The 61,647-nt window shown below is 47.9% G+C and overlaps 5 protein-coding genes across 5 annotated transcripts; 3 read left to right on the forward strand and 2 right to left on the reverse strand.

Annotated features, from left to right (window-relative positions):
• The first annotated feature begins 3,517 nt into the window (after nucleotides 1-3,517).
• LOC128720390 (sialin) lies at nucleotides 3,518-5,923 on the forward strand. Its single transcript, XM_053814058.1, has 4 exons — nucleotides 3,518-3,811; nucleotides 4,367-4,612; nucleotides 4,681-5,526; nucleotides 5,592-5,923. The coding sequence occupies exons 1-4, from the start codon at nucleotides 3,518-3,520 to the stop codon at nucleotides 5,838-5,840; spliced, it is 1,635 nt and encodes a 544-aa protein (XP_053670033.1). The 3' UTR covers nucleotides 5,841-5,923.
• A 3,755-nt stretch (nucleotides 5,924-9,678) lies between these two features.
• LOC128720384 (structural maintenance of chromosomes protein 2) lies at nucleotides 9,679-13,476 on the reverse strand. Its single transcript, XM_053814053.1, has 4 exons — nucleotides 13,309-13,476; nucleotides 11,260-13,193; nucleotides 11,049-11,197; nucleotides 9,679-10,982 (listed from the first exon to the last, which is right to left on the reverse strand). The coding sequence occupies exons 1-4, from the start codon at nucleotides 13,474-13,476 to the stop codon at nucleotides 9,679-9,681; spliced, it is 3,555 nt and encodes a 1,184-aa protein (XP_053670028.1).
• Nucleotides 13,477-14,508: 1,032 nt separating this feature from the next.
• LOC128720395 (40S ribosomal protein S16) lies at nucleotides 14,509-15,424 on the forward strand. Its single transcript, XM_053814064.1, has 3 exons — nucleotides 14,509-14,553; nucleotides 14,649-14,693; nucleotides 14,812-15,424. The coding sequence occupies exons 1-3, from the start codon at nucleotides 14,545-14,547 to the stop codon at nucleotides 15,202-15,204; spliced, it is 447 nt and encodes a 148-aa protein (XP_053670039.1). The 5' UTR covers nucleotides 14,509-14,544; the 3' UTR covers nucleotides 15,205-15,424.
• Nucleotides 15,425-15,571: 147 nt separating this feature from the next.
• Nucleotides 15,572-16,640, reverse strand: LOC128720393 (proteasome subunit beta type-7). Its single transcript, XM_053814062.1, has 2 exons — nucleotides 16,514-16,640; nucleotides 15,572-16,434 (listed from the first exon to the last, which is right to left on the reverse strand). The coding sequence occupies exons 1-2, from the start codon at nucleotides 16,573-16,575 to the stop codon at nucleotides 15,657-15,659; spliced, it is 840 nt and encodes a 279-aa protein (XP_053670037.1). The 5' UTR covers nucleotides 16,576-16,640; the 3' UTR covers nucleotides 15,572-15,656.
• Nucleotides 16,641-18,807: 2,167 nt separating this feature from the next.
• LOC128720392 (phosphatase Herzog) lies at nucleotides 18,808-56,191 on the forward strand. The gene is made up of 5 exons (XM_053814060.1): nucleotides 18,808-18,886; nucleotides 53,829-54,067; nucleotides 54,701-54,882; nucleotides 54,988-55,141; nucleotides 55,958-56,191. The coding sequence occupies exons 1-5, from the start codon at nucleotides 18,808-18,810 to the stop codon at nucleotides 56,189-56,191; spliced, it is 888 nt and encodes a 295-aa protein (XP_053670035.1).
• The last annotated feature ends 5,456 nt before the right edge of the window (nucleotides 56,192-61,647 follow it).

The raw sequence follows: 61,647 nt of genomic DNA on the forward strand, positions 1-61,647 counted from the left end.
GACTCGCACTCCACCATATCCTCCAAATGAGCCAAGCTCATCCTCCACGTTTGAGTAGAACCTTTCAGGGCAATCTGCGAAAGTGGCACCATATTATTACACAATACACTGCTGATCACAAAATGATCGATCACCTCTCATTGAAGTACGATTCATAGCATCCGGTGAAGGAGTATCGAAAAACATTGGCAACTGTCCAAGAGCCAGGGAATCTAATAGCAATACGAATGCAACACACAAAAACTTTCTATCGCGCTTCATTTTTATTTCCAAACTCCAGTATCGGCAAATAACTCTTTCAAGTGCTGTCGCCTGCCGATGATAATCAACTGATGTTATGTCTCTTCGCGGCACGACTCGTGAAGCAAGGTCGACGTCAGATGGAGTTTTAAGCTCCCAAACAGGTTTTTGGACGATTCCCGATCCGGTCATCTAGGTTCACCATTCATTGTTTTCTTTTGCATAAAAGCACGATTGATGTTAACGACACGAGCGACGAATGCAAGGTCGAATCGTTGATATTTTTTTATTCATATATTTTTAGAGTTTTACAAAGCAAGGGTATTATTTTTTACTTTCATTGCACAATTAACTTCTGTTTATTCTGCTATGTAATATCTGTAGACGTATGAATTCCCTGAATATCCTACAAATTTGTATGCAATCATTTTCTAGGTGCTAAATACAAGCCGCTCATGTAGTTTTTTAAACATGATCTCTTCCATCCACTGTAGATAGTGGGTGATTGTGGTAAAGATAATGTTACTGTCGCATCTTTCAGTCATACGGGATATTACTCCAAGAAATCGGTAGTTGCCTTCGGACACCTCGGCCATTACAGGGCCGCCGTAGTCGACCTGCAGAAAAGCACGCAAACCCAAATGTTAAGCATTCGTCAAATCTCTCTTCAGGTAGATTCTTACCTGACAGGTCCTCGGTACCAAGGACACATTACGAGCGATGCACACAAGATCGCTGGCACTGTCAACCTTCCCGGTAGTACATCGTTCTCCACGCAAAGTGGGCAGCACGTAGCTTTTCTTGGTCCTGTCAAAATCTACGATGCTGGGCTGTGTCGCAGGTATCGAAGCACCGAATCGAAGTATCAAGCTGTCCCATTCATTTTCTGGTATTGCTTTCAACGGACAGATCGGTATCGTCTCAGCGAGGTTCGCGTATTGACGTAGTTTTATGAGCGCTATATCATATCCCGGCCTGCCCGGTTTATACTTTGGATGAACGAACACGTCATCGACCGGAACACGATCGCTGTTTGCTGTAGCTGCCACAAAACTCGGTGGACCCCGGCTGGATGTAACGCAGTCTGCCGACGTTAACATGTACTGATAGTCAATGAGAAGCCCTCCACACTGGTAGATATCGGTGTCGTTACGCGTCCACAGCAGACCGTAGCGATTGCGAGGAAAAACTGGCAGATTTTTGGCCGAAATTGAAGGGTTTGTCTTACGTTCACATGCACCGGCTAAACTGGTACACACTGGGAATGAAGCGGAACAGAAATTAATCAAGGCCAATACGTCTTAGGTGACTGTCATTCGAAAGCTTACCGTCGTAGTCGAGTGACTGCCCCAGTTCCTTCTCAATCCAGTCTAAATACGCACTGATACGGGTGTATACCCCGATTGATCCCTCTGTGCACGGCGTTCCAAACGAAACTACCCCTACCACCAGAGGGAAGACATTCCCAAACGGATCGTGCCGCTCAGTTTGAATCGGTCCACCGGAATCACCCTCGCAGGTGTCCATCGTTTCACTGCCGGCGCAGAACTGATCAGCACGCAACCCCTCGGGTAACTGGCGCCGGTTCACGGGAATCCTCGAGGAGCACTCCGTCGAACTGATCGTACTCAGTGTCACCTTCTGCAAAGTCGGGCTCAGTTGTTCGCCAAACCCAAGCGCTCCGAATCCTACCGCATCCATGCGAACACCAGGTACATCCGATTCGCGCCATACACACGCGAAACACACGGCATCGCTTGGCCAGGCCTGCTCCTTCAGCTCGACCAGTGCGACATCGTAGTAATTTTTAGACTCACGATACTGCGGGTGTTTGATGAAGCGCCCGATCGCGATCTGTTGCGCCCATTCGTCGTCATCGGTACCGCCGAGATCGGTGTCACCCAAACGAACTGTATCCGGTGGAAGGCTACTCCACGTCCGGAAGAAAAAAAACAAGTTATTCCACCACACTTGAAAACAGGACACCTTGAGTTTACCTGTTGGCGTCAACGGCGCAATGAGCCGCGGTCAGGATGAACCGCCATGTTAATAAACTTCCGCCACATAGATAGTCGATGGCTCCACTCGGGCGAGTCCAGCCGATGGCGGCCATGTGTTGAAATTCTCCCCGAAAAACGCGCTCTCCACCGATTGCCTCGGTATGGACAGTCATATCGATGTCCGAAGGGAAACGTTCTTCACACTCTAGAATACAAAAAAAAAACACCTTTCTCGATCAAACTCGCAAACTTTCACCACACATAGCTACGTTATTTACCGGCAAAACTCTTTCCACTGACGTATTTATCAGGCGGGCTGTCGAAAAACTCCTGACAACGTGCTACGCACGCCATTATCAGCAATAAACTCCAACGGACGATCATTTTGCTGCCGACAAAACGTCGTTTAACTATCCCAGCTGACACAGTACTGACGGCTCTACGTCAGCGTCCTCGTGCGCATGGTGACGATTTGTTGGGAAACGTCGAAACCGGTTCTTGAAACTGGTACCACAAATAAGTCTACGTTTGAGTGCATCCCATCTGCATTAATATCCTGTTCCGATGGTAGCGTTTGTACTTTGAACGCCATCGTTGAGATGAGTAATAGCGGCTGATCGATCGCAGTTTATCATCACTCAGGGTTAGCATTGAGCGATCAGACCATTCTCAGCTGTATGGTGTATTGGGTTCTTATCACCGTTCTAGAGAGAATGCTTACAGCCAGGTTCAAGATCAGTGAAGGAAACAACAAAAAATCCCCATCAGTACTATCTGGCTGGATCTGGATTTGGACGATAATTGTGTGCGTTTGGGACGCAGATTCCCACCATTTCTCCGCTATCAACGGTCTTTCTCCCGGCCACGAGACAACCGGCAATTCATTTCCATAAAACGCTCCGTTTAAACCCCACCATTCGCGCAGTTTCATCCAATCAATCCACTATCAGAAGCGATGGCGATACGGTACGGTACGCAGGAGCGTGAACCCAGAACCGACCAGCGGAGATTAGTCAGGAGCGCGCGAGACGTACCCGCTTATCTTCAAGACACCCGGTATGGCAGGCAGGATCATGAAGCCAAACAAATTACGGCAGAATCATCAGACCGTACTCTGCACGCTTGCCTAGTAGCGATGGATGTCGGCCAGCCTCAGTCGTTTGTCGGTACTCCCGACGGACGTGTTCGCAAAGCATCCCTGGGATGATGCGCCTAGTGCGGCTATAGCAACACGTGAGCTTACTCAGCCTTACACAGTGTGTTTCTAGACGATCAATATGGCGAAGGATGAAGTCGCGATCAGTGCCAGGACCACACTGTGGTACCTCGTGTTTGTGGGTTTCGCCGTGAACTACATGATCCGCATCAACACGAACATCACGATCGTGGCAATGATCAAGCAACCAGATATGCAGTTCACTGGTGAGGTGAAGGTGGACTATGCTTGCTACGTGCCGGCGGGCAACGGCTCCACTGAGCAGTTATATACCCCCAGCACAGGGTTCAACTTATTGCGATCGCAAAAAGATCGCATCCGTTCACCGGAACAAATTTTGCTATCGCTGCTTCACGTAAGTACCAGCGGACGAACGCCTGCCTGCCTGTCGTTTATCATTTTGAGTGAAATGCTCCGTCCACTACCGGGTGATAAATTATGATATGGTGCGATATGGCGCCGTATCATCAGTGTCCATCAGATAAGTGCCTAGCTGGACCGCTAAGCCCTCGGAAAGCGTGTCTCACGATCGTAAAAGGGGGCATGATATAGGGCGACGTAATCCGCAACCTCGGCTCAGAAAAGATACCTCCACGCTTTAAGCCATCTCCATACATCCACCCGGGCATGTTTTGATTGGAAATGCGCTCCCGCGTGACATTGCCCTTGGCCTGGTACGATTCATTCCCTCTCGACAAAAAATAGTCATGCCAATTGACTCCGCAATTCATTAATGGCGCGTGATAATGGTGGCGGCACGCCTGGGGTCTAATCAGCGATTATTTTAATGGCCCTCGGTCGACGATCCTCGAGGCGTTGCTGGCAAGCTATCTGTCACACGTCTTCCCTGTGCCAAAATGCTGTCGAATGATCATCATCTCATCTGGACTCTCCATTTCGTCTTCCACAGTTAGACCTCCAGAAGCAGGGTTTCGAGTGGAGCGAGTACCAGCAGGGGTTGATTTTGGGTGCGTTTTACTGGCTACACTGGATCACCCAGATACCAGGTGGTATCCTGGCGAGACGCTATGGCACAAAGCTCGTATTTGGTGCCAGCAACGTGATCGGCTGCTGGATGTGCTGCTTGATGCCGATTGCTTCCTACTGGGACTACCGCGTGCTGGTAGTTCTGCGTGTCCTCCAGGGGCTCGTTTGCGTAAGTAGACGTCCGTTACCTTCGTATCTTTATCGTGATCTTCCTTTCGATCTCTACTCCAACAACAGGGACTGGCTTGGCCCGCCATGCACCATATGGCTGGTCAGTGGATCCCACCGAACGAGCGGAGCAAATTTGTGACGGCGTACCTTGGCAGCTCAGTCGGAGTAGCGCTCAATTTCCCACTGTTCGGGTACATCATCTCGTGGTCATCCTGGGAGTATGTATACCACTTCTGTGGTGTGTTTGGGACCGTTTGGTACGTAGCGTGGCTGTACTACGTGTACGATTCACCCGCCGAACACCCACGCATTCATCCGAGCGAGCGAAAGTACATCGAGAGCTCGCTCGGTCTTTCGGAAGCAAAGTCGTCGACATCCCAACGACAGCACGCCGAACAGCCAACACCCTGGAGGCAGATTGTGCTCTCGAAACCACTCTGGATGACGATCGTCGCGCAATGGGGAGGCATCTGGGGTTTATTCACGCTCATGACGCAAGCCCCAACATACTTCAACAACGTGCACGGATGGAACATCAAAATGACGGGATTGCTGTCGGGTATTCCTCATCTATGCCGCATGCTTTTCGCGTACGTCTTCTCGATCATTGGCGATCACCTGCTAAAGCGTGAGCTTATGTCGAGGACTGGTGTGCGGAAAATGGGTGGAACTTTGTGCTGTCTGGTGAATGGAGTATTCGTGTTTGGGCTCGCATATTCCGGCTGTAACTCACTGTTGGCGACCGTATTCTTGACCTTAGCCACCACCGTGCATGGAGCCGTATCGACGGGTCCACTGGCGAACCTCGTCGACATGAGTCCTCGGTATGCTGGTATCCTGTTAGGGTTTAGTGGCATGATCACGGTTGTGCCTGGTTTCATATCACCCATCATCGTCGGTATGCTCGGAAATGTAAGTACTGGAAATCACTTAAAGAAGCCCGAAAAGGATTGATGGAGGTGCCATTCGTTTTGCAGCACACCGTGGAGCAATGGAAGATCATTTTCCTTATCACGTCCGGTACGCTGATCGTATGTGGCGTGCTTTACATGGCGTTTGCTGACTCGACCTTACAGCCGTGGAACTCCTGTGAGGATGTGACTTCAGTGAACATCAGCGCGGACGAGTTGGAGGAGTTCAATCCATCGCAGCTTACGGTGATTCCAGTAAAGCAGGATCAACCTACCAGCGACGATCCTGAAACCGTTCGTTTGAGCTCAGTTTAGCGACAGTATTAGCCAAAGTGGAATGTTTCTTTTCCGTTCCTTGTTTTTGTCAATCTCGGTGCCAAAGTTGTGAATAAATGCAAAACTCGGAACGCAGCACGTATCCTTTGTCCTTATCGCTGGCTCTGTGAGCATGTTGTGCGGGTTTACGAAGCAGATTTTGCATCCTTGCGGTTTTGCGGCATCAGAGCGAAGTTTGTTCCCGTGGAAGCGACAACGAGAAGCTGCCCGGAAGCGGCTCATGCATATGCAAGTGACACACTCAATGTACGGGAATCTATAATGCAACGCTCCAAACCATCTCCTGGCGCTGGGGTTGGAGAGTACCTCCGTGGTCTTAACTTCATTTCAGCACGCCTTCATCGAGACGCTCGAGTGCGCTTGTCAGCGACCTGGTTGCGTCCCGCGGGCACATCAATGGCCACACCGAGGTGCGTTAAACGAGATACGCCAATGTAACCCACGCACTTCACGGTGGGCGAAGATTTCCACCCGCGACACAGGAGCACATCCACGGCCATGGGGCCGATAAAATATTCAAACGCAGTAAAAGACACTTTTATGCCCATCATACATTGCGGAAATTTATGTTTATTTGATTTCGATACCATTTTGCGATACCGAGAACCTCGGGAAGCCAGGGTGGCGTATCGTGGCACAGTGCCTTACGTATCCTTGCTCTCGTGGCTCCGGGTGATCCTGGCGAACAAGGGGCGACAGAAGGTTTTCAATAAGTCTTCGCTATTGCTTGTCGCCGTCGTCGTTTTTTACTTCATATCCTTTTTTTCAAAAGATCCATTTTAGATGCGGATCCCCGGGCACGGTTAACGAAGGTGACACTGCGCTGAAATATGGCCGTCTAGTGATGTCTTTATCCGACCAATTCTTCGACGTCACCCGCGCTAATGGATATCGAACGGAGTGCGTTAGATCGGTTCACTTCCAAACGAATGGACGAGTGTGTTATCCTTTCTCGTATTTTTCATGAGCTATTACGGTGCTCGAGCATTTTTGTGATATATTTCACACCCACGCCCATGGTTCGTTCTTTGCGAAATGATTAAATTTATAACGATGCCAATGGCAGAAATTTGACATATGGAGCACAATTTGCAACTCCACGCTTAATATCTTTCCGAGCGCCGTTTCGGAGGCGTTCCACAAAATAACAAACGACAACCATTACCATTAGCCGTTATCACGTATCATTTATCCCGTGGTGAAGAGGCCGCATCATCCGGTTATTCTGGATGGCGTTGTGCCGATCAAAATCGTAACGAATGGTAATTTGATTGGCTGTCAAGTGGCGCATTAAGCCCACCTACCCGAGGTACGAGATGGCATTCCTATATGGCCTACCATTTTACTACTTTCGCTGAAAGCGTGCGAATGTTATAAAAAGGATCCCCTGGATCGTAATCGGTCGATTCGTAACGGAGCGTGTTTTCAATCCTGCTTTGGATCCTGGCACCGTAAAACGTGTATCCGTCATAAAACCCCTGATGCACTTGCGGAACGGGTAAGCTACAATAAAGCACGAACAGGATCCCACCGAGCAGTGTGCAGCTCGACATGCCACACACCACCTTTGCATTCATTTGTATCCTTGCAGGATACAACTCCAGGACACACGTTCACGTTTTGTTTAGAGGTTTTTTTAGCCCCCTCCAATTTATCACCTTCAAAAGTGTGCCTCATTTTTCAATACGCCACCGTGTATGCTTTCATTGCTGGGTTGGTTGCGAAAGCCACCGGACAAGCACACACGCGTTGCGACATACGGGATCATAAAACTCCAAATTCCCACCGGAGCGCGCCAATGTTTCGCAACATCGGAGAACTCCTTCACTCCGACCGAGGCCCGGCGGCGACTTTCGCCAGGAACAAAAAATCGCACCACGTGTGGTTTTTTCGTGCGCGCGAAACAACAACCACCCGGCCATTGCGCGAATGAAAAATTGAAATACGTATCCTTCTCCCACCCAACACAAGGATGTGGCGGTGTGTCCTCTGGCAAAACGTGGGTAAATTGATTTCCCCATCCGGCTGCGATTCCGACGGGGATCAGTGGTGGGTTTTGTTTATTTTTATTGTTAGCTTCGGGAAAAGGCGCGTAATTCTCGAGTCAATTCCGCCCAGGAGGGTGGTAGGCGCCTTCAGCATTTCCCGGGAACGCGGGTTTGGTTGGTGTTTATGATTATGGAAGCTTGATTGGAAGTTAGTGTGATTGAATGAGAGATGACGTTCCATCGATAACATGGGGTGTTGTGCGAGTTGTGTTATTTTTACTTGCTCACAGTGACGATATTCCACCGGATTTGGTTGCTTTACAACTTGTAAGATAAGCATAAAAGAGCTACTCGAAAAGGTGCATGTGTGCGTCTCGCGTAAAGCATGATGGTTAGATCTCGGATGAATGTATTTTCTGAATCAACCTGTTGTCAAACAGCTCTTTCACACGTGACAAATTCAAACCCAACCGTTTTCCAGTTTTTTGGTCTCTCAAGGATAATACGGCTCAACGTACGGCTCGCCCTCCAAAGTCGGGGAATTTTCCTCAAATATTTATACCGCATCTCAACCCCCAACGCCAGGAATGGGCTGACACGGATGAGTAAGTGTAAAACTTTCCAAAACCCATCATCAACCCGTTTCCTAGCAAACAGCAAACAGGCGCCACCTTCTATCTCCGGGAACGGGAACCCACGAAAGGGGCACCGGGTTTGCAAAAAGACGGTGCAAACTTTTATTTTAAATGTAATATGTTAAAAAGGACATTTTTCAAAACTCCCGTGAGGGACATTTATTTGCTTATAATGTAAGTAAATGTTTTTTATCCCCGGAATCGGTTACGGTCGAGGGTTGCCCGCTGCCTGAGGCTGACTTCCCACGGTTAAAGCTCGAAAACCCAAAACAAACGCGACGGTCCGATCTTCGTCCCTGTTGCCCTGGCGTTTTGGGGTAGGATGTGAGCAAACCGATACGTACGCCTTTTCCGGGCCACATGAGCAAACACACATACTGCGTTTACGGTTCACGTAAACGGAACTGACGCTGGGTTACCTGACATCGTCCGTACCGTCTAAACACGGTATCTTCTGACGTGGAAAGAGGGGTTTTCCTGGCGCACTGTCCAGTGGGCGGATGTCGTACCGTGATAGTTTTTATACGTTTCGTGTTCTCCAACTCGTCCACTTCTGCGAAACGAGATACGATGGATGCATAAAAACCACAAGTTTGGCGGGGATTCTGGGTGTTTTGTCACATTCCTTCGATAATTTAAGAGCTGACATACATCGTACGGACACATGCTTTCGTGAAAGCGAGCAATAGGAACCCGGACATCCTGGAAAAGGCATCAGGAACACAACATGTATTCGATGGGAAAGTTTTTAGAATTTACGACAGGACTAGACGCTCAGAAGTAAGATTAAAAAACAAGGTATTTTTCGCGTACTAGCTTATGCAGTTGAGCCTATCGTAAATTATCAACCAGACTAGATGTAGAATCCACAAAGTTTTTTTTCTAACGGAAAATAAACAGCAAGTTTTCTTGAAATTTGAATAATACGAAACCGTGAACGGGAACGTAAGCACTAGCTATACAAACAACCATACAAGCACATGCGCACAAAATGCTTGCATGCAAGTTGCATCCATATTGCACACAGTGCACAACAATTGGCCCCGCATTACTACGATGATATACCTATATACCTTACATGTTAATTTCAATACCATCTTCATTTAGTAAAAATTTTGGTTTATTACACATAAAACGTGACAGCACACAATTTATAAAAAAATAGCTTTACATTTATTCACCCACCTTCGATGGTTACCTTCCAGCTTCCGCAGCAGCTCTTTTCAGGTTTGCCGTGTTAACGGTCCGCGTGACGCCGGACATACCGTCAATGAACTTCGTCCGGAAAAGTACGTTCGCGTTATTGAACATACCGTCCTTCAGCGACACGATGATAAACTGCGAGTTGGTGAAGTGCGCCTTCAACATGTTGCCAATGTTCTGCGTGTGGGACAGATCAAGCGCCGCGTCCACCTCGTCCAGAATGTACAGCGGTGCCGGTTTGTACTTCAGCATAGCCAAGATCAACGAGAGGGCCACAAGCGACCGCTGACCACCGCTCAGCTCCGTCAGCGATTCCTTCCACATCCCGTTGAAACCGACCTTCACCTCGAGCCCCTTCATAAAACTCACGCCATCGGGCGGAACCAGCTTCGCCTGTGTTCCCGGCAGCAGCGTGCTGAAGATGCTGCCAAAGTTTTCGTCCACCTCGCTCCAAGCCACCTTCAGCTTTTTCTTCTTCTCCTCGTCCAGATCGTTGATGATGGCCTGAATTTTATTCTTGTCATCCTCCACCACCTTCTTGCGGCGCATCACCTCCTTGTACTGGTCCTCTTCTCGTTCGAGCAGCACCATCGCTTTCTGGTTCACGTTCCGGCTCATCTTGTCCTTTGAATCCTGCAGCTTTTTCAGCTTCCGACCTGCTTCCTGCGGGTCCTCTTTGTTGTAGTCATACCGCGTGTTTTTCACGCCGAAAAACTCCTTATCCTCCGGTATCCACGGGTACTTCTCCTCCATCCCGCTGATCCGATCGTACCCGTCCTTGTTTTCGTTCCGCACCTTGGTGATTTCATTTTCTTTCTTCTTTATTTCGAGCTTCAGCTCATCGTTTTGCTTAAGAAGCTTGTCACGCTGGTGATACTTCCCCTTCAGTTCCTTGTTCTGCGCATTCATGGCCTCTTTGTGTTGTTTGATCTGCTGTTTCAATGCCGTTACTGCCGCCGTCATTTGGTCGCTCGTACCGCTCACTTCCGTCAGCCGTTCCTGCAGACCGACGATCTGCTGTTCCAGCGCAACGGCTTGCTCTTTCGCCGCCACAATGCCCTTCTGCAGCTCTTCAATTTCGAGCTTCAATGTTTCAAAATCTTGCTCGTGCTTCTTCCAGTTCTTGCGACTTTCCTCGCTTTTCTTCTTCGTGCGCTTCAGGTCGTCCTCGGCGGCTTTAAGCTCACGCTCACGGTGCCCTTTTCCGTCGGCAATCTTGAACTGCAGGTCTTTCACCTTAGCGTTGCACTGGGTTTGCGTCTGTCGAGCATCGACCATGGATTGTTGCAGTGTTTCTGAGGAACGTAAGAGAACACCAATATACCTGTGCTATTCGGCATGGAGAGCCCTTCAGTATTTACCTAATTTCTGCTTTAACTGCTCGATTTCTTCCTGCGTCTGTTGGAATGATGTCTGAGCCAGCCGTTGCTTTAGGTTGTTCAACTCGTAGTTGAGCATATCGTGTTGCTCCTTCAGATGGCCGAAACGTTGGGCAGTTTTCTCAATATTGCTGTAAAAATAGACCACCCGTTAATCTTCATCGGAACATCACCACGATCAAGCCATGCATACCCCATTTCGGCACAAATTTCTCGCAGTTCAGCTTCTTTCTGTTGCAGAACAGCTTGTAACTTGTTGATTTCAGCCACCTCCAAAAGGACGGCGTTTCCTTTGGCTCGGGCACCACCGGACAGGGTACCACCTGGATCGACCACGTCCCCGTCGAGAGTAACAGATCGCGTCATGATGCGTGGATGGTACGTGATCTTCTTCGCCACGTTCAGATCCTTCACGATGAACGAATGTCCAAACGCGAACCGCATCGCCTTTTCGACCTGTGGATCGTAGCTAACACACGACAGCGCAGTGGCCACGTTTTCCTTTCCCACCAATTCCTCCGCGAAACGTGCCACCGATGGATCGATTTCGCGACCCGTGATCTTGTTCAATGGAATCATGGTTGTGCGAGTCTGAAGCTGCCCCTTCTGCAGAAGCTTTTTGCTCGTCATGTCCGTGTCAGTGATGACAGAGTACAAGTTACCACCGGCGACGGTTCCCAGGGCTTGAGCGAACTTGGGATCCTTCACGGTGACCAGCTTTGCAACCATTCCTTTGACCGAGCTGCGATCGAAGCCTGGTTCTGGGTCGCGGTACTGCAACTCCCAGCGATGCGCATTCCGTCGGTCCAGATCCGAACGAAGGCCTCGAATTTCGGACTGCAGCGCTTGCTTCCGGGAGGACAACGACTCAATGGAACCCTCTTCATACCCCGTCGATTGCAGCTCTCGCTCGATCTGGCCGATCTGTCCCTCGACCTTCGTCAGTTTCCGTTTATCTTCCAGGTACGCCGCATCGCTGCTATTCATGTCCTTTTGCTTATCCCGGAGCAACTGTTGCGAGTGTTTCAGCTCCATCTCCGATTGCTTAATGGTCGTGGCCGCTTCGGCAGACTTTTGCTTCGCGGAAATCAACTGATCCTGAAGCGTGGCCGCTTCGCCGTCCTCGTTTGTCGACAGACCTGCAGAGACAGCCTCCAAGTGTTTTTGGGCTGCTGCGAACGAATTGGCATCTGTCTCGCACGCATCCTTGAGCGTTTGAAACATTTCCCCGCGACGTTGCATCTCCGCTTCCTTTCCCGCTAGCGCTTGCTCATCGTCCCGGATGCTTTTGTGAAGATTTTTCAGTTTCCGCTGTTCGACACCTATGCTGTCCTTTACATTGTTTCGGTCCGCGGATACGGTCGCTTCTTTTTTGCTCTCCGCTGCTAGTTCCTTCTCCAACTCGCCCAACATCCCACCTCCCTCGGTATCGATGCGTTCCTGCATCGACTTGGCCTCCTGTTCGAGGTTCTCCGCTGTTGAGCTGTTTGATTCGATTTTCTTTTCGCTGTCGCCGATGGCCGATTGGAGGGTGGCGATCGCCTTTTCTGAATCCTCTACGTTTTTGCATAACTGCAGGTACCGATACGAGACGTACAGCCGCGTCAGATACTCAATGTCACGACAAACCTTCTGAAACTCGATGTAATGTTCGCGCTCCTTGCGCAACTTCTCGAGCTTGGGTTCGATCTCCTCCCGTATGACCGCGTACAGCTCGTTCAGCTTGGCATCCTTCTTCTCGATCAGTTTTAGTGCGGTGTCACGTTTCGCCTCGTACATACTTGTGCCGGCCGCTTCCTCGATCATTGACAGAATCTCGTGCGGCTTCATGTTCAGCACTTTCGTGATGCGGCCCTGCATGATGAGAAAGTTCGGATTGTTCACGTTCAGCTGCACCGAACAGAACAGATCCTGTACCCGCTTGTTCTGCACCGATTTGCCATTGATGAGGTATTTATTCTTTCCGCCCACAACGATCTGTCGTGTGATCGAGATTTCTCGACAGTGCTCATAACCGATTGGGCACTGGTTCTGGTTCGAGTTGTCGAAAATCAGGGTCACAGTCGCTTTGGTTATTCCGGCCTGGCCGCTTTTGTACACCAGATCCTGCAGCGATGTTGCGCGAACCTACGATAGAAATTCAAAACCCCGTTTTCACGATCATTTAATATGATGTGACGTGCGAAAAAAAAGGCGGCAAAACCGGGCACGAGGCGCTCGAGTTGAGGAATCCGGTACTTACGTGGACCAGGTTTGAGATGCCGAGCACGAAGCAGATCGAATCTAAAATGTTCGATTTTCCCGTCCCGTTGAGGCCTGTGATGGCGTTGAATTCTGGATCAAATCCCTGAACTTCCGTGCGTCTCCCGTAGGATTTGAATCCGTCGATGACGATCGATTTGATGTACATTTTGAAGCATTTAAATTTCGTAACATAAACGCTGGTACTGCTTTATCGGCTTGGCGTGTTTTCACCCAAAAACGCAACGCAATGTCACTTATTCACGATGCTGAAATATCTGAGTACGGTTTATTTTTGCTACGAGCAAAAAGCGTCTGTTTAGACGCTATCATTAGTTCTTCTTATTGTTGCTGTTCTTTGAACGATCCGGTAATGAATTTGCTATCCTAGGGTCGTTTATTTCAAACTACTTTTCTCGTGGACGCAAGCTATGATGTTTGTGTGACTGTATTACTACTTAAAATTGCAGTTTACCACTGAAAAAAAGGTTTTGATCAATTTTTAACTAAAAATTTCTATTTAATTATCCAGTGAACTCTGTTCCCTCCAAAGCTTTCGCGCGTACACACACATTCGTATTGACGTAGCTAACGTCAGACATGACGCGTCGTCAGTTGATTTTAAAATTCTCGTAACCGCCTCTTGGTTGCATTCAAACACGTGTTTCTTTACTCAAAGAAAACCCAATTCGAATTGCACGTGACCGTACTTACATGATGTAAAACAAGCTAAATGCGACGAAAATTAACTCAACATTGGCGTGGCTTTAATGCAGCGTTCTTTTGTTGTTGAAATATGTTACTTGTATGAAAGAGAAAGCATGTTTTGTTTACTATAGCTTTCTTGCTCATGGTGACATAGGCGCGACTTCGAAAAGCGGTTTTATTTGAATGGTTTCGAACATTTCGAGTTCGAACCAATTAACCGACGAAATATATTGATTTTTTTAAGTGCAAACAGAGGCACAGTTTTTGAAAGAAGCCAAACAAAAGCTTTTTAAGGATTTAGCAAATATAATAAAAAAGAAAAAAAATGTTCGGATGATTATATCATTTCGTTCACATTGAGCAACAGCACTATTCGAATTTGGTATGCGAGCGTGCTCTGACGGAAGCAATCTGCCTACCTCACATCAATGACAGCTATCTAAAATCATACTCACCACTGTCAAATTTAGTTCAGTGGTTCCGGAAGCGTTTCCTTTCCTTTTCTATTTTGTTGTGCTGCGAATCCAACATGCCAAAGGCAAGTGCTGCAAATTTTTGTTAAAATATGCGATATTTCTGGCGGTGCGCTTGTGAAATGTGTCCTAATTTACTCCCGATGATCTTTTATTACAGGCACGCAAGGAAAAAGTTAACGCTGTCCAGGTTTTCGGCCGCAAGGTAAGCATGAAGTGTCAGGCCACCGACGGCATACAGCAAGCCGCTGCGTGGAAGTACTGCCGGGTGAAGCGGTAAGGAAGTAGTGCTTAGTAACTGAAGTGAATTCGTCAATTTGCAGAAAACCGCCACCGCTGTTGCATACTGCAAGCGCGGCAAGGGTCTTTTGCGAGTCAATGGCCGCCCACTGGATCAGATTGAACCGAAAATCCTGCGCTACAAGCTGCAGGAGCCGCTGCTTCTGCTGGGCAAGGAAAAGTTCGCCGGTGTTGACATCCGTATTCGCGTGAACGGTGGTGGTCATGTCGCTCAGATCTACGCCATCCGCCAGGCCGTTTCTAAGGCCCTGGTTTCGTTCTACCAGAAGTACGTGGATGAAGCGTCGCGCAAGGAACTGAAGGACATTCTAACGCAGTACGACCGAACGCTGCTGGTTGCTGACCCGCGTCGCTGCGAGCCGAAGAAGTTCGGAGGTCCAGGTGCCCGCGCCCGGTACCAGAAGTCGTACCGTTAAGGTACCAACTTTTACCTATCCGTGTTGTGTTGGTTGTCGCTCAAGCTGTCCTTCGCATCGTTTGCCGGCATTCGTTTCGGGTTCAAATGAGGTGGTGTTGGCCGCTTGGGCGCCACTCGATGTGACAATTTATTATCTCCATAAGATTACGCGTATATTGCTTCGAGCAAACACATGAGGAGAAGGAATAAACGGAGAACATCTGTACAATCTTACGGAATCAGCGGTTGTTCTATTTAGTCAGGCCGTGGTTTGAGCTACCACCGAAATTATACGAGAAATTTATTTTTTGTTTCTTCGTCTAAGTTCAATTAGTCGTTAACATTTTTTCCATAAGAAAAAGAGTAGCTTAGTTGTTTTTCGCCCATTGCTTACAGCAATTTATTCTCAAAATTATAGCAGTACAAAGTTAGGTTGGAAATGAACATAATCCCTTCATCATGAGAATGAACCTAAGCCGTGTCCATACTTTCCGCGCCTTCGGGTACTAGTTGGCGGACAACCGTATCCGTGATGTCCACCTTGAAACTCTTGCTCTGCAGCACTGCCGTAGTGCCAGGCTTGAAGTCATAGGCTAGACTGCGGGTGCCCTTTTTGTTAGCTTCTTCGTACGTCCGCAAGTAGTCAGTCGTGTCCTTACGGATTACACACAAATCGATGTTCGAGCCGGACCCCAGGTCGTTGAATACACCGGCCGCAATTGCATCCCGCACCAACTTTTTGCCATCCTCCTCTGACATATCCGGCTTCCAACGCGATTCAAACACGGACATCGCGGCCAAACTTCCCGAACCCATAGTCGCGTACGGTAACTTGTCGGTTGAACCGTGCGGGTAGATACAGTAGATGTACGAGCCAGTGCTGTCCACTCCTCCGAGCACGAGAGCAGCGCTAACGTAGCCTTGGTAACGGAACAAAAACTGCTTGAGCATAGTGTTGGCCACCACCACCGGCACGGTACGGCCCGTATTCAACCGGTGCAGCTCCAGATTGGAGGAGATCATCTGTGTGGTCATCTCCGTATCTGCCGCAGTACCGGCACCGCAGCAGTACATATTTTTCGCCAAGTAGTGGATCTTCTCGCAGTTTTTATCGGCCACGATCGGTCCCTCGGTGGCTCGCGTGTCGGCTCCTAGGATAACGCCATCCTTGTAGATGATGCCACAGATAGTGGTGCCTGTCTTAATCATTTTCGGTGGCACAAAGCCATTCTTGACGAGCTGGGCATTCCTGTAGAAAGAATCCGGCTTGTAAAAATGTTCCTACGGTTGGCTTGGTCAACACCAAGCAATCTGGCCACAAAACTTACCGGCGGCAGTTTTCAAAACTAAATCCAGGAGCTTCGAATTCGCGGGCAACGTCAGTAGTCATTTTTATTTGGTTTTAAATCAGGAAAAATCACACCGACTCGCTAAGAGATGATTCCGCTATTTTGTGTATTTTGATGGAAGTTTCTTATGATGAATTTTGCTGTTTCACGTAGAGAAAAAAGAGAAGGTGGGATCAATTAGGAAAGTCTGACGTTCTATGGCACCGACACTAATCTGACATTTACATTTTTTACCATCTTTCATTTTAGGTTAACGCAGGTAAACAATCAAAAGTAAATATGGTAAGCATGTAATATTAGTAAAAAAGGGGTTTACCTTACCTATTGGAATATATGTAAGATATCAGTCAACAAAGGTATATTGAAACTTAATCTTTTCTTACTTTGAGCTTGACGATTGGCCTAGCAATTGTAGCTATCACATTATGCATAACCTCGGTGAATCTTGAAACCTATATTTTGTAAAATATTTAATTTTGTATTGCCTGAAACTACTATTTGAATTTAATGTTTTTAGTTCTGTGTTATTTTTCAATATATCTATGAAACTGTAACGTACTCATGCCAAATATCGTGGTTACAGAAGGTAAATGTCAAATCATTCCGGATGAGCTGACCTTGCCTCTGTTGCACAATCCGGCCATTTTGTATTTGATAGGCAGGGCTGGTAAGTCAATGTTAACTTTTGATATCTATCTTATTTTACCTTTTCACGTGTTTCAAACCACGTTTTACGTTGTAAAAATGGAATGTATTCTTCACGTTCATCCTTGTACCGCAAAAGCATCGAGTTTTAAATGGTTCATTTGTTTATTCAAACCAAACCGGCCATTTATGACCGAAACTTTCCAATCACAGGAATCCCATTGCACGTTCATTGCCTACCAACCCTGCATTTGACACACACGCCACGAAAGGGTCGCGTTTCTCTTTCACAAACAGGCGCTTCGTTCACAAAAACGTCGCTGACTCTTCGAACGAAACGACCGTGTTCCGTGTGCTCGGGGAATAGATTCTCGGTAAAGTTGGTTTCTCGCGCAGTGGCTGCGAGAGCGAGAGAGCGAACGCGCGATACCCAGCGAACCCCTTCCGTTTCGCTCCCTCGGCGGCCATCTTGTTCGCGTAGGAAAAAAACGGCTGGTGCGTGTTTCCCCCTTTTCGAGTGTCGGTGGGGTAGATTTAAAGTTTTGTCATACTCGAAGGCCGTCGTAAAAGGCGTGGATTAGATTGTAATATTACACACATCCGTGGCGTGATTCGGCAACTGTGTGATCCGACTCTTCACGTGCAGTGAGCTGCCAGCGCGTCCTGGTGAAAGTGTGTTGTTAGAAAAAGCGGCCGTCCCGGTGACATCGGCTAAAAGTGGACCGCCAACCGAGCGGCGGTGAGAACGAGATAAAAGAAAAAGAAAGTACGTACGCAAAGGGAGTCAGAAGCGGTTGCGTATGCGGTTGCCGCCGTTGTACAATGGAAGCAAGGGAAAGAAGAAAATAAACGCCAACAACCAAAAGATCATAGCAACCGGGTGTGTTGTGTGGTGGTGGTGTTTGGAAACCCCGTGTAGGCACGGGGAAACCGTGCCGTTTTTTTCGGGGGCTAGAGCGGAAGAACTTACGAAGTAGTTCCGGTGTTGTCTGGGGAGTTTCGATCACAAACTAGTGCCAATATGCGCCCTCAATGAGGGTTGGCTGTTCCCTTCGCGGTTTTTGCTTTCCGCGTACCAACTCTCCGTGAGGGCCTGTCCCTCAGTTTGGAGCGTATTTTCATTCGAGTGTGCATTTGTTTTCTCTCCTCCCTTAGCAGCCGTTTCTTAGCAAGTGTGAAAGTGGTCGATTTGTGTTCTAAAGTGTGTGGGGTTACTGTTTTTCGGGGGTTTTCTTTCCGTTCTCGGTGCGCGCGTGTGAGCATTCTCGTTTTCGTTTCATTCTGGCCACACTCGGTTTACACATTCTTCCCGGGAAATTGTGAAAATCGTCGGGCAAAAAGTTGCACAGCTTCAGGTTGGATTTGATGCGAGTGCGAGCGAGATAGTGTAACGCGAGGCGCACTGTTAACGACACACACGCACACCTGTATCGTGCTCCCCGCGTATGTGTGCCACTGGAGGCGTAACAGTACCGACCGAGCGATCTTCCCGCCCAGGCCGCGTAGTCCCACGTCATCTGTGAGGACATCTCGAGCCACAGGACACGCGGGAAACCGGGAAGAACCGAGCCATCGAGTAACGCGCAACCCATTTCCGGAGGGAGAGCGTCCAACGGCCAATGGTTTAAATGGACGCTACATCCATCATTACGCAGGTGTCGCGGGATGACGAACAGCAACTGAACAGCAGCTATCCCAACGAGAAAGGTAAGAAAGGCAGGCCATTTCACGGCGTAGGAGTTGCGTCTTGTAACTTGCTTATCTTTGACGATTTAATCCGATCGCATCATCGCGCTTCGGGGGGGATTAGGGGTGGAAATGGGGGGAAAAGTAGCACCCACCACCCTTTCCAAAACCCGGATATCCTTCGCAAAACATCCCTGGGCGCGTTAGGGATCAAACGACTAATTATGACTTCTCGTAAATCCTAATGAAATGATGTCGATCTCGTGGGCTCAACTCTTCAGCTCGAGTTACACGTCCCGGATTTGGTTAAAATTGCGTTAGAAGCAATTACCAACCCCTGGGGCCCCAGAGGTAGCTTGCTTGTTGGGGCTAGCAACGGGAAAAGAAAAATAAAGTCTTTCGGTTATTTTATCCCTTCGCCAAGGTTGCCTTTAATCCCGCGGAGCAAAACCGCAAACTGAACCTCCAAAAGGCCACCACCGTTCGATAGAGATAAAAGCATCCCGCGGGGTCGGGAGTTTGTTCTGCGACAGCAAAGAAAAGCAACCGTAATTAGTTGTTATGACAATACACGTTATAAAGTTTGTTCATTTTACATCCCCACCGAAGTCGTGGGACTGAACCGCGGTGTACATTAATCGTCCGGGCGCGCTTTTGATGGGTTCGCTCGTGGGGCTCGCTTTCCCAGTGGCGTACGGGTTTTCACCGGTTTCGTAGAGTTTGCCGTGACAACTAAAAAAAATCCCCACCACGAGAATTGGGCTCCGTTGGTTCACTTCCACCATTTCCTCGTTCGCGTGTGCGTTTGTGTTTGCGGGGGTTTTCTTTTCGTTTTCCATCATTTCCTTCCCACGACGCGATGCCGGTTTGTTCGGTTGATTCGCACGAATCGCGACAGTATGAAATGAAGGTTACCGTTCGCGTGGGATAATATTACTAGCTTGCGTGATCGCGGGCGTGCGCGCCCTTTTGATGTGCCCTTTGAGGCACATCGCAAGTTTGTCCCCGTGTCCATTGAGGGCCCAAAGTCAGAGGAAAAAATATACGCCCTCGCTCGATTTGCCATCGATTCCCGCGACAAGACCGATGTCGATATGGCGAAACTCACATAAACCTCTCCCATTCCGGGGTTTTTGCGAAAACGTACCGATTTTCCTCGTACGCGTGGAACGTAAAATGGCGCCAACGGTCGTTGCGTACGCTGCGCAAAAAGCAAAAGCACACGAGAGGGGCATCCACGTTTGTGCACGTCTCTGTTCTGGTCGCGTGTGCGAGTTCTTTTGATTTGGAACACGTTCTTACACCCACCCAGCTTTGTGGAAACACCAAACCCCCCAGTGGTAGCATGTGGCGATTTTCCCTTTTCGGGCGAACCACAAATACCGCGTGTCGACAAAACCGTGGGGGCGTTTTGGCGTTTCTCCACAGGGTTCTGGCCTCATCGACCCTTGTTAGACGCTGGTCCCATGTGCGAAGGATGTTGTTTATCTTTTTCGCTAACCGGAGGATTTTCCCGGGATTGGGAAAATATTTGGAGCTTTTTCGGTTGGACTGACTGTTTGACCCCACCGAGTGTGTGTTTGGAAAATTCTTAATTACTTTTGGTTTTTGGAAACCGATCTCGATAAACGCTGACGAAATTCGAGTGTTTGTCTTGCGTGTTTTGGTTTCTTTTTCCAACTTGAAGTCTTTTTTTTTTTCGTTATACGTTGAGCTGACTATGCTGAGAGCCTCAAAAGGTACTTTAGGCATAATTGTATGCGTAGTTTTTCGCGTGAATATTTCGCGGTTTTGGGATATTAATATAGCATGCACAAACATCCAACATTGGGTAGCTTCCAAAGAATGTAACGAGCTGTTGGAATACTTCCAATGGAACCAATCGCAATCGGCTCCCCTTCGTAAAAAGCGCTTAGGAAACTGTTAAAAATATCGCCCTGCTGCGGTATGGCACATTAAAGACAATTTCCGTTGCCTTCAACCATGGGAAGCAGCATTGGCCCAATTCGCTGCCCAGAACACTTGGGTCGTAACTCATGCAAAACCCCGCCAAAGTGGCTCCAATCTGCCTCCATCCTTCTCCCGTTCAATCTACGAAAAATAAATCCCCTTTGCCTAGTGAGTGGTTAGAGGGTTGGGAAAAAGGTCCTCCAAAAAGTATGCGTAACAGGTGCACCCTTGTGTTCGCTAACTGGGGTCTCCCCGAGGGCCGGTTTCAGGAGGTCGTTGTTCGATTCTAAAGCGATGGTGAGAGAGCGTGCTTCTGCTCTGGCTTCAGCAGCTGTTTTGGGAATTTTTGCAAAACTTCTCCTGCCTTTGTGGTACCAGGATTATCCCATCGAAGCACTGGGTGGGGTGGAATTGATGCGCAAATCACCAACCGTGCAATCCCCACCTGCTAGACGCCTTGCACGAGGCAATATGTTTCCCTCACGGAGGGGTTTTTCTTCTATTCTGTTCCTTTTTTCTTCCTTCGTCTCGATTGTTTGTTTGTTTATTGCCGTTCGGTGGTGGTTCTTTTGGGAGGCTAACTTTCTGCGATTTCTGCTCACTCGCGGCATCGTCGTAAAAGTGTTCGCGACTGAACCAAAAACCCCGAGGCCCCTCGATGGTGGGATGCGTGTGAATTTTCCTAAGCATTAGCCATGCTCGCAATGGTGCAGGAATGGGTGATGGGATTGATTTATTTGCCCCTCGGGGAGGGATTTCAGCTAGTCAGAAGCTGCCCAGGCGTACCTCTCAGATTGCGAACTGTCTGCACCGCGAACCACCACCATACACGCTTACCTGAGCTTCAAAATCTTCGAAAAGTCGTCTGGCTTTGGTAAACTTTCACTTAAGTTGCCTCGTTGGTGTTCACTGGGCAGATCAGGCAGATGCTGCTAAACCTGACCGAAGCCGTAATCGAGCTCTGACAGATGAATTCTTTCGTCCTGCGTCTTCTAAAGTGCCTTGGAAGCGTAGGAGTGGTAGGAAGCCCCTAAAAAGAGGTCAGGGAATTGCTATGTTGCTGATAGCAAAGAACGTGTGGTATTTCGTTTCATATCGACTAGTGATACAGGGCAATGTGCAGTCAGTCGACTGATTAGAACATGAAATCCGATGTATCGACGTTAACGTGACTGCCAGTTGCGTTCAACAGTTGTGTTTGAGATGGGACTCTGAGCGGAGAATACGTCCATTGAAGACCATTCCGTTTTAACTTCTGTAATCCACGTTTTAGTCGAGATCAAATCCCCACGGGAGTGTCTGTTGGTTCTTTCTCTACCTCTTACGAAAGAGATTTGAATCGGTTCTGCACTTGACACCGTATGGTTTGAAGTGTCACTTTAATTCCTCTAGAGCTGTTACATCGATGTAGGTCCTTTCTTTTTGCTCGTTGTTGCGTCTTTTTAACGCTGCAATGGCGCATGGCGAACGAGTGTGGTTGAGGACACACACGCGTGTATGTTTGTCCCATATACCTAGTCAAACACACGGGCGAGAAGAATACGAGCAAACATTAGCTAACGACGAAGCTGCCCCAATCGGTTTGCCATTAGCAAACGCGGGGAGTTGTGTCGTGTGGTTTTGTGGAATATTATTTTTCTATTTTTTTTGCACAAAAACCGTTGGCAAGGGCCACCGAGTCACGACTCGTGCGAAAGGTGCCAGACACGCCATCCACCGCACGTGCCTCAATCTCAAACCCCTAAAGCAAATGCGAGCTCTAAACCGAGATTCGTAGTCTCTCTGGACCACAAGTGGCGTGTTTTGGATCGTTCAACTCCGACCGGTACATTCAGTTCGGTGCTTGTCCTTCGTCCTTGTTGTAGAAATTACCCCCAAAGAGCAGGTGGATGGGATAGCTTGAAATCTCGCGCCGAGAGCGAACTGTTGCATTTCCATACAAATTCGCCCCACAGACAAGCCCGCCACACGATGGGGCTCCTGTTGGCGCTCTAGGCCAAGGTGTCGAAGGGAACGAACCAACCCCAAGGTAGTTGGCACCACCGCGTGGACTTGTGGCGACTAGCGAAAGTCACGGACGACCGGCTTTGGCGACGTCCAACGATTGCTCCTTCTACGCGTCGTTCGTTGGCTTCGACTGTGGAAAGTGTGTCAATAGAAAATGTGCCCCTACCGCTGAGAGCTGGTTGTAGTAGCTCTGTCGGACATTGTCGGCTTGTGTACGTGTGTGTACGAGACTGGCCAATAACTGGCAAGTCGGTCGGTTGGTCGTCTAACGAGCCTGGAATGGAAGGACAGTGGGCTTGGAATGGGAATTCCGTGCTCAGACCTCTGCTAATGCTTCCCTCCTTGGGCAGTAAACAGTCTTCCCGGAGGGATTAAACGGAGTCATCCGGAAGGCTTAGTCTCGGTTTCCGTGGACTACGGTGCTAGAGGCGACGATTGCACATGGTGGATGCCTTTGCAGAGTGAAATCAATAAACTATCAATAATTTCCGATTGACGGAGCGTTTCCTTGGCAGCGTAAGGCCACTACATTTGCCTCACGGACGCACCAGACATCCCAGAAGCGAAAGAGAGAGAGAGAGAGAGAGAGATAGAGAGGGATTCCGTGACCTGACGACGGTTTCCATTACCTTGAGTAATCGCAGTTAGCAGACGTATTATCACCGTGAATGGATGGCGTTTAGGAAGAGTAACAAGAAAAAGATACGGTTTTTTCCTAAACGAATGTCCTCTGACCTTTCCCATCTCGGTTGGGTCCGTTGTCTCGGTCCAGCTGTCGCGACAACTTCCAATTCCACCTCAGGATTGTCTGGTTCCGCGCAGGCTAGCTCGTAAAACGATGGTCACGCGGGTGATGAGGCGTAAAATAGCCAATAATTGGGTGATGATGGTTCGATAATTTCTTTGCCTAGTGCTTCTGCAGTTTTTTTCCAGGTTTAATCTAACAATACCCGCGAGGTTGATGTCGAAGACGACAAAACGAAGTCTAGAAATGACTATTTGATGACGCGCTTTTCCACAGTATCGCTCGTATGGATGCGCTTTTACTGCATTTCGAATGGTAGCAATTGAACGTGCACGTGGAAGATGTTGTGAGCTCGACAACAATCGATTGGTTGTTTTTTGGATCGGTAGAACTACGCCTCTGTGAGTCGTGAGACAGCTGTTGAGGTAATAAAATCATGCTTCAGAGTTTTACAATTTACGGGGGTGTATTTTATGCTCGAAGCACTTTTCCGTAATTGACGATTACGCAACGACATTCAAGCAATTGGCCACGATTGACAGATTGTCATGGTGCAAAGCTTGTCTTGATCTCGTTCCCTGGAGACTTTGAATGCGATAAATGAGTAGACTTAAAGGATAACGAAGGAGATAAAATAGCCGTTGGTGGCTCATGACTTCTTCCTTTGCCCCCGTCCAATTGAGACAGTAGTTTTTTGATTGAAGAATTATTTTATTGTCAGCGATCATAAGACGATCTTGGCGATGTTGAGGCATCAGCTCTGGGGGTTGTTGGCCTTGCCATTAGTGCAGTGAATGATAAGTTTTTATTTAGGCCGCTTGAGATCTTTTTATAGAAATACGAAAACTAAATCGAATTTTTTATTGGAATCGATGCAAACCTGTCCGCTTGCACTTGCACCAGGGCTCGGCTGGCTGCAAAAGGATCCCTAAACGCTGCAGCGGACAGTTACGCTTCGACCGGTGGGCAAAAGAAAACTTCGCGGTGTGATTTTCTATTTTTATTCCGGCGGCTCCCTTCGAGTGCATCGATGGTGGAGGATTTTTGCAACCGGCCATCACCAGCAAAAGGTGTGTGTTGCACCGGCGGCGGTGTTGGAGATTTCACTTCGACCGCCGTCCGCCGCCAGACCTAGCGGCTCAGTTCCCCAATTAAAAACCCCGTGCGAAACGAGTGAACGATGTTGGAACGATGGGAGATGTCTAAAACGGCTGCTCCACAGGCTGATGGTGCGGCGCCACACTGACATAGATCGCAAAACTTTCGTTTTCACGTTTTCCGATCGATTTTTCCCACCATCGAACGGGTGGGGGTGCGCGCTACTGGGTGGTGGAATTTAGCGAAAATAAATGCTCGAAAATATTTCCTAAGCGAAAAGGGTGTGGGGGTAGGTTTTCATTTTTCTTCTTCTCTTTCTTGCCTTTCCAAACGGTCGGAGTAGTCGCGGTTTCTTCGACGGAGGGAAACAGAACGATTTGTGTGGAGCAACGCCGCCACATGTTATTAAAATAATTGGAAAATCTTGCCGCTTTTCGCTTCATCGTGTATGTTTTTTTACTGTTCATCTCTCGCTCACTTTTCTCCCTATTCGGTCTGCATCTAATCGAATTTGGCCATTTGTTAATTAACTGCTTTCGGACCGGTTCCCCGGACGCGGGGTTCGTCTAAAGCACCGAGAATCGCAACCGCAACCCACTGGTGGGATGTTTTTGGAAAGGAAAACCCTTTTTTTCTCGCTAATCTAGAGCCCTCCAGAGTTTCATAATCGCTACTGCGCCCTGCGGACGGTGACCTCTTTGCTGAGATTGTGTTTTTTTTGCGTGAATCGCTTCGAAAACCCAGCGCCTCCATCCATCCAACAGATAGCAGTCAGCAGTAGTTGTTCGTAGCGTTGCTCAGATCGTATCGGCCCATGCGTGTGTGTGTGTTCGAGTTGAGCTTCAACCATCAGCTGACAGTTAATCGGCTGTCTCAAGCGCCACCATCATCGCCAAACCAAACATCGTAGGCTCCATCGTGCGGGTCTGTGAATGCTTTATTTTATTTCCCCATCCCATTATCAGCACGAAGAAATCGTTGCGAACGCCCCACAACCCCACTGAGTTGCTTGTCTTTCCGTTGTAGGTCGGTCTAACCCTCGGGCCTAGGGCTGACATCATCACACGCGAACACCTCCTTTGGGTCGGTCGGTCGCACCGAAAGCGGAGGTGGAAATTATAATTTCACAATTATAATTGAATGTTCACGCACGTCCATGCTGAGCACGTCTATGGAGACACGCGGTTGCGTGTGTGCGTTTCCGCGTCATCCCTGTGGAAATGGGTGAGAGAGGGCCTGTTTGCGCGAGACATACGCGCTTTCCCAGCCGGAACTCTGGTCGCCCTTTTATCTCTAAATAAACATCACTCCAGCCAAGGGCTCTGTTTTCTGCACACGAGCGGGGGCTCTACGAGTGCGCGCACACACACACACACACACACACACACATACAATTTCCATCATTTGGGGCTAGCGTGGGTGGTAGTCGTGCTCATTGACGTCTGGTTCCTGACGTCGCGCGTGAAGGGAAAACAATTATGAAAGTCAAAATAATCGTGGCAACAGTCCTTTCGTGGTGGATAGCGTGGGTAAACGGAGAATTACGGGGCATCTATTTCTGCACGTTTTGCGCTAAAAGAGAGAGAGAGAATCGGCGAGAGCAGTCAGCTGAAAGAGGCCAAGATATGCGACTTAAAAATGTATAATTGATTAAAAATGTTCGTCTGATTGTCTGGAGTGCGTTGTGCTGTCATGTGTAAGGCGTGCTCATGTCGCGATAAGACTCCACCGACGTGTTGCTGTGTATTTGTGCGCCTTTCAACCCCTTAAAGCCCTTACACACCCACTCACGTCCTTCATTTATCTTGCTGGGTGCACGCGAATCCCCGCAAATTTCGCCCGTAAACAAAAGGACTCAGCCGGGCTTTTTCTATTTACCGTGTTGATCCTTTAGAAAGTATGTTGTCGCGTTGTTTTTCACTTGCCATACTCGGGAGATATTCGGTCGGTGCCGATGAAGTCCTTTAGAGGGACGTCCCTTCAAATCGACGCCACTCCTTGCAGCGGTTCAAAATCCCATTTCCCGTTCCGGTGCTTATTAAATTTAGTATCGTTATCAGTTGCCGCAGTGAATCCCCTTGTGCTGCCCAGCCCCGGTTGCGGTTGGGGCCCTTCGGGGCACCACGAGCCTCTGCAACGGCGTCTGGGAAGATGTGTCGCACGCGCTTATCTAAATCGCTCGCATATCAGCGTGCAAAAAAAAACGGCGAGAAGTGGAACGAAACGAATGTATTTCTATTTTCGCCGCTTCATTGTGTGGTATTTATTCAGCGAAATATCCCTCCAGGGAGGCACCAGCACCGAGTGAAGAAGGATGTGTTTGTTGAGTTGATTATGGTTTCGTGGCACCGTTGGGTGGAGGTCTGGTTTGGTTTTCCCTTGGCTCGAATGGAACAGAGAAAGTGGTGATATCACTGCTGCAGTCGGCAACCATGGCGTGCTAATTGCTGATAGCGGCTGGTTGGCTATTCGTCGTGGTTTATTGTAACTTTTTTCGCCGTTGTCGTGGGAAACATGGCTGCCCAAGAACTGGCCCTCTTTTGCTAATTAATAACCGCAAAAATATGGATAGATTTGCTATTTTCCAAATCTCTTTCCACCGAAGCAATAGATTTCTGGCCATCTGTTTTAGTGGATGGTTATTTGGACAAGATTTTTTGTGATAATATTTCTAATTTTTCGTAACATTTCGTTACTACTTTCACATTGTCCCTACCCCAAAAAAAGCAGTACCGTAAAGATACTTCCTGGTGTCTAAACACTGAGATGGTCATACTTCAGCGACCCAAGGGATCGCTTAATAAAGAATTCATTCACTACACGCTGTGCAGAGCTTTTCCAGTGGGAGCCCAGTGGATAAGTTGCGCCCTGGGCGAAGGTTTGCGTGCCTGGGGCAAATGTTGCCAGACACACGAGTCACGATCGCCATGTAAATCTTGGTCCCTAAATTGGCTTTATCAAAACCGAGCATTATATCATTGCGAGTCGCGGACCAAACCACCTCACTGGCGTGGTTTATAGTGACCTTTCTCGTTGGTTTATTTCTTGCGGCACCATTTAACCGCCAAAAGCGGATCCCTTGTATACGCGAACGGTGGCGTGTTTGGCGTTAGCTAGGCGTCTTAAGATAGTGCAGTGGCAAATTAGTCCCCGAGGCTCATAAACTGCTCTGGTCTGCGTCGCCGGGTCCGTTTTTGGAGGCAACTTCGTGCTTCAAATGTCACCTGACTTTCAAAATCTCCCCTCAGAGCGATTGCTATGTTTATTTCGCGCCAAACTCGCTGCAATGTCGCCGACATGAAGGCATCAAGCGCGCGTGGTATGCAAACGATGGAAAAGATAGCATTTTCTGCTTCCAGGAGTGGCCGGAAAACTGCCGCAATACGGTGTTGGTGCGGCCAGGAATAGGCTCCCTGTTCCGGTACTCCGTGTAAGTCGTAATTATATCGAGCAAATGGCGCAGACCGGAAGGTTCGCGACGAGCCTTCACCTTAGGACCTCGGCATTGTGGAGGTCGCAGGGTAGTTTGTTGATTGGTCGGAGTTCAGGGTCAGTATTTGCTTAGAAGAAATGTACCTTGAGCTGAGTGGTAAAGAAAATCATACCAACTCAAGGTGTGCAAATGTCCGGAACGTATAAAAATGTCCTTCGTGTATGCAACACTGGTTTAGGAGTGAAAAATGCAAACTGCAAACGTTCCGAAACGTTGTCAGGTCGGGCATGCTTCCTTGTAGAAGCGCTTAATCTATATTTAAACGGAGTAGTGGCACGTGCCGGCTTTTCTTTCTAGCTGCCGCTATTGTCGTTTCTCGCTTCCTTGTTGACGTCTTACGCGCGTGGCTTGTTAGAATTCTCAACCCTACGGTTGAAGACGTAGCACGGTTTCAGCTTAAAATCGGTCTCTGCTTCGATCGCACTCGATGACGGTTCAATCAGCGATAAACAATCAATTAGCGGTTAATTGACGGTTCCAAGCGATTTCTAATGGAACTAATTACACCATCGGGAAAGGCGTGGAGTCACGCGGGAAATTTTGTGTCGTTTTTTTGCTTTCTTTCCAACTCCTAGCGCTGCTTTTTTCCGTCGATTGCGTCAATCGGTTTGACTCTCTCGGTGCGTAGCTATCGATTTCCAAACAGGACTTGTGTTTTTCCTTACTATTTTTGTTTTTGCGTATCATAAGACGAGCGGAAAATCGGTTCGAAGGTCATCAGTCGAGCGAGGAGACGATCGCTTAGGGCTAAATTCCTCGCTGGAAGCACTTACACCGACGGAAACGCCTCTAATCGCGAGATAAATCTGTGCGTGGCTGGGTCGAAAATGTTTCCACTGAATTTTTCATGTCGATTAGTGGTGTGGCACGAAGGGTCCTGTGAAAGATAAACTCGCAAACAGGCCAAGTCGATCGTGTCGGGCAGAGTTATTGGGCCCTGACCTCCATCGCAGGCGAGTCCTTGCGTTCCAGTATCAGTGGGTGAAAGACAACTTAAGTACCACCCTGGGTAGTCGGGATCGGGGGTTTCTCTGCGTTGGGCCTTTTGGGATGGGATTTTCACCGGAAATCCATTTAGGGCCCGGCGTGCGGCCTCATCACTAGCGCCACTTCCTTTTTCGTCCTGCGTCAGCCGTAAACGATAATGAAAATGGACGGCCGCGGATCCTGGATGCTTATGGGTCGTACCGCAACCGGCCAGTCCTCCGAAACACCATGAGAGAGAGAGAAAGAGAGGTAGCGATTTTTCTGGGCTGTTGAGCATGGCGCTGTTTAAAATTGTTGCCTTTTAATCTTGGCCAGCGTGAACAGGGGACGGACCCTCGAAGCGAACCCTTGTCGCCGGTTGCCGATAGCGAGACGACTCAGAGACACTATTAACGGTTTCGTTTTTCTGGCACTTTATTACTGCGTTGCGTCTCGGCGCGTCCACACGCGTGAAGGATAACGGTGGTTGAGGCTGCCTGATGAGTCACGACATGCCGGAAAAATGGTCTCATGGTTTTTTCCCTTTGGAATGTCCTGCATCCTTTGTGAGCGATGATTCAGCCGGTGAGTAGCAACTTGATGGAGATGTTGCTGTCCTATTAGCCATCATCTCGTGGCTTGATAGGGCTTTTTGGTGAGTTTTTTTTAGAACATTTTTGTGTAATGACTAAACGTGCTTTGAACCTGATAAAAATAACACTTTGAGGCTCGTCCGATCCAGCTTCCTTATCGTGCGTTACTCACCGCTCGTCGATAGTGACTCAATCAATGTTTTTTTTCGAGAATGGACCCCATCATAAACCACCACCGAGTGTTGCCCGCAGTGCGATGGAAGAATTGTGGGACTTTTGAACCCGCAGGCTCGCTTCGCTTTGCTCTCCTGACAGAACGTCATTCACCGAGCGATCCCTTGCGTGGCCAATCGTTATCGCATTTATATTCCATTCTCATTTCGGCTCACAAACCCGCAGGCAGGTAATTGCAGACGGTGAATAATAGAACGAATGCAGCTGAGTGTAGCATGCGTGTGTGTATGTGTGGCCCAAAGGGCTGTGAGAGCGGAAAAAATCGAATCATTCCTACCGAATGAGCGTCAGCGTGTTTGACTTCTTGGTAAGACTGCGTTCTCCGTCGCGTGCGCAGCAACTGCCACGGTTGTTCCCTTCCCAGCATGAGAATGCACTTCGGGTGCAACGTGCAACTGGCATCACGTTAGGGTGCATCCACACGGGTGCAACGGTACATAAATAAAAAAAACACACGACGCCGTCTCTCGAGCCAGCCTTTTTGCGGTGGAGCGAAACACCGTGGTCTTTGCTTCAAGGCGTTCTCGCTGACGCACATCAACCGAAAGGGGGGTTGTCCAGAGCTCAGGAAGGTTCGTAAACCTCCTCACCGTGTGGTGGGGTGTTCATTTTATTTGTTTCATTTCCTTCCGAAATCGTTCGACATCCGTTGGCCGCTAGAACTGAGCTTTTACATTCGACAACAGATTACAGCTCTGTTGCTCGAGGCGTCTAAGGTCGGCATTTGTTACGACACACAGTTGGTGCTGCACCATCGTTCGGTCGATTCGTTAGACGCATTACTTCATCGACTGCATAAACTTCCGCCCTGCACGAGGGTGTGGGATTAGCGTTGCATAACTCGTCGCTTCTAGCGCTGGGTGTTGGTGAGGCATTTTCACGGGCACCAGTTGATTTCGAGGTAACGCTCCGTTGCTCGCAATAAAGTGAGTAGGCGACACTTTGATGGAATGCGTAACTGGGAAAAATATTCTAATCCATTAATACATCCACTTAAAATTCTTTGAATCTCACGAATGCTGCTACTATCAGGTATTTGGTGGATCTTCTCTTGGTTTATCCGCCTCCTGTACGTTTTGGGCGATACGGGGATCGTTCGAAACCGGTTTAGAGACAGAATGGGGTGGGAGAAAAAACTCTAATATTAGTGCCACAGAATGCTTGCATCTTGTTGGCAAACCGAGAGGCACAAGGGACGTTAGGAAAAGGGAACTCGTTTTCCCTTTTCTAAACTTGTTTTGCACGGTGCTTTTTTTTCGGCGTTCATCCGAATGGAACCGAGACATTCGTGGAAAAATCGTTTACAAACGAGAGTCACAAGGTTGAGTGACTAACCAAAAAAACTCGTTCTAAACACAGATCAGATCCGGCAATTTGAACATTTTCCCATCCGTCCGTGTCGGTATTCCTCGATTAGAAGTGTTGATGTGTGTGTGTGTGAGAGAGAGAGAGAGAGAGAGAGAGAGAGAAGAGAGAGAACCCTTCGTCGAGGAGCGGTACCGTAATTCCGTAATAGCTGTATGGAGCTCAAGGTTAACCTGATTAGTATGGCATGGTGTGTGCGCACACAGCAGCAGTTAGTCGCTTACGTCAGGCGGCTGATCACAACACTCATTCAATACCTGCCTGTTCGCTGTGACACATGCACAAGAACACATGCTCACGGGAGGTGTTGTCATCCGGCCATGGGGGGTGTCTCGCGCCCTTATTTTCCACCCCTTGTGTTCGCTCTGGAGGGAGGCGATTATTTTTCTATCAAACAATTTTTGTTTTCCTCTCGGCGTTAGACAACTACAACCGCGCTTTCATTCGTTACCGTTCCGGCAACTTGTTGCACTGCCTTTTATTGTGTGCAATCAGCGTCGCTGTTTAGGGTCTCTTTTTTGGGTAGAAGCGCATACCAAAATTCACCAGCCACTGGACGTGCTTTAGGTGTGGTTGGGGAAAAGTTTCACCACCGATGACGAAATCAATCCGTAAATAAAAATTTCCCTTCCGCTGGGTGATATTTTATTGCACTTCCCGTCATTAACGTCGTCGATGCGCAATGCTCTGCAACTGGGTGTACTGGTTCGATGCATGGCGTCATGTGCTTTGAAGCGCTTTTCCTTCGATATCTCTTATCCGGTCAACATCGACGGCGTTGCTTTTGGTTCTGCTTCACCCAACAGTTCGTCCTGATAACAGCAACGCCCCAGTGATGTTGATGCTCGCGAATGTCAGCCCCTAAAGAGAGGGCTCGTGCAACTTTGATGGCCACACCTTGTTGGTTTGGTTCGAAGACGCCTCGATCACGGTCGTTGCGGTACGAAAGCTGTGATGACGGATCTCGCAGCCAGGGCAACAACGTACACCAGCGTTGGAACGCGCAATGGTAGTCGTTCAAGCGGCCTCCACTGTTCGTTGTGTGTGCACTTGGGGTGTCGTCGGTTTGTGGCCTCCGGAACGCACAGATACCAGAGTGACTAGGGCTGGGGATCGCGAACGCATTCCTTTTCGAGGGAACGCACAGCTTCGCGACCGCCGTGTGGTGGAATTCACTACGGAATTCACCAATTCTACGCATTGTTCGTGGGGTGGGCTGGCGCGACCTTATGGCGGATTTTTTGGTGTCTCTCTATTACAGCTGGCTCTATGTGTGTTGCAGGAAATATTTTCCTTTTTTTTTTGCACCTCTGATGCTCACTTCAACATGGAATTCATCTTCAAATTGATGAGCGAGCAAAAACCATTCGTTCCTTAACATCCATCTCGAACCTGAAATTAGGAGACACTCTAACAAACGATAGAGAGTGAACGAACACCTACTAATGAGTCAAAGTGGATGATTTGCAACATGAGAAGAGGTGCAATTTTTTTTCCGCCGCCCTCAATGTGGTTTCTATGGCCAGCTGGCATTTAACGAGTTAATCTGTGGCATCGGGGGCCAAAATATTTAGAGATCCATTCGTAGATAATTGGCGCTGGCGATCTCTCGTGCAGGGTAACCTCGTTAGAACCGGGGGTAAGTGAGTTATACACTCGTTTTAATTAAGAAGCTGACCATATTTAACCCGTCGTCAGTAGAACTTTCCGAATGCCCCGCCACAGAAGGCACACTCGCTGGCATAGTTAGCTTCTGCTTGACTTAAAGCGTGTTCCTACATAGCTGTCCGGTTGGTGGCGTAAGAGCCGTAACGAAATCGCACTTTGCCCCATCAATTAATTATCCGGCAGCATTCGACACCGAGCTGTCTGTGGGGGGTGTTTGTTCTGAAGAAACCGTGAAGCATCTTATTAAAAAATGATGAAGTAAGCGATGGACCCTCATCACACCACTCCGGGAAAGCTAGACAGGGTGGCTAAAGGTTGGTACCGCTCACCAAAAGCAAATGGAGTTGTATCGAACTGGTGATGTGTTCGTTTCCGACGTTATCAAACCACTCCACGCTGATGTCACCGGTCCAAAAGCACCTCTGTTCTCTGTCACTGGTGGGATGGGTGTGGCTGTGGATGCATTATTTGCAATTCGCAATTCGACATTTGTAATGCTGCAGCTCGGGGATGGGAATTTTCGCTCTGAAAACAATCGTTCCACAACCTCAATGTGGATTGGAGTTGGAGCTAGAACGAGGCCTCTGTAATGAGATGAAATTCCTTATGGAGTCTGGATAATGTTACGTGTTATGAGTTCCCGGGGGGCTGGTCCGATTAGCCTATGTCGGAATCCAGAACGAAAGGACTAGCAATGGATTGCACACAACAAATTATGGTGCCAAACGCGTGTGCGAATGCGTACGAGCTACACTCATTGGACGTGCATGAACGGGGTGTTGGCTTTTCCAGGGCAGAACAACAAATTGAGGCACGGCACGGACTGGTCTAGTTTTGTGCTGGAACTAGGGGTTATTGCGATGCCACTAGTAACTATCGTTCGTTCCTCATGAAGTACGCGCGATTGGCAGTGGCGGGTTCATTTGGGGCGTTTTGCTTCGCGCATACTGTCACGTCTGGCAATTCCAATTTATCTGCCCCATTGTTTGTGGAATCGACGAACGCCCTACTTTTGGAAGCTCAACTGCAGCAGCAATTTGTTCGTTGGATTGGGTGAGGATGATATTGTATGAAGAATGGCGCTGAGCCAGTGCCAGTGTTGGGTTTGTCAAACTTTGTGATGCATCCGGATGCAATTTCTTATCTTGCGTGAAGGCGTGTATACGTCTCCTGTGGCTCGGTTATATCCTGCCTTAATCTAACAAACCTCACACACGTGTGGGTGCGCCTGTTCTAATCACTTCGTAGGTTAAATATCCCTCTAAAGCACAGATTTAATCGCTATCTCAAAGAGAGAAGCCACCTGTTGCTGTGCAGAATTAGAATGAGGCATAATTCTTGTCCTCGCTTGCTTGTGGTGTGATGAAGGTGTTACGTTAAGTCACTTCCAATCCGCGACTCGTCTGCTAATCGCTGTGTCAACCCGACACCGAGCGGGCCACCCTTGTCTGTTTTCATTGTACTACGGTGGCACATGGGACCTATGGGGTGATACCACACTCCAACCTCCGATTGGTGACCGTTACATGTATGGGAAGCACCGAACCGCGCTGCGGGATCTACTAGGATATGTGCGAAGTCATGAATACGAAAAATATAATCCCCAGGATTGAACCTGCCGCTCGTGGGGGCTGCATTATCGCCAACAACGTCACCATCAGCAGGATCCGCGCGTGGCGTCTCAAAATGGCGAGGTCCCTACGGAGCTCGTGGCAATTTCTGCCCTCAATCCAATTAGATATGACTAATGGAATTTATCTCTCGGCTTGTTTCATTACGAGCGCGCTCTTCCCGTGACTTTCTGGTCCTTTTGGAAGACTCCGACAGCGCCATTGCAACGGTGTTATCATAACTTCAAATTTGCTTTAGTCCTTCATACTAGGCTTAGACGACCGGAAGCAGAAAATAGGCATCGAAGGATCGAATGAGTCTGCCTTTTTCGCAGGTCGGTTCTACGTGAGTTTGCCACCCTAACGCGTCGTCGTCATGCTGCTAGAGTCAGAAGGGTTGCGAACTACGAATTGCGATCCGTTTCATGAATAAATCAGTCCACGATTTCCTTCCCTTCAGGTCATCGATAGAGGATGGTTGCGTTGGAATGACTCTTGGTTTTTGGTGGAAAATTACGACATGTCCTGTGCTACCTCCGCATTTCGAGAGGGATTTTTGGGCGTAAAGATCATAAATGAGGAAGGCACGCAATGCATTTCGATCGGTAGAATGTTCTACCGAACCACACAAGTTGGGTTTCATTTTGGTTTGATTGCTGCGAAATAAATGCCAATGTTATTTCCCGGGTGGCGTAGGTAGGATTGTAACGATCCTGGGATCCTGGGATTGGGAATCCTTTTCCGTCCGGTCTGTCCACTCGACACGATGAAATTTAGCTGCTGTCGAAAAAATTTTCGATACTCGTGACCAAGTGATTTCAATGGTGATTAATAAAGGTTCCTTTTTTTTGTTTGCCCTTTCTTTGCAGGTAATATGCGCTCCGTATTGTGTAACTCATTAACTAAACTCTCTAGCTCTCGAAGAGCCGATTGCTATTGCTGGCCGATGAGATGTAAGTATGCAGTAAAATGCCGTGAGTTCACCCAACTGAATGAATCTAGCCGAACGCAAGAAGACAGTGGCTTGGTATAATTTAATTCCTTTTATCGCATTTTTATTCCGTGGCCAACCATAGACAGAGAACGCCGTAGTCTTATTTTCATGATAATGCGGTGATGTTTAATCATTCCGAACGAAATCAAATGCGGCTAGAAAATAAAGGGTAATGCGGTTGTGGATCTTCCAAACAAGAAGCATTGCAGAAGAAGTAGTAAATTATATATATTTTTTTATTTTGCCCTCCAACCACACGGGCATCCTTGGAATGTGTACGATCGCTTGTTTCAGGCGTTATTTATTTTTTCGCGCATCACTTGACTTCCCAAGGGTGGTGGTTGGAAGCTCATTGAGCGATCATATTTGGCCTGGTTATGGACCTGCCCCTGGCACAACCATACCACATTCAGCAGACGATGAAAGGAAGCCGTCAAATGCACGAACACCACACATCCGCTGCGACTGGTGTGTAGCGAAAATGGCCACCCTTCACCCGGCTATCATCCCTTTTTTATATGCTCCGGTTGATGCCTCCGAAGTCATCAAACATCGACACCATTAAACCACGACACCGACTTGGCCACGGGTGGAGCTGAGGGTGATTGTTTTTTTTTCGGTTTTCTTCGTACGTGAAACGAAGCCAATTTTGACGGGCCATGAAAAATGCTCCATTTGTCCATCGGACGAGGTTCAGGCCCGTTTCCATCACCTTTATGTCGATAGCAGGAGGGGTGAGTTTGAAAGATATGTGTTTATTTTTTTGTGTGTGCCGTTGTACTATTTCCTGCGTTGTTTAAATTCATTTTTTCCCTTCTGTTCGGACGAACGTGGCGTTTGACCTTTGAATGGCTTCCTTGGGTGGATGTAAACTGATGAAGAATATAACACACACAAAAAAAAAACCACACCCACCGTGGACGACGTAAATGGAAGTGTGCACCATTTTCAAATGCGACCCTGGACTAATCCTGGCTTAGCGGAAATGCCTTCCCGCTCGTCGTGGCCTGCCGTTACTGCCATCCGGAAATCCCGTGCTTTCCCTATTGCATGCTGCACACGATGCAGTCGTTGCATTTGTTTGACCTCTCCAGGGACTCGCTGACATTGGAAGCTAAAGGCAAGCTCGTTTCTTTGCATGCGATTCTGCAGGTCCGAAGGTCGGTCCTTGCTGTCCGTCAAGGCAATATTGTGCTGGTTTGTTCGCGCTGCATTACGTGCGGCAGGCAACCGCAAACGAAGTGCATTTAGCTGCTGCCTGGCGATGTGCATTCAAAGCAATCTGACTAGATTATGCTTTGCTTTGTTTGGAATCGCATTTTGCCATCGCAATCATTGGGATTGGACTGGTGCTTCACAGTGATTGCCTTTTTTGCACGCTTCCATTATTAGGGGGGAAGGTACTATATTCCCCAATTAAAGTGGCTATGGTTATGATGGCCGGAAAATTTGTTAAAAGTAATTCAAAGTTGCAAAATACGCTTGTACGTTTGATTCGTAATATTCTATGCAAATTATTCGCTCTGTTTACCTCGGTTGAGGAATATGTTATTCGCTATTCTTTGTTGTTGAGGCAATTTTTCAATAGAAAAATGATTTGACGCAGGATACGTCATTTATTTGCTGGCGGCATGAGTTTCTGTTAGCATTACTACGCAACATTGTCGTATTCATCGAGTGGTACACCATTACGAACGGAGTTTGCTTGCTAGCGTCCTTACTAAGAACTTTATTATTTGTTAGCTGATTGACACGCAGGATGCCTTCGCCGGTTGCAGGCTAATGATTACTGAGAAAAACATTTTGTTATGATTTTTACTCATCACACTTTAACGTGCTAATCTCGTTCAATATCAACGTTCGTGAGGTTACACAGACTTCTTAGTGCGTGTGCTGAAGCAAAGTTCGCTCGATGCCTTCGAAACACCTCAATTTCTTGAAGGAAAGCGATCGCGTCATACTTACGAAAATTGCAGGAGCTCCGGCGATGCGAACGAAACGTTAATTATCGTCATTCAACTGAACGAATCACTTTCGCGTTTGATTCGATATTGCGGATAACAAACGTCGATAGAAGCATGACGTGTTTGTTGATTCTGAGTGTGTTTTCCTTGAAACAGCTAACGAAGGATAGCGCAATGCACAATAGGTTCGCATGTTTCACGGAAATTTCCCCTGCAAGTATCGTCCTGAAACAAATTCCAGTTGAACCATCGCTTTTTTATTGTCTCGTTCACTTGTCCGTTCTCGCAATGCTCTGCGATGATTGATTTGAAATCGATACGAATCAGCTCCGCATTATTTGATGAGGTTTTGCGCGGTGGTACTTATCGGTATTATTCTGCGAAATTTTGTGCGTAACATTTTTGTGCTTGCTTTTTTTTTGGGTGCGTGAATGCGAAATCATACATATTTCAACGAGTGCGCTTGATTCTCGTGATGTTCGTTTGGGATGGAGAGCGGGGATTACGGGCTTGTACGAACCGCTGCCAGACCTTAAGTCTTTTCTAATAAAAAAGACTAAAAAAGTATACCCAGAAGCCTTCCTGGGAAATGCAATAATATATGTGATGGCTAAACCCACCCTCGTTCGGTTTGAAAAGGACATCATAATGCTCTCTGGCAAGGCATTTTCTCGCAGCACATTCTGCTCACACACCCCCAATTTTGGGATGGATGCCATGCGGTCCTTCGCAGCAATCCTGGCTGCTTAACCGGCCGGTCGCTACTGGAACAGCTGCCATCCGTTTTCGGTAAGGCCGGTTTTCGGAAGCTATCCGACATTTGCCGGCGGTGACATCGCGTCTCCCTTAAAAAATATCAGACAAGTATACGGAAAAATACGCCGGATATCACCTGTACGCACAAGTGGAAGCTGGAAAACGCGCGCGCGCGGAAATGTTTATTGGAAAATTGTATTACACGTTTTGATTCGCTCTTTGAAGTGTGCTTTAGCCACCCGTCGGTACACAAATTTGATCGCTCTTCGCCTTTGCTGAGGAAATCGAATTTACGAGGCATGGCATTTCAATTTTTGTTTGCTTTTTGTTCCGTTTGGAAGGATCTTTAGAAAAACGCGAAAAAGGTTATCGTGATTTCTCTCATCCATTCCGGTGGTTGTCTTCTCGTTGGTCTTGTTGATATCTGTTTATAATTGTCACGACGACGTAAAACTGACGCACACGGTGACAGGTTTGGGTCACGCTTCTGCAGGAAAATACACTCTGTGACATAAAAACAAAACATTGTTGAAACGTTCTGTGGAACACGGGTTCTACATTTTTCCGGGAGATATTTTCCACGAAGGAGAATAACGTAAATGCAAACGTCCTTTTTGGAGGGGGCGGTTTATTTTTCGGTTGCGGTTGTTGACGTCCTTCAGCTGTGGGACACTGTCGCTTTTAACGTTTTGGGACGTCCACCGGGGATTGTGACGAAAGCCTCTTGATGCGCTTTGGGATACGAAAACACGCCAGTCGCATCGCTTGAGTAAAGGGCTGCCGCACGAGACCCCAACATTTACGCAACCCAGCGTGAGAAAATAAAAGCCGGTGTGTGGCCCACGAGACACATGCGCTACCCACAGGAACGGCGTTGGATGATTGCCCGCGAAATAAGTCGCGAATGGTTAGCGCCATGTGGATGGGATAAAAATATAGCACCCCTTTCCGACGGCACAATGCCGCGGTTCCGTTGCTTTCGCATCGCGGTTACACTATGTCCGCAAATAGTGGCGCGATTTTCCAATGTGACCGGGACAATGCGCGGACGCACCGGGGAGGATTCTAATTTTAGTTAACGAAGTGTGGTACGAAAATTTACAACCTGTCTGCGGCGATGGCCTTCTCGCCGAGGGTGAATGTATGTGTGGCTATCTAGAAATGACCCTGTGTGCTATTCGCGGTGGTCCTGACGATGATCCTGTTTCTGTTGTGAGAGAAGTATTGTTCTTCGAGAGCGCTGTGATGTTCATGGGTACATTTTTGGATGCCACCTATTTTACATCTCTGGATCCACCGCTATCTGTTTAACGTTATCGAAACTGACGCCGTATCGGGAAGCGTGGAATAATTAAAATTGATTTACCGTCCCATCCGCAAGAGGGACACGCTAGCGATGTTGGCGTTGGAAAACCGGGCGGGTGTTCGCTCACCCAGTGATGGTCATATTTCATAATGGCACAGTGTCGCTCTGGGGAGGAAAAGGAATGTATGATTTATGGAGTTGCAGTATTAATTCCGATGTCGGGTGGAGTGGTGTGTCACGTGTGGCCACGTGTAGAACAATCCCCGCAGATCCTCTGTCCTGCAGGACCTCCCTCGGGCACCAAACATGCGTTAGCGAATTACTCAAATAGCGAACCATGGCTGTTAAACGATGTTGCAAAACTTTATCCCACCAACCTCTCCTGCTGAGGATCGCTAGCCAGGTCCAGGTTGACCTTTCGACGGGTGTGCCATGTCGCGCGTCCCATTCCTAACCTTGGGTGGCCATTGGGTGGTGGAAAATTCACACAAAAGCCATAGGAACACGGTAGACTGGCATCCCTATCAGCTATGCCACCAAGGTTAGGTTTCTAAGCGCCGTGAACAAAGCGAAAGTGCCAGAGGTGATGTATGATTACCGCAATATGCAGATTAGCGAGTAAGGCTCTCGTACCGGTTGGCGGATAGGCTAGTGCGGGAAAGCACGCCGATCGATTCGAGGAACTGCGGAAACGTGTTGCGTGTACCGGTGGCAGAAAAGCTCGGACCGGAGTGAGCGCTTTTCTCGCCCTCAGGGCAGACCGGCAGACCGTAAAGCGGTTTGCTGCTCGAATAGAGCACCTGTTTTCAGGTGTGATTGAGTGAAAACCCCTCGCCGAGGTGGAGGGTTTTTCCCTTGTGGCCGGTTCGACACTGGTATGCTCGGCATTCACACTACGCCCGAGGGAACTAACGATTTAATTGCACTTAACGTTGTTTTAAATCCACACCAAGGGAAGAGCAACGAAACGAATTAGCTCAACACACACACGAACATACACTCGTGTGCTCCTGTTATGATGGGTGGATCGGGGCTGAGTCATGTGGACACCGAGCCCTTACGCCCATCACTCACCTTTTTCCCGCGGAAATTCCACCCGTCCGAATCAATTATGTAGCGTGCGCGAGGCCAATACCCCGAAGATGTGCTCGTTTGCGATGCTCGATTATTCAGCAGCCCTTGACAGCTTCATCATCATCATCATTGGAGTCGGTTACCCGAAAAACCCGTCCCCGAAGAGGTGTGTTGTGTCTTTTGCGAGCGCCGTAACTGTAACTGAGGCAAGCCTCTGCGGCATTTTTAGGAAACCTTTTGACATCGCCTCGCGTTGGAGGTGGTTTAGTACTAATCGATATTACCGCAGGAACAAACTGCAGCAGTCTTTCCCTGAGTGGTGGTGATGGTGCACATTCATTCGTCAGTAAGCTTTGAAGATCATTAAGTCGGTTCTGTGTACTACACTTCAGTAAAGATCCACTTCAACGGGAAACGTTTAGTAGAAGTACCAACCTTCGACGTGCTGGCGATGCGGGTCGATGTCGCAGCCTTGATTGGCGTCTAGTGCGCGTGATGATGGTCAAACAGATCCCCATGGGTCTGGTAATGGTCGGACCACTTGCAATCACGAACTGATTATGTTATTACCAACCAAAATTCCAACTCCCGCCGGTCGACTCCTGATAGCATTATATTTTGCTTGCATGAGTGTGGTGTGTAATAATCCGCTCGCGAGAATCGTTTGTGGTTCTCCCCAAATGGCAATGCACGTGCCCGATTGTCGGACGCTAATTTCAGTTCCGGTGGCTCAAAACCCCCTGTGTGGTCGCTCGAGATGCTATTTTCGGATGAACTTCCTCGTCATGCATCCGGCGAGGTGTAATGGTTCGCAAACGGTGTGGAATGTTTCGTCTACTACTTTGCGCTTCTAGCCGGGAACGTCGCGATGAGGAAGACAATGGCGAAAAAGACCACCCTCACCATCCCACACGCCATAAAAAAAAATGGCGGTCACGGTTGATTCGCAAACGACCGTTGGCGTTTCATGCATGAGTCAACTCCCAATCAGTGTGTGATACCGACCGGTGTCGGTGTCGGAACATCTGCAGCTGCTCAAAAACCCATCTCGACCAAAAAAAAAAGACTGCTGCTTCTTTTCTAGGGTTTCCCTCGACGACTTGAGTTCATCAATGATCATCACCGTCCCATGGGGGGAGTGTATGTTCTGTCAGTAATTTCTTGTAATCGTTGTTGTAGTTTTGGCCACTGAACGTCAGTAAAGCACCAAACCGAGGGTGAGCTGACGGCAGATGATATCAAGAAAGAAGAGATCATGTGACCTGACGCGCCGCCGACACGGTACGAGTGTTACAACGGTTGCTGCCAGCAGCTCGAATCCGGTCGCTCTTTTCGAATGGGTTCCCCACCATTGCCCGCTAATGGCATGGCGGAACATCGTCTAAATAAATCTGGCAGAGGCCCGTCCTGGTCGAGAACGATCGGGGTGGAAAAAGACATAACAGACATCGCCAGCCACCGGCAAACCTCCCGCGGACGGATCAGTGATATCCCCGACTCGGAACTAATGGCCGAAGCCGGGAAAACAAAGGGAACGAAACTAAGTCTAATTTTAGATCCGGCTCTCCTCTTTCGGCTCCTTTTCGTGGGGCAAACGCAGCAGCACTGCTGACGCTGTTGTATATCGAGCGTTTCAAATCTCGCCGCGGTTGAGTCCGAGTTCCCAAAGCAGGACCAAGCAACAGACCTCCAGCAAAGGGAGTTGACGGCTTTGGGATGCGTCCGAGACACCGTCTGGGGTTGCCACGGGGTCGGGGTTGGTTCAAGTTCATCTCGATCGCGGTTGGGGGAAACCTTTTGCTTACTCTGGGGAACAACAAAACGAGAAAACGCACGCCAAGCGGCTGCATTCGGGCGATGGATCAATTTGCCGCCGTTTTCGATGCATCGTTTTCGATGGCGTCGTGTCGGAATGCGCTCTCAGTCTCAGTGTTCCGGCTCGCATTCCTTGCCGTCGTTGGGATTGATTTTCGACCGTTCGCAATACGCTAACGCGGTTCGATTTGTGGCTCGGTGGAGCTTCAACCGAAGCGTGGTGTTATTTATGCGACGCCTCCAATGTCAACGAACGAGCGAATGGGTGCTTGTAATGTTTCCTGCTATCTTAAAACATATCACCTTGTGGGGTGAAATTGGGTGTAAAAAATCGCACTCGTTTATTTGCGCGAAGGTTTAATAAAACTTCCGGTCACCGAAGCACGTCCGGCGGGGAAGCTACGCTCAGTTCGGTGTTTGCCTTTGATGTTTGGGGCAAAACATAATGTACATGAGTTATGTGATATGGTGTATGGGTTTTTCCCTATTGCCCATTTTTGCCACCAACCACATCGAGGGAACGGTTGCGTGATGAATTAAATTTGATCGGGATTCTCTTTCGCATCACCCGTGTCATTTTTATCGCGCAGGATTTTAATGGATGCTGTGGGCTGTAAAATCCATCTCGATGCCACGTATGGCACGCACACGCAGCTAAAATTAAACATCGTGGCGCCCCTTTGTGTCTGTTGATAAACTCCCCACAGGCGTGATTGAAACAAATTTTCCAATCATTAAAAATAAAGGTAAATTAATCCTATTATACAAGGGCACCAGGTGGGGCTTCCTTTGGGGAGTGCGGAAATTGATAAATCGAGCCGCGTTGGTGCGCGCCGTTGGAGTGTACCAAATTGTTCAACATCGGTTTCACACCGGGGTCGTCGCTCTCCACCATCAACCCGAGGCGGTGGTTTCCTTTGGGAAAAGGTCGCTGAGCATATTTTATGCTTCGTTTCGGCCAAACACACCACACCGGGTGTAGCATAATAAATTCGAAGCAAACAGATGTACGGCGGCCGGTGCGAGATCTGTTTTCTCGTGTGCGTTTGAGTGAGTAAGTTCTTTTTTTTCTTCAAATCTCCCTAAATCGTTAGAGATGAATATATTTTTATACACCACCTTACGGCCGGCTCGTGTATCGGGTTGAGTTTGAGTTGCGTTGGAGTCGTCGAAACAAATTGTCCGACAAAATCTCGTCAGCTCGGTGCTTTTCTCGAACGGATGGACGACTGATGGGGATGGATATTTGGGTTTTTATTATATGGACAGTGGAATTATTTTTAGCAAACACAGACACCGGCCCGCGAAAGCCACCTAAATATCGGAAGATCTCCATGTCCCTCTCGCACACGGTTTCAATTGTTCCTCAAGATGAAAGGATAATAAATTTAATCAACGAACAAACGCGCAGAACGGAGCGAGACGGTGCGAGTGCCATTTGTAGGCCGGTTTGGAGCCGAATGTACAGGCTAAAGGACCTCGGGCATGGTTGGCCTGTTTGCGAATGCTGCCGATTTCCATACCCTAGCGCTGGCCCAGAGCTGGGAAAAGGCCGCTTCGGGCGTATTGTGCAGCTTCCGAGCAGGCAAAAAGGATACACGCTGGATTATAAATAGATCGACAAATTGACGAAGCGCAATGGCCAGGGATGGTGGTGTCATGAAAGGCAAGAGAGTGAGAGAGAGCGAGAGATATGGGGCTCCATCACCACGGTTCGTGCCATCGTGTAGCATCGATGTAAAGTGAAACCTTCCTGCAAATGGTTGCTCAGTAGCTTGAGCCAGCGGAACGGTAGACAATCGATACTCGTTGCCTCCCACAGTGCTCTTCACGCCCGGATAAACATCAACATCCTTCAGCGGGAGTTGCAGGAGATGCCTGGCAAGGCCGTGTGGAACCCTGGTGGGAGGCTGGACAGCATTACGAAGGCTGCTCCAGTTGGGTGGCCCTAAACAAACCATCAAGAACTTCGTACCGCGTTGTCTTCTGGCTCTTTCTGGCACGCGCATCCTTCGCGCTTGAGCAGTGCCCTCTTCAAGGAGCCACCTCCAGACCAGCAGGCTCCTCGGGTGTCGAGGCCATGGAGTGCGGGTGTTATGCAGGAGGTGTTGAAAGTGATTCGATATTGATCACAATTTTATTAAACTTTCCATCCTCCGTCTCGTTTTGCTCGCCACTCGAGCACAGTCGGCCGATTCGGTAAACATAATTTAGCTGACGGAGGCTTTAACGGCCACAGGCTCAAGAGCTCCACGGGTTGGGCGGTAACGGCGGTGCCATCTTCGCAACGATTGTTTGCAAAATTTATGCCCTAAACAAGAAGTGTTCGTTGGGATTTGGGCTTTCCTCCCGGTGGTGGTGGGAAGGGAGGATATTAATATTGAAGTTGGAAGTTGAATTCGTTGATTATATGGCCGAGTTACGGATGTGCCTCATCCAATCGTACCGGAAAATCCCAACGACAGCTTGCACGGGTCTGAGCCGTTTGGGTTTGTTAAATTGGTCGGTTATGTTGAGGCCTGTTTCGATGTTCGGGGTTACAACCAGCCAGACACGATACACCGAAGCACGTTTGCATAACCAAACTCACGCCGGTCGGTTCCATCGTTAAGCGTACTGGGAAAAGATGCTGTTTACTCAGCGCTTTTCCCTCGCGGGCTGTTAGATAGAATTTTGGTATGTCTTTGACTTCTCGTTTTCGCTCCCGGATGACCTGGTGGTGCGCGTGATACATGGGAGAGCTTAATTGATCAGCTAAATCATTTGTCATCAGGTCGCCTAGACAAGCGAAAGGAAAATTGCGTGCGTGTCGTGCTGGTTGTGCGATTATCCTTCATTTCCTCCCGTATTACGTTACATCCCGGTCACGTACGCCGGGAGCTGGTAGGGGGCTATGTTTGTCTCCAGTGCTGATTGAGCAAGATCCTTATCGAAGGGTGAACGAGATGGCGAATGGATCGCGAGGTCGGTTTTAGCCGTAGAATGATGTGAGAAGTGTTGCAATCGACACTCCCCAGTTGCGTAGGGATAGCTTTTTGTCCCAAGCTCGGGCATTGTCTAATCGACCATTTATTGTCTAATCGACTGCTGACAGAGTTAAGTCGTTCTTTATGGAGCTTGTTGTATTATGCCACAATCCGCCCTTAAGCCAGCTTGGTACGGTTAGTACTGACAGCAGTTAATAGATCAGCAACTCGATATCTGAGGTTAATTTAGTATTATTTTGGGTCCTTTGTGTTTGGATTATCCTTTGAGAAACTTTCGAACGGCATGTAGTATATGCATTATAGCATGTGTCATCATGCATTTGTCAAGATTCTTGTTCTGGAAAGTAAATTGTTGGATGTATGAAATAGTTTGTCATTATTTACTTTGCTCTAAACAGCCGCCTTGAGCACTATGTACCTCAGTACTCACTGTTTGTTCTAAAAGAGCACTTTTCGTATCAGAATACGACAACCAACTGCCATACGCAGTGTTCCGATATCTGAGATATTTTAATGCACCTTTGGAATGTGGAATAAACATGCATAGTTGTAGAGATTGAAATGTTTGATGTTTGAAAGATCCTTTCTTCGGAGCAAGTCGTTAAAAACGAATGCTGTTGCTTGTTGTGCAATGAGCAAATACGCCACATTTTCCCTCGTCTAGGACATGCTATATTGCACACTCTCAGCAGCCGTCACCGGTAGCAGCAGTTCCGTTGTTGTAGTATAGCAGGACACGTGCAACCGTGTTCACCGTATCCGAGTGTGACAGTTTAATATTTCAACGCGTCATCACGGCTGTCGCAGTTCCTCCGGTGGCATAGTCCCCGGGTCTGTGGCAAATAGGAAGTGTCGTAAAGCAAACAACAGGATGCGCTGCGTCCGTTTCCGGGGCACCGATTGCATGCACGTGTTTTCGCCTTTGATCGCCATGAATTATGACCCATATCGCAACCCATTCCTGAAGGATGGAGAGGATAATATGCTTACAAAACTGAGCCTATTATTTGTCTGCCGTTGTCCTGCGAACCGTATACGAAGCCAAGCTGGTAAGAAGATTGTTGTTTCGCTCTGAAATATTTAGGTAAACTCTCCTGCATCATGGCGGAATAGATGCCCCACCGAAGAATGTTTTGCAGGCGTTCGTAATGCGTTCGGAGGCGGGCCCTTGCGAATCTCTCGAGGCTTTATTGTAGTGTCAACTTAATTTACAATAGCTCCCAACACAAGAAAGCCCTTTAGGAAGAACGTTAAGAGTAGCTGGTGCTCTTGGCGCTTTGAGCTTTCATCAAACTTCCCGACGGAAGTTTCCACGAAGACGAATGATGCTGGCCTCACCGGTCCTTTGCTCCACATTCGTTAGGGCGTTTTGGTAACCTTACACGGGTTGAAGGGCGCAACAAAGAGAAGCATTCCCGTTAATGCCCCAGACGTCATTTTCTTCCTCCGTTGCATGCTTTAATGAAGTCATTTGTTCGTCAGAAAAGAACGCCAGAGAGCGCAAGAAAGAGAGAGGATGAGAAACCAGTTGGATTGGAATAGTGAGGGGTGAGTTGGTGTGTTGTATTCGTAACTCACTACTAAAAACTCTTTCTCTCGGGTGCTGATGACGCGTCTGTTTGAATTTGCGTAAATTGCGACAACCGTTCCCTTTTTTATCGCATGGCTCACCCGTGGGAGAGTAATCATGGTTGGAGGGAAAATTGGCGCGGATTAAAATCCTGGAAAACAGTTGGAAAAATTGATCCCTTTCCTCCTGCAGAGCGTCATTGCGCGGATGGGCTTCTTTGCGTTTTATTAGCATTCACGGAACCCGGCACGCGATATCTGCCACCGTTGGGGCGGATAAGCTAATGAATAAAATTTTCATAAATTATATCGCACATATTTCTCCGAGTTCCGCGCTTTTCCCAACGCCCTTTTGCACACGCAGTGGCACTCATTTACCTCCCAACGTCCTTTATGGATGGGTGACGATACAGGACATCATGCGCGCGAGTGTGTCATGATACACGTGGCAAATGGAAGGATGATTCCAGGAAAACCGGCGTCGTGTCGTGGAAATGGTATCGGATCGCGCGCAGGACAGGTGCCGAGGCGCCCAAGTCCACAATAAACAATTTCTGATGAAAAAGCAGCAGGAGGCGGCTGGCTTATTTTTCTATCACACCCGGCTCGGTCGGCAAGACCCCGGGGATCGGTTCTTTCCTCGAAGCGCCTTTCATTTGCTTGTTCGCTTCATGTTTCTTCGGAACGTGGACACGGAAAAAAGGTCGCTTTTCCGCCGCTATTTCGCCGATTTTCAGCACAAAAAGCGTCTGAAAGAGCGCACCAGGGCTCGGTCGCTTGCTCGTCGACGTGCAACAGTTTTTCGCTCCATCTTACGCCATGCCACACGCACCATCTCGACGCAGCCAGCCCGGGACGGGGCTAATTCGATGATAATTAATTGAGTGGCTTGGTGGCCACTTTTTGTGTGGAAAACAAAGTACACGGATGGGCCACGGTGTTCGAAAGGACTCGAGACCTGCGAGACATGCGAAAACAGAGCAGTCCCAGGCCGTCTGGGTTACTTCTCGTCATGGGCTCGTCGGCGGCGATGGTGGTTTGGGATGTACAAAAAAAAAGGACGACAAATGCGTTCGGCTCGTTATCACTCGATTATGGAGAAATGCTGGTAAAATACGTGCGTCCGAGGGATGGGGCTGGGTTGCGTTAGCGATAGAATAATGTGGTGCTAACGTGGCGCAGCGCTAGCGAATCAATTAACAGGGGAAAGTGAGTAATGCCACCAATTAGGATGCTCCTGGCAGTTTTCTTTTCTTGCATGTTCCATTTTTACAGCGCGTTCGACGCGTTTTCAAGCATGAGCCTCAACTGGACGAAATTCCGTGCAAATTTCCTCAACCATCAGAAAGGAGCTATTTCGAGGTCTCGGGTGTTAATATCGATTTAAAATAAACTCGTCACATAAAACGTTCCCTCACATACACACGGCGGTGCCAAGGACGTCGTGCAACCAAGTGACGCCTTTGAAAGGGAAATGTTGCCGGTGGAAAACGTGGGGCACCTTCAACACACCGATAATTCGTCATTCTTCGACGCCATCACGCAACGGGAATGGGCAAACAGCGGATATCCTGTCGGGGTTCACACGCACTCACACACCTTTGGCTGGTAGGGTTGTGGTTATACGGAAAAATGTCCACAAGCGAACGTGCCATTTCCTCAAGCGCCTTCAAAACGTGTACGTCATCACGGGAGATTTGACTACGGGGCAATTGACGTGCATCAATCAGTGCGTCGCGAGCACGACGGTGTGGCTTAGAACAGGATGTTAAGGACTTCGTCATCGTTTGCTAAACTAACCACACTGGCCACAAACCGGCTTCGACGCTCGGTGACGAAACCGAAAGTCATCAATTCTCCCGTCGGTGTCCTGGCGTGGGCCACCGGAACCGGACATTGATGTGACGGCAAATGCCGGCCGGCTAAAAATAGACTCCGGAAGCAGTTCCTGCCGGTTCGGTGGCGGCGTGGGTACCAGCGGTTGGGCGCTTTTGGCGGTCTGTCGGGATAATTAATGGCCTCCATTAGGGTAGCGCAGCTTGGGGTCCGGTTCGAACGGTGTCGCCCACCGATGGCGTCGATGTCGGTGTGTTGGTTTAAGAATGGTCCTCCGCACCTGAGGCGTCAGCTTGGTGCTGTCAAGTAATGGCGTTTGTGCTCGGGCCTCGAAGTGGCCACTTGTGTCACGGTGTTATGGGCTGGCATACGAACGACGGCACGATGACGCGGTCATGGATTTTAATGTCCGAAAAATAATGAACCCCGCGCAAGGAAAGCATGCGTCACTTGAAGGTGGCGTCCTCGTGGGACGGGAAAACAAGCCCCTTCATCCAACCACCTACCCGTTTGACTCTCACAGAGGCGTTGGGGAAGTTGGCGAACTAATGAAAAATTCCTTCACACCTCTTGCGACGCAAGCCGCCATAATACTCACTCCCCGTCAAGTGCTCGTTGCGCGGACTCGGAAGGAATGCCAGCGAAGGCCACCGTATGGTGGCCATTTAATGCTGCCTTGGTATGGCTGTGTGCGTCGATGTTTTATGTACTGTCGTGGCGGCAAACTGGGCGACATCCCGTGGGGCGTTATTTCCCTTTCCGACCGATCGCGGCCCCACGCAAAGGCACAAACTCTCGTAAAATGGTTTGCGTCGTTCGTGTTTACCAACGCGCGTTCAGTACTTCACCGGTACAAAGCGACGAGGAATCATCTTGGGTGGGTAGTAGGGGTTCTCGGGAGGGAAAGAAGTGATGACAAAACTCTTCCGCACCGGTGTGCCGATCCAAGCGGCACCGGAAGTTGGGTTCTCTCGTTGGGGGAAAAACAACACAAACACACACACACTTTCCGTCCGGCAGATTGTCGTTTCTCGGAATACTGTTTGTCGCGGAAGTTTGTCGTAACCTCGCGGTGGGAGAGAAGTTTCCTGGTCTCTGGAAACTGCCTCCTCCCCCACCCATCGCGAGATGGGTGCCGAGGGACAGCGCAGAATTGTGATCTTTTAATTTGCCCCGTCTCAGCATCCGGTTCCGCTGGCTGCACCCCTGGTAGATGGTGTTTTGGTGACCTAGACTGACGGAAAGAGAGAGCGTTAGATGAGACGACTTCCGGTTTCTTTGTAGACCAAGCGAATCGGCTTCGGCCAGAGACCAGCTAACCGATTGTAAAAGATCTTTAACGCGCTTCAATGTTGCCCCCCCCCCCCCCCAGGAGGCCCTTTTTCCTGGCGTTTGTGTGCCAACAGAACTGGCGATTGTTTTTGTTTCGTTCTAAATTCAGTGCTTTTGCATTCTGAAAACTGTGACAGTTGGTGGGGGAGGGAGGCTTTGGTCGAAAGTTCCGCCTAATGGGCGCTGGTTTATTTTCGCTGCCAACTCAGGCGTTCGAAGCGGGTACTGCTGGAACTGCTCGGGCAGCCATGGAAATGGGGGTGAATTTTTGGGACGCTGCCAACGCCAACGATCGGCGAAGCTTCAGCACTCGGTCGGTAATTAGGATCGCAACTTTACGCTCCCGTTATCGAATTAGTTGCTCCCGAAATTGGTTTCTGTCGAGTTCATGTGTGTGTGTGTGTGTGTGAAGCGAGAAACTTGTAATGGAAATCGGTTCTCGAAGCGTACCAAGCTGAACGACCATGGTGGTGGATGTGGCACAATCATGCTGTCGCCTTGCTTGGGAAACGCATTTTCCTGTTGTGGAGTAAGTGCGAACAAGCGTCGGTCTTTGATCTACCCAGACGCGGGGAAATTCGAGGGATATTTGAAAGCGTTTTCCTCGCACGCGCGTGCATACACACACGATTGCTACTAACCAGGCACAGGGGAATGGGAAAGTGTGTCACTTTAGAATTCCCGCTTCGTAGTAACGCAGGGAAATATCGCGCGTTTCAGTTGTGCTGGAAAAGTTGCACGAAAATACCACGGAAATGGCGCGTGTGCTTCGTGGACACCGAAGAATGACGGCAAGCTTATGTAATATGGACCACGGGGACTCTCGTAAAATGCGAGAAGATGTTTGTTTTCCGTTTCTTGTGCTCCTGTCGGTGTTACATTCCGGCGCTGCGCAAATCCCCGGGCTCTAACTCACGATGGCGGGACAGGATCGTCTATTGTTGATACCTTTTTTCCTTGCCTTTTTGTTGTAAAATCCCCCCCATTGTAACGGTTTCTATTCTTTCTCCCACCACAGCACCACCTAGTCGTCAGCGCACCGGTTCTGGGTTGGGAGAGGATGTTTATTTTCCTGTGCTTGATGCCATTTTTCGGTAGGGATTTGTTGTTTTCCTCCCCGCCGGGCATTGGGTCGCGCTCGCGTCAAGGATTACGAGTCCTGGAATGTATGTGTGACCGTGGGCATGTGCCAAAGCTCCAAGACGAACGGTTCGGTTCCTCATGTTCTTTGTTTTTTTTTGTGTCGCTAAAAGCGCCGACGGCCACAGTGAACAGCGCGCGCAGTCAGCCAAATTAGGGCAAAGTGCCAAAGGTACCGAGCGAACCGGAAAGGTCACTGAACGTTGTGCCAGTGTTTTGTGGTAGGTGGTTGCAGTTTTTTTTTGTTTCACCACCCCGTTCACTTTTGTTGTCGTCGTCCACTACCACCATCACTGTCGGGTTGTGTAACGGGTCGTCGCGAAAGCTTGCCAAATATTTAATGAGAGAGCGAGTTTGTGGGTCATACAATCGGTCATGGACGGTTTGTATGATGCTTCATAAATAGTTATAGCGCGCGGTTGGATTCTTGGTTAATGTTAATGTCTGGTAATTCAATTCATCTACTAGCTATTATCTATATTTTATTCATTTAGAAAATTGGCTGACCATCATGAGTGCGGCGTCCGTAAAAACCCTAAAGAACATTTTTTCTGTCGTGTGGTTCTGTTAGGACTCTGAAGGCTTTCCTGCTGTAAGCGAAACGTATTTTCGTATCGAGGAAAAGCCAGAGTAAAGCTAAAAACCCGATGGTATCGTTGTACCCACGTCAATCATTGTTTTAACCGATGGGATTTTCCCTAATGTCTCCAGCGGCGTGGAAAACGATCCTTTAGCAACAGGTTTTTGACACATTTTTCCACAGTTTTCAAATACGATAGAAGTAAGCTTGCTTGCTTGTTTGCTTGTTCGTTACTTCATGCTTTCTCTTCTTGTCTTTTTGGGTTAAGCAACTCGAGATTAATTTGTCAGTAGATTGATTGCATTCGTGTGCTCATTTTCGTCCCTTCCATTCGGGAAGGATTCCCGGGCGTACCTGGTCGTAAATCGAACCACTCAATCTTGCCCCTGTCTCGTCCTGGGGCACCACCAAGGGTGCGCGTCGAAATAATGCATGTAAATCTGGGCCATCCATTTAATGAACTTCTCTGGATGGAGCACCCACTTCACGGGCAGGAATGCCAGTCTGCATCGGCGCTGGGCTCGGTGTTTGGGTTCGGGGAACAGGCTACGAAGTAAAATGGAATGCTATTTCTAGAGCTCGCTTTGTTGCGCCTCGCTTTTTTTTCCTCTCTATCGGTAGCAGGCGAAAAGAAGCAGGTTCATTAGATCTCAAGATCTGCGGCAATACCACCGTCCGGAGAAAAGATGCTCAAGACGCTAAGGAAAACGAACGCACAGTGATAAGGAATGAGAAGGCATAAATATTCGCAATTTCGGAACTAAACGACGAACCATCCATCGCCATCTACCTTTTCCCGGTGAAAGCAAACTCTCACGACAGCCGAGCCCTCTTCGAGTGCCCTGCAATGTTTGGGTTTGATGTTAAAAGTTTTCCTAATTTTCCGTTCGAATCGGAACAGAAAAAAATTGGGACGCTTTTTATGTGGTTGGGAGGGAGTGTCATGTTTTTCTCGCTGGTTCTTATCCAATGCCAATCTCCGTCGCGTGCATGAAATCAGCGGATGATGCTCGACGTGTCTTCGGCATGGATCCAATCAGCGATGCATTCGAGGACGTCTGGATGAGTGAAAAACTCAATAAATCCAAGCTCATTAGCGTACCCTGTTCCAATGTGTATCGGCTGCTAATGAAGGAAGTATTTCAAAGTGGGTTTAGTAGGGGCCAAAGCACCAGTTCCAGCAGCACCTTCGCCATCAATCGTCAGTCAAATGGGATGCGGCTCGTGGGGGTTTATTGGTGATTTGTTTCATTTTCGCCATTGCGATTCCGGATGGCTTCCGTCTAAGGATTCAAGGCTTGAATAATTGCACTTACATCGGTCGCAAACGCGCTGTGGCTCTTCAGATCACGACGCAGAAAAGGTACACACGAACTTTTCCAATCAGCTTTTCCGCACTCATGCATTATTCATTGCACCGGGCCGTGGCCGTACTAGGGCGGAGGCTAACTGCGAAAAAAGGGCCCAGTTGACTGCGATCAAGCGATGGGTGTTGGTTGGCCATCGGTGCGATGTTTGCCATTTATTGCAGACGTACGTTTCACGTTTCTCTCGCGCGTCTGGGGGAGCGTCGACTTCACTTACATCTCGGTCATGCGTGACGGTTTTGGGCGTGGGTGAGGGAAATTATTAGTTACCCTTTCGGGTTACTCGCGCGTCGTGAGTATTGCGGTTAGCCGCGCTTCCGGAACGCATTCCAAACGGAAGGAGGTCGTCATCGTCGTCGAAGGTGTGGAAACCGATCGATCTCAGCAATAGCAATCGACCTGACTCCTTGACTCCCTAACACCCTGGTTCTCCAGACGCGTGTGAGCGCATCGCATCGAGGAATCGCCTGAATACTAATATGCCATTTCCGCTATCTTGTTTCGTTCCCTTCAGTCAACAATGTAGATAGGCTAAAACCGCCGAATCGTGGTTTCCTGGAGACGCTCTTTTGCTGTTGGCGGAATGGGCGAACGAAAAGCAATCAGAGCGGGACGCCGATCGATGGTTCCATCACACCGCCTCCGATTCAGGGCCAGCCCCGGTATCTGCTGCCACAAGTTCGACCTTCCGATACGTACAAGAAGTGCATGGTGATAGACTTAGACGAAACCCTAGTTCATAGCAGTTTTAAGGTGAGTAGAAAAGCAGCATATTCTGGGCGGTTGTCTTTTTTTTTTCCTCCATTTGCTAGTTGTTGTAAGTACAAACGCCACAACGCGTGTGGGGAAACCGGTATTACATCGTTCCGGCAAGTTGTGCAACTCCTGTCAAGCAAGCATTCCGTCCGGTGAGGAGTGAGATAATAGCAGAGCGATCAGTGTCCTGCTAGGCATGTAATTCTGCCTTTGAGCAGTGTGCAACCTCTATCACACTCTAGTAGCCAACGCAACAAACAATGCGTGTGACCACTTAAGCTCCAGTCATTACTTCCGTCTGGTCAAACGACACCGCTTACGCCTAATCCTGTCCGCAAACGAAGCTTGGTTTTTTGTCAGACTGAGTGACAGAAAGAATTACGGAACCTACTCGGCCGCGGGGTTACGAATTGCACCAGCAAAACACATACACACTCCTCGGTGTGAAGTCACAGAATTCATTGAATAACGTTTCTGGCGCGTAACAACGCCTGTTGGTTTAGACAACAAACGAAAATGCGCCCAATCGTCTGGGGAAACCCTACAACAACTGTGGAGGAAAACAAAAATGTCGGATGATGTTAAACGACCTCGTTATTCGCTAACCTTTGTACCACCTTCTCATTGCAGCCAATTCCAAACGCGGATTTCATAGTGCCAGTGGAAATTGACGGAACCGTACATCAGGTGTATGTCCTGAAGCGACCGCACGTCGACGAGTTCCTGAAGAAAATGGGCGAGCTGTACGAGTGCGTCCTGTTTACGGCCTCACTGGCCAAGTACGCCGATCCAGTGGCCGATCTACTCGATAAGTAAGTACCTATCTAACTGGGCTATGAGAAACCCGGTGCGGGGCTTTTCCGGCGCTCAAGGTGCATTTATTAATGTCCTTTTATTCTCTCTCTATCTCCCTGCAGGTGGAACGTGTTTCGGGCGCGGTTATTTAGGGAATCGTGCGTCTTCCACATGGGCAACTATGTGAAGGATCTGAACAAGCTCGGGAGAGATTTACAGAAGATTGTTATTGTTGACAACTCACCTGCTAGTTACATATTTCATCCGGATAATGCTGTAAGTATGTGCGACAGGGCTGAGGCGTTGAGCTATGGCGCAGTTAGGTCTGATTTATTCCGGGTCCTTGTGGCGCTATATTACGGCCAATCGTGTACCCTTCGATGGGGAGTATAAATCGCCCCATTGCTTCGGAGTCTTTCTCTGGCATGAAACGGTTCCCAGTTTTTGGGGGAAAATTAGTCATCGCTCAACGACTCCTCAATAGGACCACATCGAAAAAAACGGTGACAACCCTTCCGCCGTTGAGTGTTCCAAGCTATTCACGGGCGTGGTATACGTCCTATGCTGGAAGGGCGCTGTTAACGTGGAATTGCGTGGTTTGTCTTGGGTGAATGAGTCATAAGATTTATGGGTCTGGAATATCGTCCTACCCAAGGACTGCTTCCGGCATCGCTTCTAGATTTGTAGCCTGCGTTAAAACGGATGGGGACGCCTTTACGGTAAATGCGTAATTCTTGTGAAGGAGTTTTTGCGTATCCTTTTCTTACTATTAGAAATTACGCTGGTGTGTGTGTGCGTTTTGAATAGTTTTATCGATAGTGCTACCAGGCAAACTATCGGTGGTTTTATGTTAGCCTAGTAAGCAGTATATACTGTAAATTTAAAGGATGCCGAATAACAGGAAAATTGGCGTAAAATGCAATTAAAGTCGTTTCCATCACACACAAGAGGGGAGAAAGGAGAACTTTTTAGAGGATATCAAATTTCGCATTAAATTACGACATAGCTCAAGGACATGTGCAGTCCCTGGCATTGAAACGTAAAATTGTATAAATTCTCAGGTGATTGAATTTGTTTGCTTTCGATTTGCAGGTGCCAGTGAAGTCATGGTTTGACGATATCAACGATTCTGAGCTGCTAGACTTGATACCGTTGTTCGAGAAGCTGAGCAAGGTGGACTCTGTATATAGCGTACTATGCAACTCCAGCTCACAGTCCCAGCTGCCGACGTCTATGTCGCACCACAATCAACAGGACCTGCAGACGCAGCAGTCGCAGCAACAGCTTCAGCAGCAGTCGAATTCGTCCGACGCGAACAACACGTAACATTGGCAACAAATGTTTATCAATATTGTATGATTCGTGCATGATGCTGCCGTTACAGCGATGAACAAGGGATTCGAATCGGATAAATTACGTCGCGATTGCAATCGGCGGAAGGAGAAGATCGGTAGGGAAGCAGTAGTAACAGTTGTAGTCTAAAGAGGTCCCAACCACGTGAGCGTGGATGACGTAAAGTGCATATTATATAGAGCCACTCGCAATTGTGTGCGTGTGTGCGCTTAATCGTGTAATGAACGAGAGTAAAACGAGTTGCAAATCGCTTGTAACTGGCGTGAAGTATAGGTCAAGGAAGAAAAATAGGGGTGGCACCAACGCTGCTACAGTACACCGGAAGCAGTCATCGTTAATGAAACTTTGTTATTCTTTTTATTATCATTATTAATATTATTTGGTACTACAACACATCGTTTACACCCCGATACACACCGTTTGTAGGCACGTATCGCGATAGACGCTAGGTAACGCTATTTTAAAAAGTTTGTTTACAATTAATCATCTGCACGCGGCTGCTCCGGGGACGTCTCCAACGATAGGCTATAAATCGTTGGATATTCGTCCTGCGGGACACGCTACTGTTAGGTTTGATGCTTTCTTGACCTTTGTGTAGTTGATATCGCCTACCGGTCGGATCCTACGTGCTCGTCCATGTTCTCATAGAGAAAGCAGGGTGTGATTCGAACGCGATGTAAATTTACGATCGTTCCGAAACGGAAAATGACGTGTAATGTAATGAAATCCGCTTCACCGAACCTAACCCAAACGACAGTCGTAGGTCACGAATGAGCGAATCATGCTAGCGGTGGCCGCGTGCAGAATAGACCCTAACCGATTGCTTGTTTCCTTCGGCGCATCTGTCGATCGGGATCTTAGAACCCATGGCCGACAAAGGTGGCAATAAGATTTTTAAATATTATTTTATATTATTTTATTTTTGTGAAAATAATCATTTACGTGTATCGAGAAACTAGCGATAACATAACCAATTACCGCCGTAGGGCTCGCCAACAGTACAGAACGTAATAACACAACCATACACCATCCATAGAGAGAACGCTGGGGAAAAAGATCACAGCGATACGTCGTTATGGCCAGCGAGAATCGCGTGCACGAGTACGCGGTTTTATAGTTCAATATAGCTTTTTTACTGATGATCACATGGACACAAAACGCAAGCGTTTAGACGCTCGACGCTCGGTTCACGGTCCGCAGAGGACACTTTCTGGTGACTGTAGGATACCATTTCATAGAGTCATGCAGGAGCCGTACAAGTGAGTGCGAAGAAATAAGCCACGGAGGAATTAATCGTTACAGTAAACTGCGAATCGGAGTCGGGGTCGAAAGTAGTATGTGTACAATTTTGTATTAACAGTAAAGCCAGTGTGTATAAGAAGCGGCCCTTTAAAATTCTACCCTGTTTTGAATCATATTTAGATTGTCACGCGACGCAATCAACACAAAATCCTCTCGTACTAAACAGTGCAATAGTCAGGAGCAGAAGCAAAAAACGCTACCGAGAAGCTAGCAATGTAAATTATAAAAAGAGAAGAAATACTACACAAATGTACAGTTTTATACTGCGAACAGTAGAACAACAGTTATAATACAAGCGTACACCCAAATTTGAAGAGAAGGCTTTACATGTTCGTAAGAACCTACATCCAAGGCTGCAAAGAAGGAACCAGGATAGGAATTGAAGACAAACACACTAGAATCGGGCTTTTGATCGATCCGCATGATCACGAATCACGTCATATCTCTTCTTTGCGTGCTGGCTGAGAAGTGTGACAAAATGTATTGATTTCTGTATGTTGATAGCTAATGTTTCTGTTTTTGCACGGTGGAGAAATGTGTTACATGTTGAATAATTTGACTACGAATCAGATTTTGAATTGAAGGAGCGCTGCCTATCTTTTGCTTTCCGTGGCTGGTTTCAACCACCGGATGATCCTTTCCACATATCAATTTGTCACAGCGGTACAATGTTAGCATTCGAGGAAATCTGTATATCATGAACGTGTGGAAGTAGCTGTTATTTAGGTTCGCTTTCTTCCCTTTCGTGAGTGTATAATGCAATAAGTGGTAAGAAGCCAGCGTCCGCGGGTGCAATTGAACGTTGTAGTAGACATGCTTTGTGTGTGTATGTAAAAGTATTTTCTTTTTTATTTTGTGAGATTTTATCTAGCAAAATGAAAGACGCGATGAATGCAGCAAACGCCGAGACACACGTAAACGTGGAAACACACAACCGAGACAAACCCTACGTGTTCTTTTACTGGTTATTGCATACTACCGGTGGCCGTCAGGATTTGCACGCTCAGGTTTTGCCGAAGGAAGATTGAATATTGAACACGTGTTTCGAATGAAGACCAAACAGTAACATACATCCTTTTTCCATACCCGATTTCCAAACGGAGGTACTACGACATCGAGTATAGGACGTTTCTGATCCATTTAAAATGATTGTAGCCCGCAAAGAAGAAACAAAAAAACACATGAAAAAATGCAAGACTGAACCGAGATAAGAAAAACTCAAACGCAGGAGTTAAAAGAAAGTTTTTGGCATATGCTCAGAATTATGAAAGGAATCAAGTGTAGCAACGATTTTCTAAAGCAAATCACCAGAAGGGAATACAATTGTACACCTACCTCTCAACTCTCTTACTACTACCCCATGCCGTGCAGGAAGGACACTCCTTTCCAAAATTGTGCATACTAGCAAACTATTACGTACCATCCCTCGGGGGGTGTGGTATCCGTTGCCTTCGCTTTCAACACTGCTTAACGTAGCTGCTTATTTTTGCGAATCATTTGCCCTCCCTCTGGTGGATTGTGTTTGGTTATGGATCTTTCCAGTTACGAACGATGCTTCGAACCCACCCATGCGGTAGTGCTGAAGAGCAGGAGTAAGATGAAGAATTGGAGAGCTCTTTGGAGGGCAAAAGGAAGAATACAAGCCTTCGAGAGGAACTCAAATTAATGCACCCCAGGCATATTGTCCGCGGGGTCTGCCAGACCAATGCAACTATGCAACCTGCTTAAACAAACCCCCCCGAATCTATACCCCAACAAACCTACACCTAAACGCATGTACACACACGCACATGTTCATACCACTTATATCGAAACATATTTTTGTACGCGTGTTGTAAGCTTGTAGCTCAGGCGAGGTCGTGGAGTTCGGCGCAGAGTTGAAAACTGTAAATTAGAACAATGTAAAATGTACAATGCGATGGCGAGGGTCAAAAGAAGGTTCAAAAGCATCCAAAAGAGCGGAAGGACAACTATTTTGATATGAACTAGCCAACAAAACCTAAACCACGATCACCCACGACGGATAGTCGTTGCGTGCATCGTGCGTCCATACGTCCAACAGATGACTCTGCTAATCAAAACACCGAATATGTTCTCAAACCGAATCGCCAGGCAACAAGAGAGAATGAGAGAGAGTGTGTGTTGGTAGCAAGAGTGTACAACATAACGGCGTTCGGCTTTCAGACCTTCCTTATCCTGCGAGATGATTTTCAGCAAACAAATGCTGCAAAACAAGTATGAACTTAAACCGGTACCGCTGCAAACGCAAATGCAAAGGATACGTGTAAAGGCTAACTTTTTACAAATGCTACACAAGCACACGCACATTGGAATGAGACTAGTACTTGCTCTTGGAAGCTTCTTGAAGGAGTGCTTGAGATAAATTGCCAGGATAATGTTGTATTAAATGAAGGCGAAGGAAGCCAAAGCAACAGTTGCAAAGGAAGAACTTGTGTATCAAAACACTATGAAAAGGAAATTTCCAGTTCAAAGAGCAGTGGCGTGTGTTGTGTGCTTGTGTTTTGTAATAGTAAGCTGTGTATAAAACAAACCCAATGTGTGAAGCAAAACAAAAATTCACCCAGCAAACAAACAAACAAACAACAAATATCATACACAAAACAACCCCCCTACATCGGTGGGCAGGAATAAAAACAAGGACACATTTGTCCGAACGTGAGAATGATGTTCGTATATAATATATAGATACACATGTGGAGAAACAAGAGAGAGAGAGAGAAAAAATAAGAAACGAAACACCAAAAATCACAAATAATTTACTTGTGCAAGCCATTTTGAGTTAAGCTTTTGAACGCTGTTTCGCAATTTGATTCGAATTCGATGATGCTGGTTAGTCATATGCTGTGTATTGATATGTTTGTATTTGTTTTTGATTTTGTGTCTTTTACATGCACTTCCTAGTCAGAAGCTGCGGTTGGATATTTTGTTTGTTTAGTTTGTTTTCTTTATTTCGTGTTTTGAATGTTTCCCACATTGCGCCTCTAACCCCTAACGTTGGTTTTGTTTTCTAGTACATTCATGCTTTTCGGTTGATCATGAGAAGCATACACCCGTAAGAGATTGCATCCCGCATTGCATCTGAATGCGAGATATGCGGGGGGTTCTAGACTAGCTAAACTAAACACAGTGTAGCGTAACATAGGTATATGAATATACACAGTTTTTTTTTTAATGTAGTCAAGCAGCTTTGTAAAGGCGAGCAGGAGAGATTGGGAACGCTAGCGGAAGCAATGGAATAGGATATACTAATATGAAGAGTGAATCAAGGCAATCAGTTATTCGTTCTTTTTTGTTGTTATCTAATGATTACAAGAGAAAATCGAAGCGTAAAATATTATTTAACACTCGTAGGTAGACTGCAATCGATTTTGAATTATTATTTTTTTTTATCCTAGCTTAGAGCGTAGATTGTAATGTCGATGAACAGTTTCCTCTTTTTGCCAGAAGCACACACACACTCAAACACATACACAACGACCCACCCGCACACAGCATACCCCGGATCAGTTATTTATTGCTAATTGTAATTTTGGTTTGAACAATGCTGTTGAAATAATTTTCTACCCAACCGGCGTTGGCTTTCTTCCAAGGCATGGGGTCGGTCTGAGTATGGGCATGCATTACCCAGAAAGGATGTGTGGTTTCGATATTGAATTGTACCAATCAATTTGGAAGCTGGTTTGGGAGATCCACCGCAAGGAATTGCTACGAGGGAAAACAATTGGCATCGTTGACATTACGGCGGAGGGGGTTTGAATGCATTTAAGTATTTCAGCACAAAAAAAGGGATACACCCATCAACCACCACCACACAACGACACGAATACAGAAGCCCAATATAGACACCGTGTATTGAGTAGGAGAGGAAAAATGGATTTGCTAATTGTTGAAACAGAACCATCTTTGGGCGCGACAACAGCAAGAATTCGTAAATTGCATGGGGTAATTTGAAGCATTATTAGTTAACTTATGGCAGAAAAATTAAACTATATCTATATACATTTAGTAGTAATCGGTAAAAAAAGATCAACACATCAGCGATAGGGAAAGTGAGAAATTGTTGTTTCATTCTTGACGGGCAAAAGAAAGAAGATGAAATCAATGCA

The sequence above is a fragment of the Anopheles nili genome, chromosome 2, assembly GCF_943737925.1.
Source record: "Anopheles nili chromosome 2, idAnoNiliSN_F5_01, whole genome shotgun sequence".
NCBI classification, from domain to species: Eukaryota; Metazoa; Arthropoda; class Insecta; order Diptera; family Culicidae; genus Anopheles; species Anopheles nili.

What these genes read in the sequence shown, in the direction of transcription:
- LOC128720393 (XM_053814062.1), bottom strand. Translation starts at nt 16,575, where the DNA reads ATGACTACTGACGTTGCCCGCGAATTCGAAGCTCCTGGATTTAGTTTT. An exon ending in AGTTTTGAAAACTGCCGCCG is followed by an intron (nt 16,435 to 16,513) that starts GTAAGTTTTGTG and finishes TTCTTTCTACAG; the next exon opens with GAATGCCCAGCTCGTCAAGA.
- LOC128720390 (XM_053814058.1), top strand. Translation starts at nt 3,518, where the DNA reads ATGGCGAAGGATGAAGTCGCGATCAGTGCCAGGACCACACTGTGGTAC. An exon ending in TTTTGCTATCGCTGCTTCAC is followed by an intron (nt 3,812 to 4,366) that starts GTAAGTACCAGC and finishes CGTCTTCCACAG; the next exon opens with TTAGACCTCCAGAAGCAGGG. An exon ending in TCCTCCAGGGGCTCGTTTGC is followed by an intron (nt 4,613 to 4,680) that starts GTAAGTAGACGT and finishes CTCCAACAACAG; the next exon opens with GGACTGGCTTGGCCCGCCAT.
- LOC128720392 (XM_053814060.1), top strand. Translation starts at nt 18,808, where the DNA reads ATGGACGCTACATCCATCATTACGCAGGTGTCGCGGGATGACGAACAG. An exon ending in CAGCTATCCCAACGAGAAAG is followed by an intron (nt 18,887 to 53,828) that starts GTAAGAAAGGCA and finishes CGTTCCCTTCAG; the next exon opens with TCAACAATGTAGATAGGCTA. An exon ending in TATTTCATCCGGATAATGCT is followed by an intron (nt 55,142 to 55,957) that starts GTAAGTATGTGC and finishes TTCGATTTGCAG; the next exon opens with GTGCCAGTGAAGTCATGGTT.
- LOC128720384 (XM_053814053.1), bottom strand. Translation starts at nt 13,476, where the DNA reads ATGTACATCAAATCGATCGTCATCGACGGATTCAAATCCTACGGGAGA. An exon ending in GCATCTCAAACCTGGTCCAC is followed by an intron (nt 13,194 to 13,308) that starts GTAAGTACCGGA and finishes TTTCTATCGTAG; the next exon opens with GTTCGCGCAACATCGCTGCA. An exon ending in GAAATTTGTGCCGAAATGGG is followed by an intron (nt 11,198 to 11,259) that starts GTATGCATGGCT and finishes CTATTTTTACAG; the next exon opens with CAATATTGAGAAAACTGCCC.
- LOC128720395 (XM_053814064.1), top strand. An exon ending in TCCAGGTTTTCGGCCGCAAG is followed by an intron (nt 14,694 to 14,811) that starts GTAAGCATGAAG and finishes GTCAATTTGCAG; the next exon opens with AAAACCGCCACCGCTGTTGC.